The sequence below is a fragment of the Diorhabda sublineata genome, chromosome 6, assembly GCF_026230105.1.
Source record: "Diorhabda sublineata isolate icDioSubl1.1 chromosome 6, icDioSubl1.1, whole genome shotgun sequence".
Taxonomy (NCBI): Eukaryota; Metazoa; Arthropoda; class Insecta; order Coleoptera; family Chrysomelidae; genus Diorhabda; species Diorhabda sublineata.
The window spans coordinates 14100890-14172978 of record NC_079479.1 but is presented as its reverse complement, the minus strand read 5'-3'; the positions used below and the strand labels follow the sequence as shown (position 1 = coordinate 14172978).

Below are 72089 nucleotides of genomic sequence, written 5' to 3'. Positions count from 1 at the left end.
ATAAGTGAAACCAGAACTATCCAATGAAACTCCTCACCAAATAAACAAAAATAATCGTCGAATTTGAAATACCTCGACATACCGTGGACTACAACGTCAAACAATGATTTAAATGGAAATAAAACTGCATTCGAAACCATCTCTCACAAATGTGAAAAAATCGCCCCTAACTTTGTAAACTGTTCTGTTTACACCAGTAAATAATTTTTTGTTTATTAATCATGTCTTGTTTTTATCTACTTTTGAATAATTTAATTACAAATCGATATAATGTACCAAAAGTGTGAAAAGACGTTTGAAGAAGGTTATAACTAGAGGGAGAGTATGAAAAAATTTCACCCAGGTGATAGATATTTTTCTTTTCCAATTTAACCTTTTCCTTTCAACATTTTGGAAAAATTATGAAAGCTGGCATCTCTTGAAACTTTCAGAATTGGCGCGGTATGCAATGGTTGCAATGAAACATCTTTATTACATCCTAATTCAACTCAACATATCAGAAATTATTATAAAAGTAGACACAAATTTGCGCTCTGTTCACAATTATCATTTTTTTTGAATGTTATTATTTATTTTAGATAAATTAACCCAACTAACCAAGTTAAAGAAATACCCTTAAAACGTGAGAATCCGATTCAGAATATTTCAACAAACCCGATTTGAGTATTTCAAAATAAGACCCGATATTGATATTCAATGGGAACATCCAAGTATTGCTAGTTTAGTAGAATTTGAAACTTGAAAAACGGTAGAAAAAAATTAAAAAAAAACTATTTCTAAATGCGTACGGAACAGAAAAAACTGTAAAATTTAGTCGTACTAAGTATAAGTGCCATCGATCCGATACAGTTATAAATATGAAGAAAATAATTTGAGACATCTAAAAACCTAGGACTCAAAGAAAATTGATGAGTACTGCCCTGCTGAATTTTCACTTGAAGAAATTAGATTTTTTATGTACCTACGTCAAGTGCCTTTCCAAATTGGTTTCGTTTGGGTTAGTTAGTATTATGAATCAACGTTAGACTTTGATTTATAATGAAATCAATGACTTTATTTTATATTAACTAACATTTTTTCAAGTGGACAAGCTCAATTTAACAGTTGACAAAACGGTTATATCCAGAAAGAAAAGAAATATAAATGAAAATCTCGAAGGAAATAATAATTTGAAGATACCTTAAACACCCTTGAGTGTTATGAAGAGCTGTAGATCGCTAAGTATGTCTTAGATGCTCTCTTTAGCAGCATTTGGGGCCTGAAAATTACATATATTACATACAATAATAAGATTTCCCAACAACGATGTCTCTTTAAGACAAAAAAAATCATGTAGGTACAAAAAAAGATGAGAGATAACTAATAAATTACATCCAATACATTCCATACCTCTGAAACAGTTCAAAATATTTTTAACAGTACGTAGAATACTCACTTTTCCTATGAAAACTGAAGTTTCGTCGTTTTAAATTCTCGCGCGAAATGTTAAGGCATGCGCACAATGTGGAAACCAAAGTGAATTTCTCGGTGCAAGCCGTTAGAGTTCCTGGCTGTTTTCTGCGCTTTCACATTAATTTTTTCGTGCTTTTATTCAAAAATTCCGTTTTTATTTCAACTACCCTCGTACAATGTAGAGTTTACAATTAACGACTCTTCTGGTTTGTGTCGACGGAAGTTCCTGTTTATAAATTGTAAAGTATAAAGTAACAACGTTTTTCCGTTTTACACCTTTCATTAAAATAACAATTACTATGCAAATGCCGATTCAAACACATGGAACCAAATTCATTAATTAACTCGAAAAGTTCTCAGTCAAATTTCATATTTTCACAGATATATTCAAAAAAATATTTTGTTGAATAAGGAAATTATCATCTAATAATCAAATACATTTCTTCTGTACACTGTCCAAAGTGAAACAAAATTAAAAAACAATCTAAATAAAATAATGTCTTCTTCAGAAATAACGTGAAACTATGAAGAAAAATTTATCATAAGACAAATAAAAGCTGCCAAGGATATTTATCATAATAGGAGACTCGTTTTTCTATTTTACGCTGAGATCAGGTTCCAAAGAACTGAACTTATCCACCTCCTCAACAGTTTATTACGCCCTTATTGGTTGGCTTCTCCGATTTGCTAGTATCTTCGAATATTCAAGCTACAAAAGAGAACTGCTAGACATTTACTCGCACTAAATTGCATGGCTCAATGCAAGAACTATCCACTTAAGAACGCGGAGCACGACCTTTACCTACCTTCACCACGTTCAGAATCAGTTAATGACTCAATACTGTACAGCGCTAGAAAATGAACAATCACTTGCCAATTGATATCAAATCGATATCATATTTTCCCACATTCCGTGATAATTTGAGGACATATTCATTTGAAAGTGCCTTCTATTCTATGAACTTCTATTCTAATAATAATATTTAATTCCGGGCATGCTGCATACAGGTTTAATTTTTGCTATGTTGTGGTTTTTTTCTGTATATTGAAATAATTTTATTGTATTTGTATGTTTAATTGATTATTTTTATATTTGTTCTGCAGTTTTTACAAGCACTTTTCTACAAATGGTAAAAACTTTCTGATAATAAAGCATTTTTCTAACTCTCTCTCTAATTGGGCTCAAAAATTTTCCTGTGAAAGATTTCTTAGCTCTATGAGTAAATTTCATCAGAAATGTTCATGCAATTTTAAGTTACAAATGAAACTTTGTAGTAACAAATTTATCTTGTTATTTAATATTACTGAAATTTTCTTCGTTTGTTGTAGTGACTACAATTCTGTACAATTAAATTTTCACTATTCGATGACCGGCATTATAATTAGTAATCACTACCAATTCATAATTTTGTAACTTCAAATCTTATGATAATTCTCATTTCTGTCTACTAATTGAGAGTCGATTATAGATTTATCATTGATCTGAAATTAAATTTTGAATTGAATACACAATATTGTGGTTTGTCATTAATTGATGTTTACTTAAAAACGACGTGGTTCATTCCGTTCAGTTTCTATCTTTCTTGATTTCACGTAGGAAGATGAAACAACCTCAAGCTAAAATCTAATACTCTCTCCCATTGTTTAATGGTTAACTATTTATCATAAAATAATCGTTTATTAAGATGTTTCGGCAGAAAGGATCCTTCACTTGAAACGCCTATGTCCGGTAATGAATCAAAACACCGTAACCAAACATATCGTATAACGTTTATATCAGCCATAACGAAATTGACACAACGTGTTGTTGAAAAATGTTATCATTGGTCGACGGTTCGAGTGAAATCATCTTCTACCAATGGGTGAATGATGAAGTGGTTTAGAAGTGGTACTTGCTTTTGTATATAATTAGTAACACTACAACGATGTATTTAATGAGTTGTAATGGCCATACATTGGTAAATAATTTAGTAGCCCGAAGGTTCACCTGGTATTTTAAATACCTCAACAAAAGAATACAAAATTAATATTGGGATTGTCTATTTAAAAAAAAATTGTATCAGCTATTTATTTTGAAAAAAAAACAAGCTCAGCCTTCAAGACTATTTGAATTGGACTCAGATTATTAGATTGGATATAATTCTATTTTTTTTTCTTCTTCTCGTTTTTCTTTTTGTTCTCTTTAGTACGACAGAATTTATTTATTATTTATTAACCAATTCTATCTATATTTTCCTATACAGTACTAGTATTATCATTAGATTTATTATCTGTTGTCTTTTTTATTGGAGGATATGAGTATTGGACCGAGTAATAACTCATCTTCATAGCATATGATGGTATTTTGTATATATTCCATCAATTTGAAACCACTCCATTCCATATTTTGATGTTGTTTTTTCAATATCAATTGCAGAAGACAGTTATCAATATTTCATAAAAACTCACGGCGCTCATACCAATTTAAGAAATAAAAAAATAACGTTTACTGCCCGTATAAAATTCGGTGAACATCTAACAAACTGTCAGTCCACGTGGACTCATCATATCCACTGTTTACCAATGAAAACATCGGATCCTAAACATAAATGCGTTTCTATTGGCCGAAACTGTCGGAAGACAGACGATACAAGGCATACAACCTATTTTTTCACACACTAGGAAATTCCGCAGCTATGTCATCGATTTCAGAGAATTTTCCATTTGACTTCATACCATGATATACTGAAACATCTCATTTGTTATCAGCATCAACTTGTTCCAACTCAATATTGAGCTTAGATATCCAGTCGCGTTCTAAAAGTTAGTCGTAGATGTCCACCTGGATAGTTTGGCCTTTATATGTCATAGATACCAAGGCTTTACCCTTCCAAGGCACTAAGTCATTTAAAAATGTACGAGAGATGATATCGGGAGGTTTTAATTCAATATCCAAGTGGAGCTTCTTGCACCATAGTCAACCTCCATGGCATTTTGTTTTCCATTGATGCCTATGGTTAGGCATTACACTTTTTTGGACATGGTATTACTTCAAATGGGTTGATGATATCAATTGCTTTGCAGCTAGAAGAAATACCAGAGCTGAAATTTTTAAAAATTCTCTTTCGATCTACATGACAATCATTCAATCGATGAGAAGACAAGACACAGTTAAAACAAAGCGATAATCGTTTTTCGGCTGCTGACTCTGAGGCTGCAGATTGAGTGACTTTTTCGGAGAGAAAATGGTAGTTATGATCAAGATCAGAGTCACGACTGTGGCGGCTACGTGAGACCTTGTTAACGTCAGATTCGAGGTTTTTCCCATGAGTACTAAGCTCTTTTCTGTGGATTCCTCAAGTGCAATAGCAGTTTCTCGAATCCTTTGGTTAGCAAAAGTTAACACAAAATTATGTTGTGCGACCACAATATTTCGCTTTGGCAACATTTTTCTGTAATTATCATTTATTTATGTCTAATCATTAATTTGTCTTTAAAAATTCTGAAAGATTATTCAAATTGATCGATTCCATTGAGGCATTAAGTAACTGGGCTTGTTTTGTTGGACCAGTGACATTTTTAACTACTAGGTAGTTCTCAAAACGCTGATTACTGTTTCTTGGATGTATTTAAGTTTTGAATCTTGGGTTTGTGTCATCCATAATACCATTGAGAGACTTCAAGAACTCGTAAGCTCAATTGGAAACAGGAGTACCACAATAACTACAGATAAAACAAATTCCTTCACACTTTTCAAGCAACAAAGCAATTCCTTCGCCAAATAGAAAGTGTTTGGATGTTGGTTTTCTATACTCCGTTCTCCAGTTTTCCAAGGAAAAATTATTCAGAACTTAGTTCACAAATGAAAGACAGCTCTGAAAGAGTACGCATTTCTGAACCTTTTTCTGAATTATCAGGATACGTTTTTTCCAAAAAAACTAGCTTCTTTCGTTAGAACTGATTGTGACAACTCACACTTTCTGAAAAATATATTCCTATGAAAGCTATGAAAAATTCTCGGAGAGATCTATATAAACCAGCAAGGGTTATCAAATCTCATCAATACTCATCTTCCCTTCGTGAAAAATCATTTGTAGCGCATTTTTCACAAAAAAGGATGCGCTATTAAAAGCGTTTTGTCCATCCTTCTGTCTGTCTGTCTGTACAGTGATATCTCCTCACAGGAAACATGTAGCGAGCGGTTTTTTGCATTTAATTTTGTATAGATGTAGATGTGCCAAGGCGAAAGAAATGTTTGGTATTATTGAGAAAAAATCAATCAAATTAACCAAAATATGATTTTACACATACAAAATTTCATTTAAATTTGCTACAGATCAACCCAAAAATTTGTTAAATTAATATAATATCAAGCTTTTACCACATACAACGCTCATAAATACGAGGACTATCAGAAAATTTTCCGATCTAATAACAGAATTTATCATTGGATTTTATTAATTCAATTCGATACTCTACGTTTAAATTTATGGACAACTTTGATAGGTTTATATAGCATAGAAGTATTTTATCCATAATTTCAAGCCAAATATTTATTTTCAATCGAGAGAAACTGAAATATTGTTATGTACAACAACCCAGAAATTTTAATAAAATTTCGAGAGAGCCACGTCATCTGCTATTATGCTTGAGTCTATAAGTCCTTTTTTATTAATTAATTGATAACTAACTCTGACTTACAAGGAGGTAGGATTTAAAATCTTTATTCAATACAAAAATTGAAACTTTAATTAATCACACCAGTCTCAGTCATAACTATTCAAATAGGAATAGTTTGTTCTTCGCCACTAATATTTAACATCTGAAAATAACCTTCAACAATTTCTAAGCCCTTCAACTCGCGTGCCTACCAATTTCTTATAATTATTACTCGTCGAAACTACCAAATTTATTTTTCCTTTTCAGCTGCTCCAAACGGAGATGTTATCAGTAATGCTGAAATGTTCGGTCTCCGTATTTAAATCTTTCATAATAGTAGTCCAACATATTTCATGAAAATATGTTTAAACGTAACGGTAAAAAATATTTTGCATTACAAATTTTCGATCAGTGAGCCAGTCAATGAAAGACCCAAATTTTATATGTACAGAGAGTTTTCTAGCTATCGGTTTTTTTTTGTGAACCTCATAAAGTTTTTAATAGTAGATAAGAACCAGTTTGATAAATAAACGTCAGCAAATATTAATTGTACTGGATTACCAATTAAGGAATGAATTTGGCCCAATATATAACAATCATAAAATTAGTTCTTTAAGTCGTCAAAACAAAATGTTTAAAAATAATTAATAGATTTGTGGAATGGCTGGTAAAGAAGATAGATATTAACAACTTCTGGGTTGCACCACGTTGAGATTTTTTATTACTTATTATTAAGAAAAGGAGGTGAGGTGGTAATCGTTCATTGATAAATGATCCGATTCTGTGGTCTCGATATGCCAAATCTTCATCACTAATCATCACTTTTTAGTTGATTCCATGTCCTTAATCTGCACCTAATGTCATTTAGTGCATCTTATACTCTGGGTAACCGATTCTATAGAATTCCTTGATAATTCCGATTCTATAGAATTCCGTGTTTTTTCGCGTTAGACCAATGAAATTTTTCAAATCTTTCTCTCAGAAAGCACTGAGTGCGAACAACCACTTTCCATTATCCTCCAAAGAATGGAGTGACACCATGTATTTGATTCACCAGTTTTTCATGATTGCTTATCCTGTGTAATCTTTTTGGCATGATGCAGACTAACTCCTGCGGCTGTTCTGAAAGTCCTCGAGTTATTCCCGTCACTTATGACTTTCACGTTGTTTTTCAGCTAGCGCACTAGTTGAATCAGGTGCTCTGGCGTTCCCTTTAACTCTATTATGGTCCAAAGATAGCTCTAGTTAATTTTATCAAACGCTTTTTGATAACTTACGGTTAATCTCGAACAACTTGATTGATAATTGTTTGATTTGTTAATACCACTTTACTACAGTCGCCCTAGATAATATGGAAACTACCTCTAGTCAAAAATCTCGAAATTATCATCAATTAATTCATCGGCGAGACAGCTCGCGATAAAATAATAATCAGAAAACAAAAAAACACAAATAGAAAGATTTATTAGGTTTGCTCTTCAAAGATTTGTTTCGGAGCTGTTAATCTGACCAAAAATTGTTATAATTAATTTTATATCGAACGGAATAAGCTTATTCTTTAAAAATTTGCAGTATTTTCTTTATCAATTCTTCATCAAACAAATCTTCTAATTCCTCGAAAGTATTCATATCAAATTTCTAATTATTTGTATGATGAATATATTCGAAAAATGAATTAATCAAATATAAGTTTTTAATTGACCCTTGCAACTACCTAAAGTGGAGAAACCGAATTTTTGGTTATCAAGTAAATAAAACTCAGTAGGGACTTTATGAGGAGCTGAAGAGACCGAGTCCTCTTTATCATTGATAACTTTTTTGTTTTTACGATGTGAGCCATTTCTAAAAATTCATTTTTTTTATATTTGACTCTGTTTCAAGAATTTTCAATTTATTTTAAAATTGGAATCCGTCCAATTCATTCGTTTATGTTGTTACTAATGATGTTGAATTTTGATAGGTTATGTCTTACAAATGTCGTCGAATAATTTTTAACTTATTTCAAATTTCAGAAGATATCTAGCGTGGTTATACATGTTTGATGACTTGACTATCTAATTCTAATTGCCCAGGTTGAAATTTATATCGCACCGAATTTTTGCTTTCCGCGAACTTTTCAGAAAAACTAGACATTATCTAATAGGCCCATCACCTTTTAAAGATATGTTCCGTATATAGAGCTACAAACAGCAGTTCATTGTTACAACATTCATTAATTTAAGTAAAAAAACTCTGCATAAAATGATAACTGACAAGGAAAACTGAACATTCGCTACTTAAATAATACAACGGTAAAATAAGTTTATTGACTCACTCTAATAATAACTTTAGCAATCTAATAATTCATTGAATGACCTTCATAGAAAACATGTGTAGCCAACGAACATTAATATATGATTTGCTGTCACTCTTCTGAGAGGTTATGAGAATGTAGTTTTAATCACAATTTAAACATGGAATTTCATAAACTGTGTTCTATCTTTGATTATAGTGGATACGCAATGAAGTGTTGAATTTTGTGAGTTATTCCTGAATCAATATAGAAGCATTTTCAGACGATAAAATCTCAACTCCTGTCCTGTACGATTGAAAAAACAAATGAGGAAATATTCAAAAGGCATTGTCAATTTGGAAAATAATTTAGATTATGATTCATTCGAAACGATGGCGGATCTGTTGAAATTTAAAATGTTAGTTTCCACGATGTCGCTGGAATTCTTTTCATATGATAATTTGGTCTGTTCATATAGACCGTCATGTCAATGAAATATGTATTTGATGAGTTGCAATATGTAGACCTCCTCGTTTTGATTTACAGGATGTTTGATAAGATGCAGCGAATGTATTATGTATGAATATAAAGCAGATGTCTAAAGATTTGCAATTGTTATTTGATTGGACGGTGAGATACCAACTATGTAGATGTAAAGGATAATAATTTTGATTTGTATACCAGCAATGTAATTCGATGAATAGGTTCGTTTCAAATATTCGCACGATACAAAACTCTATTCTTTATTGTCTATTGTCAACAGCTTTCTTTTGCGACCAATTCGTCTCAGTACTTCGTCGTGGATGATTCTGTCAGTCCAAGCTATCTTCAGGATCAAACATAACCTCTTAATCATTTAAAATCACGTATACCGGTCACTGTCGATCAGTTCTTCCTTGATAATTGGCTAAAGTACAACCTGGGTGTTATATAGAGAGAAAAAACTAATTTAATAATGGAGGTACATATGATGGAAATTTATATAGAAATTGTATCATTTTAATCCGGCTACCAACATTTTGTACTAAACCCCCAGGTTTATACATTAATTTTTATGAACCATATTTAATGCTTAATTGCAGACCATCCATTTTCTTCAAATCATCTCTATTAAATGGTTCATATAAGCAAAAGTTCATCGCACTATATAATTTAATCGAGCAGAAACTGATAGACACTCCTGCTTTTATTCAATTTGATTCATTATTTATTTAATTATCATTTTTTTTTTCGAATATAAATCAATATAATGATTCGTGTCATGATTCAGAAAGATATAAACTGCTTTTTTTAATTCTGTACTTACTAGCAGAAAAAATATTTCTTTCTACAGTAATAAAAATAAACCCGGAAAAGGAAATATTACATCACTAAATAATACGTGTGACTGACACACAGATGACGCTGCCAATGTCAAATCCGTATGATGTTTACGAAGTACCATCTTTCAAAAGACATTTCGATTAGTCAGAAAAAGTGACAGCCATTTAAGTGAGGCTACTTCTGTTATTTTCAAAACAATGGCTTCAAAATAATTTCGTGTGTTAATTTATCAATATTTTTAATGGAAGGAATACTGTAAAAGCTCAGTAATGGTTTCAAAAAGACTTCCTGAATTTGAATGTGGTCGTACAGACATCGATGTTGGTTCTGGTTGTCTAATTGAGGTGGTTACAACAGAAAACATCGAAAAAGTCCACAAGTTGTTTATATATAATCGTGAATTGAAATTTCGTGAGCCAGCTTGAGATATCATAGGGAAATGTGTTAACAAAATTGACCTTGAGAAAGCTTTTTTCGAAGTGGGTGTCGCGTTTACTCACAGGTGATCAAGAACAACAGCGTATTGATGATTCAGAGCAGTGTTGAGTCACGTTTACATATAATTAATCTAATTTTTTGCGTTGATATGTGACAATGGATGAAATATGGATCCATCACTCCACTCTGGAATCAAACCGATCGTCATCTGAGAGAAGTGCAGCCGGTGAACCACGTCCGAAGGTACAACAGTCAGCTGTGAAGATTATGGCTTCAGTATCTCGAGAATAGCTTAAAATATTGACTATCTCCTCAAGGGAGAGACAATCGATAGGGAATACTACATATTGGATCGTTGAATGTAAAAATTATTGAAAAACGTCCTCATTTGCTGAAGAAAAAACCACTATTTCACAAGACAATACACCGATTCACTAGTGCAACGATGGTCAAATTGAACGATTAACATCTCGAATTGCCTCCTCATCTACGGTATGTCTAAATCTGGTCTCCAATGAGTACTGATTTCAAAAAAAGCTAGCCGGTGAGAAATTCAGTTCAAATTAAGAAGCAATTGCTGAATCTAAAGCCTATTTTGAAGCAAAAGAAATATCCGTCTACAAGCACGGCTTTGAGAAGTTAGAGAAACGTTGAAATGATTAAAGAAGTGGTTACCATATGAGATAACTTTTCTCGAGGAAATCAGATACAGAAATTTTCACATGAGACGTTAAGATATTCTGGTTGAGAACCGACAACAATGATCGGGAATAGAATGAGTTGACAAATGAAGAAACTAAAACGCAAAATGTAATAAATTTTGGAAAAAATTAATATTCATTTATATTTTTTCTGTTAATTTGCTTATAAAAACCATTAACAGAGAAAACATGAATACAAAAAGACCGGAATATCATCGATTTCTCACAAAATTAGTATATATGGTATATGGTAGATGAGTTTTATCTTGATCTGTTTTGCGTGGTGGTGATGATCAATACTTTTTGTTAAAAGCATAAATCTTTTTGTTCCATTAAATATCTCTTTAAATATATTATCTGTGCCAAATCAATGAATTTTGGGATAAATATTGGGGCATGAATTGAGGCAGTTTCTTTTGACGCTCAGTTTTTGTTTGATGATTAAAATATGAAAAATTGAGTGTCCAGCCGTGATTGAATATTTACCTTTTGAAGGCAAGAAGCAAAAGCAAACGAAAGATCAAATAGACTATTATCATTTACGAACGAAAAATTTCTAAAGCGTTATTTAAACATGGTTGTATGAGTTGATCAAATTCTACTAAATAACCGTCGGATTGAGGCTAGAAATATATAACAACCTGTGAATTATGTTTGAAAGAAAATAAGTTCTTTTCCAACAAGACAAACATCTTTTCACACATCGAATTAGCTAAAATTTTCTTACTGATAATTGTACATTTCCCGCTCTATGTCTTATGGCTAAAAAAACTTTTAAGTTCTTCGCCATTTCGTGATTGCTGATTAAAAGGCATACGGTATAGAACAGCCAATAGAATCACCTCCAAACTGTGTGTCAGTTAATTTTGGAATTACTCACATTAACATTTGGTATTACAGTTCGGTGTGAGCCTTGGCCTCCTCGTCAATTAGCCTTTAAACTGGTCCTGGTCCTGGTCCTGGTCCTCCTTGTCCTTTCACATTGATTGTTTGTAAATCTTCTTGATCAAGAAGATTTGCCCCTTTTTCTTCTTTCTTCTTAATTTTTCTTTTACTATTTGTGTCATCACCAAACATTCACTGCCAAAAATTACGTTTGGTCTTATCAGGGTCTATAAATTTTAAGCTTCGTTCTTCTTGTTATTACTTTGTTTTTAAGTTCAAATATTTGAATTAATTGACAATTTTGAAGATCGTTCTGGCAATTTCTTGATCAAATACTGCTTTTCATTAATTTCCCACATCATCATTCTATACAACATGTAATATATCACTTCGCAGACCTCCAGATTCTATTCTTTGACCATTTCCAATATTGTATCTCTTTCAAAACAGCAGAAAAGGCATTAATATTGATTAACTAATCTATCAACGATACAATGTCGTCGAAAATATGTACTATTATACTAAGAATAGAATGACTTGGTCATCGTAATTGCCTGAGTAACTTTTCGTATTTCGTTCACTCAACTCACCACAATAAAAGTTACAAAAAATTTGGGGATCCTTTAAAAGTGGTTTTAAAGCAAGATTCCTGCACTAGGTTGAATCATAGGACAATCCTTACAGAGTATACAGAATCGAGAATCCGTGTTAGCGGTCTTTCCATTGTTGTATCAATTATATCGGATTTCCGTTTGTTTTGTAATCAGGCCTATCAGATTCTCCATCTTCAAAGATATATTTATAGTAAACCGAAAACATTAACAAGCCTTAACATCTAGCAATTTACTTAGAGAAGACCCAATGGAGCTTTCAACTGAATTCCAAGATTTCACTGGTACAAAGAAAATTAGAAGTTTTGACAGACAAAAATCGAATTTTTTTACTGTAGTTGGAACTAATAAGAACAATTTAACACCTAGGAAAATGGTGATGTATCAAGTTCATCGGAATAAAACAGCTAAAATATCAAAATTGAAGAACAATTTGAAGAATAACACGAAGCAGTTAAAGGCATTGAAGATGTCTGAAATTGGAGCATTTGAGTGTATAAAAGGAAGTTTAAATGATGTTACGAAAGAATTTATTAGTTCATAGTATTACAAAACGATGGACTGTATAGGATTACTTTTTCTATGTACAAAACCTTTAATTTCAATTGTGATAAATTGATATAAGTGCTGTAATATTTTATGAACCTCTGGTATAAATATTCTTTATTTTTGACATATATTAGTGGGCCATGTTATTTCCACTGAATAACAACATAGTTTGCATTTCTTCTAAGGGAATGTTCTGGGGTAAAAGCTACAAGGGTTTTTCGTACATATACTTATTCTCTCAGACTTATCCATTGCAGAACTGAATTAAGATAAATTCCATCGTAGCCTGTGGTCTAAAATCAATTTTTTTCTTAGTAGATTATTTGTGAATGAGCAACACATTATACGGACATCTTCTTTAGTTAATCCGGTCAGTTTAGACATTTAAATTTACATAAATAATAAATTTCAGCGTATGGAAAAACTTTTATTCAAGGCCAGAAGTTAAAAAAAATTGTTTTTCGCAATTTTCAGCACAACGGTGAGTTTTATCATGAAAATAACTTGACAAAAATTTTGGATTATTAAATTATTTACAAAGAACGTACCAGTCCTTTTTTGCTCATAAGCCACTGTTTTTGAGATATAATGATTCAAAAAGTTTTAAAAGTTGTCATATTAATTAGTTTCACCAATATATTTTTAGTAGTTTCTTACAACATTGAGATGAACCGAGATTTGTTGTGCGTATTTGAAGGAAATTTCTGTTGACTGGTTGGAACTGTCATGATATCATCAAATAAATTATCAATTGACGAAGATGCAATCATTACAACCTTTAAATACGACAGTAAATCTGTATCTGATTTTTATAACTTTTTTGAATCGTTATATCTCAGAAACGGTGGCTCGTTGGACAAAAGTATTCATAAATTTTTTGTGAATAATTTTATGATCTACAATTTTTGTCTGAAGTATTTTTATGAAAAAACTTACTGTTTTGCTGATAATCGTGAAAACTAATTTTTTTGACTTCGACCTTAAATAAAACTTTTTTCTTACACGAAAATGATGGGGAACATTCAAATTTAATTTTCAATTGTATTTTAAACAATTTTAATGATTTTCAGCTTGATGGGAATTTAAGTAGCTTCACTCTTATTTTTTTGGTTCAATTTGACCGGACTATAGTATATTTTTTCTGGATTAGTATAAATTGTTAAAGTGTATAATCAATCCCTTTTGTGTTCTGGAATTTGCTACTCTCTTTTATATGCATGATATTATTTTGGAAATAATAAGAAATCCAGGCAATAAAATTTACGTGGAAATGTTTAAATTAAACAACCGTAATCATATTACATATGCAACTAGTTATAGCAGTGGCAAATTAAGAAACCAGATAACTTCACTAACGTTTTGTTGTTTTCAAAATTATGGTTGGTTTTGGATAATTCCAATCAAATTTATTTGCAGAAAGTTTCCACTCATATGTCTGTGAGAATGTAGATAAAAAAGTTTACATTATGATTGTTATATATACATAAAAGTCTAAAATATTTTCATCATATTTAAAATAAGACTGTTTTTAACAAATATTGTTCACATTGTTGTTTATAATAAGATAAATAAATAATGAAAAATACAAGTTTACGTTTGTTATTTTCACAGTAGACTTTTGCTTATGAATTTGAAGTGATAGTAAACGGTCTCTTAGCGCCAATTGGAATGAAAGAAGGTAAAAATGATGCACTTAAAATATTTTGAAATCATAATGTTTACTAGATTTATAATATAATATACTTGGTGTTTTAACGAAAGCGCGACCCTCAAAATATCTCTTGGAAATGTCAAATCCCATACAAATTTCAAATCAAAACATGCAGCTTCCGAATCAACCCCTAAATTTTTGTTAGTGTTATCAAATGTTTTTCTGGAATGTTCTATCTTTCCACAAGGTGTAATAAAACTAAAAAAAGTAATCTGGATAAAACTAATATTTAAATTGTCAGTTTGGGGTTTAGTTCGCAATACTATGATAGTGAACTAACTTTCTTCATGATTTTCTGCAATATCATCAATTGTGCTATCTATTATATGAAGATATCAGCATTCATGTCCTCAAAGTAGTCACTGGAATAAGTAGATTCAAAAATCAATAAACCAGCATTTTAACAAAACCATTTGACCTGCCAATATGTACTATCAGCAATCCATGTCTTTTTCCTGATAGTAGATTTGAAAGAGTGGATGTATGTAATAATTTCCATTGAGTACTTGAGCTCCGGGTAATCCTTATCGTCTCGAACAGTGATAAAAACTGTTCAAAAAGCACTTTCCTTCAAAGTCTTCGTTAAGAATTATTTTCTGTTTGAAATAATAGTTTTACCACAGCTGTACGTGCTGTTTTAAACTCGCTACTGTCATAAACACTTCCACAAGGTTCAGTTCAGTTCACTACAACACTATCAAGCTACAATTATTTACATTCATTACACTAATAACTAATAATAACTCGTCTAATCGCTAAGAATATGGAATTGGTGAATTGTTGAAAATTCGTTAGTTAGTGATGTGATTATGAAATTATTATTTTGTTGTAGAAATACGGTGTGCAATGGTGAACATAATTTTAAAGAACTGTCGTTTTAGATTAACAATAGAAATTCCTTTACTACTAATTTATTTCACGTTCATGCTTAATGGTGAGTATTATTTATCATTATTAGCATTGTATAATCACGAAAAACGGAACATAAATGACGCTAGGAAACAAACAGTAAGATAAATATGGATAACAAGGCATTATTGAATATGCAAACAAACAGAAAATTTAAAGGAGTTGAGAATGTATAAAAAAATAGTTTTCGGGACTACCGACTATTCTTTTACCTCGCTTGGTATATAAATTAGAGCCGGGTTATATACGAAAATAATCGAGGAAAGCTTTTGACTTTGTTGAAGAGAAGATCAGAATGATATCATGCAAAAAAATCGGAGATTTTGACAAAGGAGCCTGTAGAAAAATCTATAAAAGAGGATGAAGACCAAATATTCCTATTTTCAAAAGTATGACTCAATTTACGTTATTTATTATTGAATATGAATTGAATACGAGTAGAAGATGAAGGTATATTTTTCAAAATTACAACTTCAGAAAGCAAAATATACGTTATTCGCGAATTTGTGGTCACTGCTGAATATATTGCTGGTGTTAAACTTGTTGACCTCCTCAAAAAGTAAAGAAATATTATACCAACTGCTATAAATCACGATATATTTTTTTGTACTATATTATAATGGAAAATGTAGCATAGAGCATTCTGGAAATAAAATGGAAGATGGAAATCCAACAGTGTTGAGAGTTCATTAAAAAAAGAAAAATTTCAGAAAACATTCCGGGTTTTACCCCCTGCAATACATATAGATATAACAGCTTCAAATGGAATTAACATTAGACAAAAAGATCAAGAGAATATTCGTCCAGAAAATGGATTACTTCAAATAACTGTATCAGATTGAATAATGAAGTAATTGCCAGTTTTAACATTAATTTTTTTAAACTAAAATAGTTACGTGAAATTTTTGACTAAACGAATCGCATATTTATGCTCATATTTTTTGTTCTCCATTAGCATATTTGGGTAATCTTAATTGTGAATTTTTTTCGTTTTATGGAGGTACTTATGGACAGAATGAATGCTTAGGACTTGGTATTTGCTACACTTTGTATGATAATTTGAAAAAATCCTTAGGCGTGTTTTGTAGACCTTAAAAAATGATATATTCCATGAATATTCAGAGATTCTAATTTTCAGTTTCTGTTTTTGTGAATCTAACAATGTATAAAACGTGTTATACTTTAATGGGATATCCAGAAGTGAATTGCTCAAGACTAGGTAGATATACCGATAAAGAAACGGAGAAACTGGAAGGAATAGTACAACCTTTGGCTTCATATGTGACAACAACTACTGAAATGGTTCCAAATTCAGTTCCATTCATACTTTCATTAATAATTGGTTCCTGGTCTGATAAATATGGAAGAAAACCAGCTATGATGTTCGTATCCTTTTGTGAGTACCATTGAAATACAGTGAATTATAACGCAAATTGATAATTTAATAACAAAATTATTTAACAATAAAATTTTTCATCATAAATTATCTACGATTTACTGAAAGAATATTAACAAATAATGACAGTTTTTTCTTCTGCGAGTTTAGATAATTCGATATAATAATATGCATGTTTATAGCTTAAAATACGTTCAGTGCTAATAATCAAGTCTGTAAGTATCCACAAGTATGATACGGGGTGAATTAACCCCGTGCAGTAACTATCCAAAAAGCGTCGCGGGATAAATCGACCCCCAAATCGACCGCTCATTTTAAATGCTCACAGCTTGCTTAAAATTGATTAATTTTGGTAAAATCAGTTGTTTTCCCATTGCATAAGCTTAGGTCAATATACCACAGCAGATGGTCATCAATTGATTCATTCAAAAGTTCATTAACCTCATGGAAATTCTATTCTTCATTTTAATATTTCTTTCAATATAACTCATCATCTGAGAAAAACGAAAAAACAAAAATCGAATACAAATGAACAAATACAATAACTGGAATAGTTAAATAATATAAACAATTATGAGATAATAACTAGGGCATTGATGCGTGTCTATCATTGATGAACGAAAGACAAAGAGCTGCCTTCGTAGAGCACTCACACAATATGAGCAAATTTTTTTCATTTTGATGTCAGTTTCTTTCGAGATCATGATTTTCCTATAGTGAAAGCATCGGAAAATTAATAGAAAACAGTATTATTACGATAAAAAGGGTCTCAGATCATGGTCTTTCCAGATCAAGTACCGGATGGATTCCAAGTCACAATATAGCAGAGAAAAATTTATTTTAATTTTATCAGCTGTAACTATCTTAGTATTTGTAGTAGCTGTAGTATCCATTTGTGTTGATTACTATTATATCTTTAGTTTCATCATCTACGACCAGCTTGAAAAGTTCAAAAGGGTTCCTCACATTATCAGGAATACCGTAATTTTCATAGAGTTCATTACAAAGCAAAGGAAACAATTTAGGATTGATATTTACCTCAATCCATTTATCACTAGAAGTTGTATCATTGGAATCGTCACTATTTATTTGACTATCATCAATGCTGCCAGTTTTGTCGTTTGAAGAATGGATGCGAATCTTCTGATAAACATAAACTGGAATTCAAATCCATATCCAGTACAGTTATCAAGGCTTGATTCACTTTCACTAGAGGATGGATTTTTGAGCGATAAAGCCAAATCAACCAAATTCCGAACATATAAGAACATTGCGAAATATGTGCCAAGGGGTCATTTACCCCTGTTCTATTTTCTAATAACTTGTACACACCACCACTACACCAAAACTCACGATTACACTGTCTGACGCGCGTTTCGATAACCAAGTTATCGTCTTCAGAGACTGGATGGTAAACTGTTGTATCTGAAGACGATAACTTGGTGCCTAATGAAAGTCTCTTTAATGAAGATCGTGATTTGTAATTTCAGGTATCTCATTATATTATGGAATCACCGCGATTATAATACTATTCGATGAAATTACTCCTTATATGATGATGCTTGCCACCATCCCGACCATAGTTTGCGGTAGTAGTTTAACAATCGTGTCCCTAATTCTAGCTTATCTTAATGATATCGCTACCCCAGAAACAAGAGGAATGAGGTAAATTTAAAATTAATATCGAATATTGATTGTTATAAAACTAAAACCTGAGTTTCGAAACATATTATGACAAAAGGATTAACTGACTTTCAATTGGATGGAATCTGTTATAAAAAACTTCCAAACTAAGAGCTATTTGGATCTATGATTTACTGTTTTTGACGATTTCACCAATTTTCTCTTTAATAATGATTGATATTTGAATGTTCTTATCAAAGTTTGATCTTTATAAATCGCAATGAGTCTCACCATATCTAATTGCATTCTTGTAATTTAGTTCTCATCCAATTACAAAGTGTGTTCATAACGTAACGTGATGAGGTTAACCAGATCCCTCAATGGAAGAAATGAAGATTTATTTTCTCAGGAAAACAAAAATATCTATTTTTATAATTTTCTTTACATCTATGAATATTCCCAGCAAAGACACTAGTCTCTAATCTTCATAAAAACTCAAACTTAATATTTCTTAGTTCCCTTAGAGAAATTTTTTTCAAAATGTAACCAAACAATCTTGACAAAAAACAAAAAAATTTTATCATTTTTGGCAAGACTTGACGCAACATAGATGAAGCTAACTGTGCACAGCCTCATTTTTTTTGTTCACCTACATCACAAAGCTTGCAGCGTTTGTTAGGGCTATAGTGAATTGATTCTACGACGATTTTTCCAGCTTCTTGGATCTTATAATCACAATGCTTGGTATCCCTCTACTGTTCTCGTTTATTTATTTTTGTTCACGGCTGCTTCACGCCAGTTGTCTGTTTCTATTATCTCTACTATCCATTCTTTCTTTTCACTTCTTCTTCACTTGATAAGGATCGTTTCTCCCAACGATCTTCGTCCATTTTGTCTATATGTCCCATCTATCGGAGTCTTCTTGCTCTAACCATATATCTCATCTCAGCTTGACCATACAGTGCTTTGATCTTTGCGTTCGTTGTTCTCCTCCACTCGTGCTTCTCCTACACTTTTATTGCCATCCTTTTAAGTACCTTTCTTCCTGATATGTTTATTTTGTTCCCTTCATTTTGGTTAATGGTCCCACACACGCCGCCATACAGCATCGTTTGTATAAATGTCTTGTAAATGCATAACTCGACGTCTCTAGAAATTTTTTTTGATCTCAAAGACTTCTTATGGCTCCTGACGTTTTGCTCCCTGTCGCTAGTCTTTTATCGATTTCCCTGGTTTTATTTCGTTAGTATGTAAGTTGTGTTTTTCTTTTTTCCCTTATGAGTAAACCGTCTTTGTCTTTATAATAAAGATTTATTGCTATTGCTTTGCCTTTCTTCTATTTTTTTTCTTCACTTGCTTCTTATAAGGCGTTTTGGAATCTATCTACAAAACTTCTTTACTTTTTATTTACTACTTTCTTCATGTGATTTTTCATTCTAATCTTGTTGTTATCTGAAATCCTCCTTGTTGAACATCAACTTCTTCCCGAGTTATAGGTTTCCGTTATTCTTGGTCTGCTAGTGTTGAAGTTATACTTTTTTTAAAACCTTGATGGTAGTTCTTTTGTTCAGATGTTCAGTCATGGTTGTAATGAAATATCTTTAGAATTATCAATTAGTCTTCTACCATCAATTTCTAAGGACCCTGTTCATTCTAAACTGTAATTTTTGCTGAAATACTTGAATCAGAATAGCAGAAAACTTTCTTGGGTATTATGACCATTTATTGCAAGCCATGCTTCCTTTTTAAGTCATGAAGTTGAAGGTTTCCGGTGGTAGACCACTCTGGCTTCAGCATTTGCCTTTTGAATAAAATGGTTGGGAGAATTCTAGACCATTAGCGTTGTCATAGAAAATCACTGTTACATTTTCTTCGTGCTCTGAAGCTGTTTGATGCACTCGCACGTTGATTTTTCAATGTTAAGGTACATTCCTTATCATCTAAGTTGTTTATCCTTTCTAGTTTATACATTAAATCAAGCTCCATTCCTAAGTTTGTGGAAATTATCTTTCTATCTTTTGACAACAATTTTACAACGCCGAGAATATTTATTCAGCTAAACTTTCAGGACCAAACACTTTTATTTTCCAGGAGTCTGTTTTTCCTTTAAGTTCTTTCTGAGACGGAATTTTTTTACTCTCATTTCTGGATAACCAATGAAGCTTGTTGAATATTGTTTCTAGTCCACTATGATCGCAAATCCTTGTTGTTATAAGGCGACAACTTCAGAAAATTTTAATTTAAAAATGTTCAGATGAATCATTGAATAGTCATGGGCATATTAACAACCAGTTTGATAATATTTCCACTAATTTTGTAAATTATTTTTGAGTGATAATATGAAAAAATACACTGAAATTATCACAAAGGAACACACTTTAGGTAGCTGTAGCTGTCTCGAAAATAGTTCACTACAAAATATGGTACCGTGTGAAAAGTTAGCTTTTTTGATAATACACACATAGGAAATGAGCTTAAATCATCTCCAACGACTCCCAGTCTCAAATTAAATTCAGAACAAGATACAATCTGTAGGGCAAACAAGTAGAAATGACGTTGTGTGGGCATATAACCATCATGAACTTATTCCTGTTAACAAGTTTACAAAAACAATCAGACGTTGATTTTTTTTCTAAATATTTCATGCCATTCAAGTCGATTAAAACTGGCCACTAGGTAAGAGATTTTCATCAGGCTAGAAAGTTATTGCATACGTGAACGCTTATCTCGAGTAAAAAGACTATTATTTAGAAGAAATAAAAAGGCTATAACACTACTGGAAAATGGTAAAAGAAAACTTTGTTTAAGAATAAAAATTCGTTCGGAAAACTTTAAGACAACTCTCGTAGAAACGCATGAAATTTCTAATACGATGGGTTACTTCATGAACACACTATATAATAGAAATATATTTGATTAATATTAGTAGATTCATGAGTTTTTGCCAATTGATATCAAATCATAAGATATTATACGTAACACGATCCAAAAGGATTTCAAACTGTGACAAAAAATATCATTTCCAGAACGTTCCACGTGAATCAGTTTATAATATTTTTTTCAGAAACGCAGCGTATGAAGTGATAACAGTATTTTGCATCTGTTGCGCAAACCTGTTGAGCCCACCTCTATTGTATGCCACCAACTACTCCGTTATTTATGGTCTTTCGGCTGTTATGGTACTCTTAGCCATTGCTTATATCCATCAATTCCTACCAGAATCGGTAGATATAAAATGCGAAGAAAAATCTAGTCTATCAAAAATTTTCACCTGTCAACATTTGTCGAATATGTTTCTAGTGATAGGTAAAAAGAGATGCAGCAATCAAAGAGCGATCATTGTGATACTATTGATTGTAATGCTCGTTGATAATTTAGTGAAAGCTGCAGATTCCAATATAAAAACTTTATATCTGAGAAGGGAGTTGATATGGACTTTGACTGATCAAAATTCCTTTACTAGTTGGTCTAGCGTCGTTAGTATTATATGTACACCCAGTATCACTTTTCTATTACAGAAACAGCTGAAAATCAAAGAAATATATCTTATCCTAGTTGGTATTATTTCTAGCATTGGAGTAGATATTCTGTACGCGACAGTCCAGAATAATTGGTTCATTTATGGTTGTAAGTATTTTTTAAAATAATTTACTCGTATTTCAGTCTATTTCATACTGGTGATCGAAAATACCTCACTATATTATATCGTGTCTGTTTAAAATTATTTTCATAGAATCAACAACAAAGTGTACTAACTCTAATATATTTCCGGTTCTTGAATACCTATGTATTCGTCTGGGAATTAATTTACTGAGATTTGAGATTCTATTGTTTCTTTTTAGTGACATTGAATTCATCTACATCATAAATTGATATTCAAAATTCAACACTAATATGAAGGTTGGTGATTAATCAATAAATCGATGAATGTAATGTCTTTAAAAAAAATGAGATTTCAAATTCAAATATATAGACAGGGTGAATCATGAGCAGCTTAAAATACTTCTACAATATATTGTGGAGTCCCTTTTTATAAAAAATAATGGAAACTATTTAACTCAATTTATGTAGACAAACAAAGGTGCGATCAACCGTAACAAAAGATCCGGTTATAATTCTGCCCGGAAAGTGTTCAGTATTCAAACTTCTGGCTTCTGACTAGTTACCAGAAGCCAAACCATACATCAAATGCATATCGGCATATTCATTAAAAGTAAATTCTACGACATTGAAACTTTTAATATGATTTGGTAATTATTAATGACAGATTTTGGAAAGATTGACAGCAAACTGAGAATACCAAATTAAATCGATTGCAATTTTTAATTGAATATCACGTAGTAGCTTATTTGACAGTAGCCTACAAAATAAAAAATAATTATTAATCTCTCTCAAGTTTTTCAGCACAAAAGTTCATTTATTTATTCAACAGATCTTCAAGGAATGTTTGATTTTGTTTCAATACCTGTATTTTGAATAAATAATTACAATTTATGATAATTTTCATCAGAATGTCTCTTTATGGCGTACGGTATAAAAATCAACATAATCAACTATAAATTCTATTGTCTTCAACCTTTTCGTAAAGAAATCTATTGAAAAATTGATTTTTACTTTTTTTTTATTGTACAGGTTGTCGCTGTAAAAGTTTCGGATTGTCGCCCCTGGCCTTCAGATTGTAATCATGTATTTCGTCAAACATATTTCGTCAAACATACTACAAGAATACACATAATCATCCTTCAAATAATCATGATGATAGAATGTATAATTTAGAAAATATACTCAATTATAAATTCTGATTGAAATGATTTGGAGGCCTATAACTCAGAAACGAAGGGTCGTATGAGAATTTTTTCATGTCACAGCTCAGACTCCCGAATTTTTCGCATTGGGTCCTGGAATACTCTATATATGAGCTTTTTTCGTAGTGGGATGGTGGCAAAATTAACCACCAAAAAGTACGCCCTAATATATTTTCGAACTCTCGAATACGTCCTTATGCATCGTCTGGGAATTAATTGGTCAAGAATTGAAATTTGTTTCTTTGTAAATTATCAAAAACAGAATAAACATAATTAGGTAGGTGGAAGTAAAATGCAGAAAAATAATACAGACAAGACTGCCCATTTAGTTCGAGTCTAAATGCAAAGTAACATATTTGGAAGTGACCTTATACATGGAGAGGTCTGTTTGGCCCCACATATGGAAGACAGCTGAAAAGGCGACCAAGAGGAAAAAAAATCTCCCCCCAAATATTAACAGACCACGGTCAGAGACACGAAGGCTGCTGATGGCCACGACTCCCCCTGAGAATGAAAAAATACTGCGAAGCAATGACAATGGTACAGAGACAAGGTGCACCGTGTATCGCCATCTCCTACAGAACTGTCTCTGCATAGGTTGTCCTAGTGGTGGTATGTATAATCTTCTTGGATCTCCTTGCTTTCGAAGTTAAGAGAATATACAGAGAAAAATCAGGTTACTTGACGCAATGACTAATAAAAGACCTTAGACTATGGACTGAAAGGAAGTTGTCTACTTCTACATAACCCAGTTTCTGGAGGGAAACGGCTACTTCTGCGGTATCTCCATAAAATGAAGAAAGTGTAAACATCTGAGTGCACGTATTTTGAACACTATTCAGATGATCCCAAATACACTTTTTTCGCGTGTAACCACTGGAGGAGCTTGAGAGATGGAATAGAGAAGACTGTCTATAAGCAGTAAGCAGTATAAACGCTGATAATATCACCCAGGTAATGCTGCACAAGGTAAAATGGTAGCAATTTGAAAGAGTTCTTAGGCGAAATAATATAGATGGCTGACTGGAGGCGATATCATAGAAACTCAACGAAGGGAACATCATACACGGATGTATCCAGCAACCAGAAGTGATATCACAATAATTTCTGGTTCGAGGTTCGATGGTGATGACAGAAGATGGCGGTTTGGTGGGTAGGTTACTACATATTTATCAGCTCTACTGGTGGATGGTGGAATTCGTTACTTGGATTCTGCACCTTCCTAAACAAAACATGCAGAAAAAATTTCCCGAAACAACAATATGTAAAAAAAAGTACAGATTAATCACTTTGACCATTGGGGTACGGTGATAGTTCATAATCCTTTAATTTTACTCTTTACTGCAAGTTTGAATATGCTTCAGTTCAAATCTTCTCTTTTCAAATTATATGCAATATCTGCATACTTATTTCTTCTGTTCCGGTTGTTCTTTCCTTTTTATTTGCTACGAAAAAAATTTAGATGGATTTGCAATATGCATGTTTGATTATTTACATCTTTATCATAGAATATTGGTTGATATTGATTTTATATTATATATTCTTCCAGCTGTCCCTGTTGGTATCCTTGGAGGTCTGGTTAACCCAATGCTCAGAACAAAACTAGTACACATTATAGGACCTGGTGAAATGGGGAAAATATTTTCATTATATTATGTAATCATCAATATCCTTTCTCTGGCATTCAGTATGTTTTATAGTTTTGTGTACAACCAAACAATAGATACAAACCCCGGAATATTCAATTGGATTTCGATAGGTATTCGTCTAATTTGCGGAATGATGTTAATGTAAGTATACAAAGTACCAAACAAGTACAATTTTATAATTTTTATCATATTTGCAAAAAGTGAGGAAAAACCGATTTAGAAATTTGAAACTTCTTCATGCTTCGATTCCAACTTGAAGTTATTATAAAGAGAAGGTGTGAGGAGACATGATGTGGCTGTTGATTCATCACTTTCCAGACATCAATCTGCCTACACTATAGTCCACCTGTACCCCTCATAACTCTGATAACGATGAACAGAATCTACCAAAGGCTTCAATTCTGCTGTTATCTTTGAAGTTGGAAAGATCAAGTTTCAAATCCCTCCAAACCAAATTGAAATTATCAGAAAATCTGTTGTTGAATGTCCTCCAGGTATCAAAGCTTTCTACTTTGGAATATCCCAATAGAATGGGAATAAGTCACAGCAATTACCAAATGATCCCTAGATCCAACTAGTATGAACTTCCCGTCGAATTTGAAGCTAAGATGATGTCACAATGAAAATCTTGTATCTTATACTTGTATCTTATACTATGATCCAGTATCAATGTACTAGCCAACTAAACCCTCGTCAAACACCTCAACCAATTGAGACAATTTTCAGCTCCAGTTTTGAAACTTGTTATACAGTAATATCCATATTGATCCATGTTTGTCTCTTCTAGATTCTAGAAACGAAATTGCCTCATATCGATTTTTTTCAATTCAACACTGTTTTTCCAATATCTTCTCTACATTTCAGGATAGGTGCTTTGTCAACTGAAAAGTTTCCACCATATTACTATTACTACACTTTACTCTAACCAAGCTGTTGGTTGCGATATGTTCATGGCAATTTCATATTCAAACTTCTTAAGATAATTCTTCCACTTTATATTAATAATCAAGAACTTGCTCTAAAGTTGATCTGAAGCTGAAATAACAAGAAAGACCCACAACTCCAGCGCCGTCATTTTGGTCGATTCGGTTAGTCAATTAAGAATATAGCACGAGTTTAATAGAAAAAAATTACAGAATATTAGAGTTTTACGGTATTCATACAATCCTCAACTTTCATCAGAATCTTTCCAAACTCAATCAGATCTATCAAGGATACAAAGAACATATATAAAAACTCTTGCTTGTATTGCCATCGTTTCTACACCATATCTTCGTTAGGGAATCATCTAGAAATTTTTATGTCTTCTAATATTAACTTTGCATCTATTTTAAGAACCAAAACTCGCTTCTTCAAATTATTCGAGAGTCCAAATACAAGCCAGAGGTTACCGGAGCCGAAATCAATAATAATTAATTCCTCATTAAAACTCCTGAACAAATGATTTTCCATAATTGCCACTGATTCTTCTACGTTCGTAAAAGAAATAGAATATTGGCCTTCTTCATTTACAAGGTCCAAACATTTATAGTTTAAGAGCCAGTGGGCGGCAGACCAAACGAATATCGTATCTACTACACCCAGGGTAAACTCATGATGGAAAAAGGTTTGATTGTCTGCCAGGTCGTAGGAACTGACTGCCTTTAGAAATATTATATATATATATATATATATATATATATATATATATATATATATATATATATATAAACTCCAACTTTCCTAAAATATGTTTTTTTTGGAATATTTTAAAATGTCTGCCACCACTCTATAACCACGATAATTGCTGCCGTTTCCATTTAAGATAGCTATGGAAGTAAATTTTAACATATTCAAACAGTAGCTTCCATAAAATATGTTCATAAAATTTTCACACCTGTCGTACCTGAGTGTAGCTGAGGCCACCGCGACCGCGCCTAGAAATATGTTTGGTCTTCCTCCCACTGACTCTTCGTCTATCAGCATACCAGTTCTTTGGCTTATCCAGTGAAAGTGTTGATGTCTATAGTCGTTTCAATAAAAAGTCTCATTAGATACTGATTTCTGAGACGATTACAGAGAATAAACCACGAAGCGACTTTCCAAAATGATGACAATTTCTAAAGTAGATGTTTCTTTCAATATTTCAGAGTAGTTATGGTTTTTGATTGGAATCAACCGCTTGAAACTAAGCAACCTGATGCTACGACTGTGAAGGTTGGTTCAGATCAAAGTGAAGCTTATAAATTATATTAACACACGTTATTTATTATGAATAAACATGTATATAAATTTGATTATTTATTAAAAATAGTGAATTCAATTCTCACCTCATTAACCGAAAAGGGAGAAAAATCTTTGGCATCATCAGAAAGCTGCAAAAAGTACCCATGGTATTTGATATTCCTGCCGAGCCCTTCAAATATGGTGGGTAGGATGTATGGAACGCCCTCTATAAAGTAATCTCCTCAACTTGAAACACTGAAGAGATTCCACATGAGTGGAACATTGCAGGAATCTGCCCTATCTACAGGAAAGGCGACAAGATTGTCTGTTCAAATTACAAGGCCATCGCTTTGCTCTGTACAGCCTACAAAATATTTACCTGCTGGTTAAATCAAAAGCTGGTAGAATACATGGAGAAAGAAGTAGATCTTCATCATCTCTTCTTCAAATTTCGCCATGCATACGACAGTATCTTAAGAGATCTGCTGAGGTTTGGGGTCCCAAAAAAGGTGGTGCGTATGGTTAAAACGATAATGAAGAATTCTTCTGGCAAAGTGAAGGTATCGAGGACTCTAGGCACAGTTTTTACTATGAACATAGTCTTACGTAAGGGAGACCCACCAGTTACGATACTGTTCGATTTATCACTGGAAGGTGCCGCAAGGAGTATCCAAACGAATCCCTAAGGAACTATTTGCTGCTGTAGCAAGAGGACTCAAAATCAATGAAATCTACATGAGAAGCTCGAAGAGAACCCCGACCTCCCAAACCACATTCCAAGTCAGAGAATATCGCATTCTTCATCAATTAATGTCTAGATATCAGAAGATAATAACATGATGAGAGACATGGACTATGACGATGAACTTTAAGCGGATTCTGAACTGCTGGGAACGTAAAATTTCAGTCCTGTTTTCGAGAACGGGGCGTGAAGCGTCCGTAGGAATGCAGAGATGAGACATATGTATGGCGAGCCAGATATAGTGGAAGATGGCGACTGAGAGGAAGATCGCACCTAAACTGGTTGGAGGACGTTTAATTGGACTTGATCCAGTTGGGGGTTCGACGCTGTAGGCACCATGCTCAGTACAGAAAGGATTGATAGTCGATTGTTAAGAAGGTCCTGGTTCTTAAAGGAATGTAGCGTCGGTTAAATAAAAAAGAAATAGAAAGTGATTTCAATTTTGACCTCATTGACTAGAGGATGAAACAATTCTGATTGTAGATATGCGTGAATGAATATTTATTTACATATATTTCTACAGTGGTATCTAGAAACTGATTGTTTATAAGAATTGGTGAGTGTCGTTTTTTTACCTCCATGCCTGTTCTGTCTGTAAATTCCTTTGAAAACTGAATAACGATTCTTTCATAACAGTTATATTCTTTTATAAGTTACATTTACTAAAAAAACATGTTTCAACTTAATCTTAAATCTACCGTTTCAATTACATATGGAACATAAGCTTGTCAAACATATCAGTGTTTTCCATAATTATCTTCATGGTCTTCAAAGACATAAAATATGCAAAATAAGATCACGACAATTATCAGAACTCCTATAACAATGAGGAACACTAACTTGAACAACTTGTTGGTACTATAGAGTGGCATTTTACTCAATTTAACTCTATATAACTTCAAAAAACTTCTCTTATAGAAAAAAAATTTGTCTTTGGCACATTTTCCGTGACATTACTGCTTGACAGTAATTACACTTATGTCAAGTACTGAGAGCAAGTTATCAAAATGTTCTGAAAGCAAAGAAACACTCGAAATATACATGATGTCTCTAAATTATAAAAATAATTCTATCTGGCCACTCATTTTTTCGACTGCAAGGTTTTTATCACTAGGTTTGTCATTAAGCATTCAAAGTCACTCAATTTAAGCCCTCTTTATGTGTTGGGCAGAATGAACGCTAACATGACGCGCTCTAGACGTTGATAAATATCAAACTTAGTTCACCTTGTTGAGAACCCGTGATAATGCAGACAATGACAACGCTGATGACGTTGGAATCACCCAACTCTCTTCTTCCATTACAGTCACGGATTGTCAAAAACATAACCTTACTTTTCTAGTGTAGTTTGTAGTTGCACGTGGTAATTTTATAATTATAAATCAGATCACTTCTTTGAGTAAAAGGCTGATATAATTTCTTAGTGTCAATGAGTTTTTATATAATAAACAGTCGGCTTGATACAAGAAAGTTATAAAGAAGACGAAATCTGGAATCTTTTGCTCGAACCAACGACATTTTTGCTTCAAGGACAAAATGTTTACGACAAAGCTAAAGCTAATCGATACTTTACAGGTTTTCTTATTGAATGTTTTGTAAAGTCCCCCTTCAAAAACCTCAAAAACTGCTCATATAGCTCCAATTCATCTTTTGTATATTTGAAATATTAATTTTAATATATTCTTCCATTTTAATATATTTTGTATAAACCATTAACCTAATTTGAACTTCTTTGAACATCTTTTTGGCTGCTTAAATGCTGATTCTCAAATGTACAAAATGCTCCTGTTTGGATTTTTCAGAAGAGTTGTTCTTGCTTGTATTTCTTAAATGATATATCTAGTTCATATTCGGTTATTGATATATATTCTAATATAATCTTTGAATCAGTTTGCTTAATTCGTAAGCACACTTTTCCGATTTCAGAGAGGTCATTGCACCTTAACCTTTACCTCCCTACTCCACGTTCAGAATTAGCTAAGGGCTCAATATTTTACAATAAAAAAATGCACAATCACTTGCCAGTTTAAATCAAATCGTTAGAAAGTGCCTCTGTAATTTGATTCCGGGCATGCTGCATACTAGTTCATTTTTGTTGTGGACTTTTATACTAATTATTACCTATTACTTTTACTTATAACGTTGTTATTTATTGTGGTTTTTTCTGTATATTGAAATTTTATTGTAATTCTATCCAAATTTAGTTATTTTCATATTTTATCTACAAATTGCGACAAATTTTTTGACATTAAAGTATTTCTCTTTCTCTTCCTCACCCCGGCATAGTGAGATCCCCTCCTATATCTAATGGTGGAAGATGCAATCCCCACTTCTTATATATTACAAGAATTTCGTATAGAAGTTTGAAAAAATGTTAATAACGTTGCTTTTACTGAATATTCCATTTTCACTTATTAATCTAATCCGGAACGAAACGGATCCAATATAGTGAATTAAGCTCCTCATAACTCACTATGTTTGATGAAATAACCCCTTGCTAGGTATATTGGAATTTGACATGTTTATTTATTTAGTATATTGAGTATAACATGTTTTGATCAATCTATGAAAGTATTGAGTGTATTGAATGATTTTTATCTACAATTTCTTCATAATAAGACCCCTTACAGCACTACAAACTTCCCTTGCACGTGCCTAAAAGCATCCTTTTGCTTATAACATCTATAGCTCTACAAGTTGTCGAACCTCAATTACCAGTAGCTTCTTCATATTTAATTATTTTGTTGTGACCTGCAAAGGTCTCGGTCTTTTCCATCCATTCATTCATCTCTTTTCCAGAATCTCGATAGACATTAGATAGGATTGGATATGACATGATGAATAGATAAAATTTTCTAATATTTTGTCATTAATGTCGGGTTTGGTAAATTGGTAACTAATATACAAAATACGTATATAATTTAAAACCTTGTTATATTGACCAGTCTTTAGATTGAGTGTATTTTTTCTCATAATCCTCTTACACGCCGTTTTCGTTCAGACAACAAACACAATCTGACAGCGAACAAATAGCTCCTATCTGGTCTTCAGTATTAAGTATGAGGATTAAGCTGTAAGAAGAATCCGATAGTTCACCGAATTTATCCGGATTTGAAGATACAATCAAAGAAAACAGGGTGGATACTTGAGTAAACAGATCTGTCATACAAGGAAATTGCTGCTACAATAGTCGATTTTAATTGGAATGTCTATGTGAGTTATAAAAGATGAACGCATAACCCAATTTTCACTTGCTAGTTTCCATCAAGTTGTTTGAAGTAAAAACTATTTTTCTTTATTGTTTTGTTAATAATGTCATCAATTTCTTGGTGTTGATGCTCAACAGAAAATTTCCAAATTGTTGCAATCTATCTATACAGTCCGAACAAGGATAGTTGAATCTTAAGTGATACGTGGTTTGGTACAAAACGTGAAACAGAAACTAGGAAGTTTGAAACAATGTGTTCTATTGCTTTTAGAAATATTACCCATAAGGTCTGTTACTATCAAACCAATTCAGGAAAAACATTTTTCACTCTGAAACTAATATCGTGATAGTATATTCCATTAGAGTTCTAGAAATAGATGTTTCCGTGCACGTGGCACAAAATCCATTCTCTTACGTGTAATGAACGATATTTTTCATTATACTCATCTGGAAACGAGACAAAAAACGATAAGAGTTAAATTTCAAACTTTCTATTTTCAACAGTGATAAACCAAGGACATTAGTGTTGGTTCGAAAAACAGATATCGGAAGCTTGTTGTTTGAAAACAGACCAACGCCGTAGTCAAATCCTCTATGGCCTCATAATATGAACATGTTGATTCCATATCACAGCGCTGTCCCTAAACTTGTTCGGCAAGAGACACACACGACCATGATGGAATTCCGCAAACCAATCGTAAGACTTTTATTAAGATCCCAAAAAATCATTAAACGTGATCTTTCACGGCTGATTTCACAAGGACAGGGGAGAAACAAAAAATTAACGCAACATCTTGTTCGATTGTGAAAGGCAACTCTCGTAGGTGTGTCAGTTCAGAAGACATGGGAAATATAGAAAACATCCGGTGATGTACTTCATTCAAAGTCCAATATTACATTATGTATTTTTATATGAATGATTCTAACAGGATTTTCTGTTCCAAACTTTGCACTACGCCTGGTTTATGCCTTATAGCTTTTACGAACGCATTTTAAGTTTTTCCTTGTACTTCTACTATTTCTTCGATGGATCCGATAGACCTGCATCTTGGATGAGATATCCACGTCTTTTTGAGTGGTTCAGGGTAGGAATGTAGGGATAGAGGAAGGGTATTTATTAACTGTAACTAACATTAGTCTCGTTATTTGATAGACACATCTCGTAAACCATGGGATGGATTCCTAGTATCATTTCTATGGTTTGGATGAGAAATCTCCATATAATTTGAATTTTTGCTGTTGTCCATCATTTAAGTTCATAGGAACAGACATTTTTCAATATATTTTTGTGAATAATTATATTTTATTTTTTATCAAAAACTCTGATTTTTCACCTAGTAGTCGATTTATTTCCATTCGAATATTTATTTTTTCCCAAGCTCAATTCCCAATCCAGATGTATACCATATATTTGACCTCGAAGACTAATGAGATTTTTTGACATCAGTTATACAGGCGAGCATTTTATTTAATCATCTAATGCTGTATTTTGTTATAAGTTATTTTACAAGGTTTATGAATAGGAAAAATTCGCTATAGGACGGACTTTGATATGCCAATTTCTAATCTCAATTCGGCCAATACCATCTAATGAAATTTTCACGATTATATCGATTGTCGTAGCAATTTTTAGCCATTTTGAGTTACCTATAATTTTACAATCATAAATAATGATCCAGAGATTTCATACGCAGAATAAAACTCGTTTCCTTATGCGTAGTGTTTTCAAAAAACAAATACGATACTCAATTTCTTTCATTTTGAGAAAAATCTTCAGATCGACTCACTTATGTGGTTTTCAAAGAGAAACTGAGCGTCCAAAATGGCCGAACTTACATTAATAGGTGCTGACATCTCAATGATAGAGTCAAAAACTTTTCAGACAACCACCGTGTATTTTTAATTCCTATCCAAATTAGAATGAAAAGTAAATCCGATGTTACAATAGTTTTTATCTTCAAAAATCTTGAGCTGACCTTCAAACCGAATCTTACCACCCACCAGAGAGATTAATGTAATTTAGAATTATAAATCTCTTCCGCCAGCGGTTGGAATATCTTATTCTAATAAAGATATTACCAATTGAGTATAATTAGAGTATATGGTGTGTATATCAAATATAGCTCTGAAATGACTAGAAAGTAACATCAAAAACTAAAAACCGCAAAGTTGCCTTACTCGATGTTTTCCAAGTTCGAATTTTATTTGAAGTGGGAGTTTTATTAAATGATAATTTAAAGTAGAAACTGTCCTTTGTAACCCTGTTTTTCAGCCGAAAGATTCGGGTAGTTACAATTATATACCGGGGACAAAGTTATTACAAACTATTTAAATTTGCATATGCTACAACATCATCTACAGATACAAGCAGACCATCTAAGAATCGCCAGGAAACCGATCAAAAATACCACCTAGTATATCTTTTAGAAGATATACAGAGAAAATGTAACCACAACTCAGTTTTTCTTCATAGTATTTTGTATATATATGAAAATTAAAATGAGAAATTATTTTTTGACAAATGCTGGGAAGCTTGTTTTCTTTATATCAAGCTTACATCTGAATTATTTATGATTCTTTATCGATAGATAAACCACATGGATAGTATTCTGGATATTGAATGTGATGAATTATCATGATATTGAAGGAAAATGGCATCACAATATCTATAAAAATAACATCAATGCCTTTCTTGCTTTGATCTCAATGTCAAAAGGCTTGGACAGATCAAAAATCATTGAATTTTCCAATGAAAAAAATATTATTAAGCTACATAGATGAAGTTATGTTCCACTTATTGTTTTATTCTGCCTTGTTCTATTGAGTACAAGAAATAAGTATCTAATCTGCGTAGGAAATTTGGCAAATTATGATTTGGTTTGGGAAAAAATTAGCTTATAAGTTTGACTTGGGATTAAACTCAACTTAGAATTTTACTTGGAAAAAGTTGATTTGGAAAAAATCGGCATGGTAAATTTTCTGATTTAAGACAATTTGACTTGGGAAAAATCTAAGTATCCAATTTGGTACATTTTTATTAGGCTTGAAAGAAATTTGCTAATAAGTTTGACTTTGGAAAAAACTCAACTTAGAATTTTACTTGGAAAAAATTGCCTTAAGAAAAAATCTACGTGGCAGATTTTGATTTGGCTTGAAAATTTAACTTGGAATTTTACTTCAAAAATGTTTACTTGGAAAAAATCTATGTAGCAAATTTTGCAAGTTTTGATTTGGCTTGAAAAAAATTGTTAATAATTTTGACTCAACTTGGAATGTTACTTGGAAAAAATCTACGTGGCAAATTTTGTTTACTTGGTAAATTTACATTAAGAAAAATTTGGCTTGAAAAAAATTCAGTTTATGAAATGTGACTTGGGAAAAAACTGCTTCTGAATAAACATTAGCTGGACAGAAATCTGAGTAACAAATTTTCTGATTTAAAACAATTTGAAAAATAAATGGTTGAAAATTAGCTTAGAAAAATGATAAATGGAAAAATGTTGATCTGAACATTTGAAAATTAGGAGGACGAAATTCCGTTGAGGGTCGAATGTTATATAAAGAGAATCGAAAAGTGGCTAAATACTACTGAAGCTCTGAAAATACTCCCTGCTAAAGAAAATCTAAAGGTTCTAAATGTTGAAGACAATCTAGAAATTCCAACTACTGAAGAATATCTTGGAATTCTGAATGTTGAAGAGGATCTATAAATTCTAATTGGTGAAGAAAATCTCTTTTCATCTTGAGCGATAATAACACGTTTCTACTTTTTTCTGAAACGTGTTTAATTTCATTTCCTTCCATGAAATGTTTTCTTACGTTTGCCATTTATTGTCCTCCATATCTATTATTTCTGGAATTGGACATTCTGTCTGTGTTCACAATATTTTGTTCCAACCCTATACTCAGTATTTTCCTTTCCTTATACTTTTTTCCCATTTGTTTGTTGATGAGTCATGTACTTTAGCCATGTTATGGAAATGATAGTAGAACGCTACCAATATTTGTTTCATACTAAGGCCTCAAATATCTCAATGCTCATACTTATTTAACTTTAAAAAACAAGATCCCATACTGATTAGACTGGATTTTTTATGAAACCTAACAAGAAACGAAAGCTCTCAGTCATAGTTTTCTTAAATGTATCCAATGGGGTCTCTCACTACTTACTCACTCACAAATTGATTATAATCAATAACTTTATCAATATTTTCACTTGTAATATTTATTGAACCCACTATATAAACTTTGTACCGCTGGCGGAATAAGAGCTTAGTCGTTTCGATTAATATAATCATATTCGGGCACACCTCACGAGAGGTCAAATAAAGTGGTATTTGGAAGTTTTTGATTAGTTTTGGTATTCGAATATACCAGAATCTTTAGTTAATTACAGGTTCTTCTCTATTCAAATTGTATATAACGTTCCTCAAGCCGCCATCGCCATTGTGTAGCTCAGATACAGTTATGAAGGTGAAATTTTATGATTGCTTACGAAATTTATTTGGAAGAGGCATTTTTCCATCTATTGTTGTTGACCGTTGACAGGAACTTTAGTTAGTTAGTCGTCCTTCATAAAAATAAGGCACTTTTCGCTTTTAGGTCTCATATCGGGTGGAAATATCTCTTCTTTACCATGCTGCATAAAATAATTTCAATCGACTCATAAATTCAAGAAAAAACTAAAGAAGTAAAAAGCTCAAGATAACAGCCCCACCTGTACGAATAAACGAACTTGAACAGTGAGCTAGAAGCAATAAATGAAAAGCAGATTTATTTTCAAATCATCTCACTACAGTCTTCCAGCCGCTACGTCACGAATCAGACAAGGAAGTAGAGTAAAACTTAGCAACTGCAATAAACACAAGAAGCCCCTTGAAAGTATTGAGTCCAAAAGAATTATACAATGAAATAAAATTACTAAACCCAAAAAAAGCACCTGAATCTGACCTAATAACCGTGAAACTACTGAAAATTGCAACAAAAAGGGGTAGTCATCTACAATACAATTCTGCGACTCGGATACTGGCCAAAATCATATAAAGTTGCAAAATCATGTTGGTTGGTGAGCCAGACAAAGACCCAACCAACGTCTCATCTTATCATCTTAGCCTTCTACCTACAATGTCCAAACTCCTTGAAAGATTGGTAAGGATCTCCTGCTATCAATTTGGATTCCGACAAAAACATTCGACAGTGCAACGAGTGCACCGACTCACGCAGAAAATAAATAAAGCCCTGGAAAACAAAGAATACTGCTCTTCTGTTTTCCTTTATATCAGACATACTTTTGTCAGAATGTGGCATCAAGGGCTGCAATATAAAATTAAAACTAAACTAAAATACTACCCTTTTCTGAAATCTTACTTAACCAACAAAACCTTCCCAACAAAAGTTAATGAGAAAAAGTCCGAAAATTTTACTATAGCAGCAGGGGTGCCACAGTGTAGCTAGGCTCGCTATTCTACATATTGTTTACATCATATATACCAAGGACACAATATATAACAACAAGAAATTTTGCTGAAGACAAAGTAATCTTCTCTACTGACCAAGAACCGTAAACAGCAACAAAAAATGTCCAGGCTCATCTTGACCAATTACAGGAGTGGCTACAAAAATAGAGAATTAAGTTAAGTTAATGAGACCAAATCAATGAATGTAACATTCACGCAACCAGCAGATGTTCTATGGTTTGTAACAAATCACAGCATTCACGTGGACCACTGTACAAAAAGTTATCCAGGACAGGATCATCAAATACCACAAAACTATATAAATCCACCCAAATCCACTACTAGAGGATTGTTAACGCCACGAAACGCGAAGAGACTGAAAAAAAGTTGACCAATCGACAATCACGAGTTCTTTATAATTCTCCCTCATTAAAAAAAATTTCCAGCAATCAACTGGTGACATCGTACTGCGAGCGGAAACTCTCACACTAAATGGACGAATGACAATAATTTTCTTATCAGTTTGGACATTTTTTCAGGGAGGATTGCGACGCCAAACTTTCAAACTTTTTTGGTCCTTCCCATAAAACAGTTGGAAACATATGTCGCTAGGAGAAAATACCTCAAAGCTGAAAGAAAATTTGTAACACTGGAACTTGCATTAAGAGAAAAGCACACATTCGGCGATACCTCAGAAATCACCTGCCAGTAGACGCTCCAGATGGATAATGAATATAAACCAATGATGGCGTCGCGTCTCCTCCCCTCCCACAAGCAGCTAGACGGACGTCCTTCTTGTTAAGAAAACATTTGACGTTAAAAAAAGTCTGGAACTGTTTTGGAAACAATAATAAAAAAGTAAAAAAAAACTTACCAGCAATTATAAACAATACAATATTATGATTAACAAATTTACTAGAATTAACTTTATCTTAAACTAGATTGTGAAGAAGTATATGTTGATTTCGAATACATTCCGATGGATTTCTCGAATGGAGTGACAGATCAATAACAAATTAATTTCTTCAAAAACTCTAATGCTAGATTAGGTACATCAGAAGTGAATACTCTACAACAATACGTGAACAAATTAATTTTAAAAATGTTTGAAGAAAATCGTAATAAACCGAATGGTTTGTCACAAGATGATTTTCAATAGAAAATGAAACATGACATGATAAATGGACTAGTTAAGCAGAAAATGTCCAACCCACAAATTATAAAAAAAGAGTTTTTGCTTTAACAAATTTCAAAAATGTCGTTTTAATAAATTGCAGAAATCGTCCAAGTCAAATCAAATGTTTTTGTAACGATGTTCTGTAAAAGTCTAACCCACATAATTACAAAATGATATTTTTATGTTCAAAATAATTCCAAGTGGTTTGGATGTATTCTGTCAAAACAAATTTGGTTTTGATTTTCAGCCACAATACATTGTTGAAACATCTTAAGTGGGTTGGAAAAGATACGTGTCAAATATGCGATACTTTTCTAGTAAAGTTACAACAAGAATCAGATGAAAATAACAAATAACTATTGCAGATCCAAATAGACACTCACCAGGATTTAACAGAAAAGACATTCGATTTGCAGAAGACTCTGACATTCCCAAGAATCCCTAGTAATATAATCTTTTACAAAAGACAAATTTCGTTACATAACTTTTCTGGGAAACAAAATAAAACCAATTGCTATGTATAGGTTGAAGGAACAGCAGGAAAAGGAGCTCAGGAGGTTGGATCTTGTCTCTTAAGGCACTCAAGAACCTTGCCAAACACAGTTAAACACTTAATATTGTGGTCTGACTCTTGCAGTAGTCAGAACCGCTTACACTAATGATGGCAAGTTTACTTCAATCAAGCCCTAATTTAAAAAGTGTTACTTGTAAGTTCCAAGTTTTAGGTCATAGTTTTTTACTGATAAAGATTTTGGTGACATTGAATGTCAACTAAAACGACATGAACGCATTTATGCTCCCTCGGATTATGTGAATATTATCAAGTCATGTCGTAAAAAGAATTCAATAGATGTCACGGAAATGAAAGGAGAGTGGTTTTTGGAGACCAACAGATTGGAAAAATCTATAGTTAATAGAAAAGTGGACATGAACAAACAAAAAATTAATTGGATAAAACCAAGGCAGATACTCTAAAAAAAGAAAACCCTTATTACATTTTTATTAAGACTGATTTTGACACGGAGGATATGTGTGTGAACATACAGCGAGGAGGAAGAAAACAGATAGAAAACTTTTCTTCATTACTTGTAGAATTATGGTCCAACGGTAAACCTTTATCTGATCCATAAGCTAAAAGACATTGAAAAGGCTACTTGCAACTTATACCAGACGATGTAAAACCTTTTTATACGAATTTTTCGAGCTCTCCAATAAGACATTGATGGATTCAATAATGAGTTAGACTTTGATCTAGAGTCAGATGAACCTTAAATTTTTGTTTCTTTTTTCATAATAATTAATTTTTTTTGTACCTTAGAAGATATTTTCTTGGATTTTTGTTTCGGTTTAGTACAATATAATATTTCCAAAACTCATTTATTTTATTTACCTGAAACGTGCCAACCCATCTTCTGCCAAAATGTTAACTTACTTAATATTTTTCTCTCACCCACGAATTTGTAAATTATTCCAAAATTTTTGGAATTTAAAGTGAATTGTCATGTTATAAAACCATTACACCTGCAGCTACTTAAGAAAATCAATGTGACATTTAATTTAATTATTTTAGGTTTAAATAGCACATCAATAAACTTTAAGTTCAAATTATCAAAATTTATCAATTGTGGGTTGAGCGTTTTCTGGTTAACTACGTTCAAATGACGTTTTGAATATCAAATATCACCAATTCAAAATGATATTTGCCAATTCAAAAGGATATTTGATATAAATACTACAAGTTATTGTCAAAAAATATCGGTTTGGCTTTTATACTAACTCATATTCCATTGTTTTTACTCTACTATATTAGGACATGCAAAGTAAATGCTTTAGAAGGAAGGAAACAGTTAGAGGCATTCGCGCATAAGGTTATACCATTATTACCGTCGTTTACCATGTTTACCGTTGTCAAAGTAATCTATTATATAACTCTCATATCAGATTAGAATACAACAGCAAATTATTTAATAGTTAAATTGCAATATGAAACGTGAGACAACTCAAAGAGTAGTTTTGTTTTGATATACCCACGTTTTGTTTGAATATATGTTGATTTCATTGTTTAGAAATTATTTCAAATGCAATAGGAAAAGTTTATTGGAATCGTAATGTTGCTTTATACATGTAAAAGAATTGTAGAATACTCACGTTTCAACGATTTGTATTATATTGAAATATAATTTGAACTTATAGTTTTAAGACTTCATTGTATATTCTTTATCAACGATTAGAAATAGCTTAGAATTTTTTGTCAAATTATTCGTTTCATTTTTATTTCAAATTCTTCATATAATTGGATTAGGATAAGAAGTCGATATTAAGAAGTTAGGCAAGTGGAAATAAAACAAGGAAAACACTAAATTATGATTTAACTAACGTCCGAAATTTTTTGCTCACCCCATAACTCATTAATTAAATATTGAAATTATACAGATTTCTATTTCTATTGTCAAGTCTTAGTTTTGGGTTTTTGGGTCTAAAATACGAGTGTTTGTATGCCAAAGTCAAAGGAAGGAAGCATCCTGACTGTAAGAAACTGCAAAAACTCGATGATGGTAATGGGGTTGTATTGGAGGAAAAACTATCTGGTAAAAATTGGGAAGACGGCCTGAAAAATAGTAAATCGAAACATATTCAAGCATAAGACTGATCAGAATTGAAAACGCCAAAGCCGAGCACATAACAGGACCGTACTTAATAAATAATTTGCGATTTCATACAGCAGATCAATAATATAAATTATGAAAAATTATTATTGGAAAAATAAATATATACCCCAACAGATGATACTGAGGGGCTCTATAATATTTCACATCGACCCGGCAGTAATCATAAAATGGTTTCATTTTGTTTTTTGGTAATTTCTTCAATAATATTCGAGTTATACTTTTTTTTGTGTTCTTTGAGGTTTATCGAGGAAAAGTAACGAAAGAACCTGAAGTGTCATATGGACTAAGAGGAGACGTTGTAGTCTGGTTGATTTCAAAAGTTGAAAATCCTCAACTAAATATCTTTCACTTTTACTACTTCTTTACAAGTTTTTCGTTGGTCCAAAAACTTCTAGAAATGAACATACGCGAAACAGACATATCTAGATTTGATAGAATGGATAGTTTTCCAATAAATTCTTAAAAAGATATGAAAAAACTACTTTCCTATATTTACTCAAATATTAGATACAGCAGTTATCAATACGTATGTGTTTTTTTGACTTTTGGATGATAAAATGCCACTTATGGATGTGAAATAACAATTCACTATTCGAAAGTCTCTTCTAAACCTCTTACAAAACTAATTAATTTATACCGGTACAGCACTGAAAATTTTCAGACTAGATAACACATTTCTATTCAAAAATAAAAACCTGTTGAATTTATACCTCTAAATTCAATTGAAAAGAACCCATATTAATATCCGGTTCCCTTTTGTGTCTTTGGCAATTCCAAATACATAGAATTTTTGTGATATTGTCGACAGGAAATTATGAAGAGAAACTTCTTATCAGTTAATCTGAATACCTCATAATGTTAAGCAAATACGACGGTTGTCTAAAAAGATAATTTCAACATAGTACATGACTATGTTAAGTCTATAGACTTAGTTCAGCCATGCTTCAGCATTTTCAATCCTTCAATCCTTCCTTCTACTTATGCGATAATGTTGACATCTGATGGAAATCTCTCCCACGAGTCGAAGATATTGAGTGGTGAACTAATCCATAGTGCATTTCGTGAACTTTAGTCATAGTGACTACTATCTGTTAAAAAGTGCATTATACAGATGGAAAACACTTCCTTCTACTCAAATGTGGTCGCTTTTCCGCAATTTCTTCCTTTACCTTCCAAGTTTTAAGTGTATAGTGGAAGATCTACGTTTTACTGTACTACATCATCAGATTAAGATCGTAAACTTTTCTGACAACCCTCGTTTGGGCGGATAAACTGACAAAGCTACGAATGAACATTGAAAATAAAATCTAATTATCGAATTTTATAGATATTAACCTTCAAGTGTTGATGAAGCAGCCAGTGAGATAAATCGAATTGCAATACGATTCGAACCCGCCTCTGAAATTGAAGTCTTCATTGTCATGGACGAAGTATCACTCGTTATTTTTTATATAGAAAAGAATTAACTTAACAATAGTGATCGATATTAAATTAGTCAAGATCAAGATCAAGTCAATTAGGATCTAAGGTAGAAGAAATCAGATAACTATTCAAAGCATCCACTCATAATGGTTCCCATCATTTATAATAGTTGTCAATGGTAATAAAATTCACATTGTCAGATTTTGATTGATGTCAGGTAAGTTATTCAGATATTGTTGGAAATGTCGGTTTGTCGAGATTTCATGTTTTTTCGTATCTATACGTAAATATTCTAAAGAGAATCGTAGCCGCTCAAATTAAGCTCTTTTCACCCTGTATTTTTGTAGGTTAGGTTAGGTTATCGCTATTCGATTACAGCTTATCACATATTTTTGAAGCATCTCCATTTTTTTCTGGCCAGCAGTTTGTTCCAGTCACGTACTCCCAGATTCTGCATATCTTGTACAATTTGATCTTCAAATCTGGTTTTTTGGTCTTTTGCTTGGTTTCCGTTCTGTTTTTTTTTCCTTGTTCCCTACGCCATTTTCTATTCCTTTAATTTGATGGTACCATCGTAATTATTTTGCTTTAATTGTGTTCACAATATCCTCAATTCATATATTCTTAATTTCATAATTCATAAGTTAACTAGACTTTTAATTTGGTTTCTAGATTTTTTCTCTTGCTTTGTATTATAATTTTGTTCTTATCATATCTCGCAAGAATTCTTTGACTTGTCTCATTTTTTGTGCAATTTTTATTCTTATCGTTGTTTCTAAGTACTTAAAGAAGTCTACTACTTCGAAGATAATATCATTTATTTTCACTCTTTCTTGTTTTTGACCTTCTTCCTTCCAATTTCCATATATTTAAGTTAGGCAAGAAAAATTGAATTACAGGAGGACATGTTTCCTTTGTTTAGATTTGGTTGCTTGAGGCAGCTGTGGGTAATATCATCCGCGAATGACGCTAGACCTAGCAGATACTGCGGCGTGCAGATTTTGTTGCACAGGACGAAATCTCTAACTACATTCTCTCGAAGTGTGGAACGCTACAGACCTCCAGAGCACTACACCTGGATGTGCTTGAAATATAAGACGAAGATCTTGGCAATTAAAGTTATACCACATTTTAGACTTTTTAAAAAGATTGGGATTGTTGGATCAGCTGTAAACATTGGGTTCTACAGTATACGCACCCCAAATCTATAAATACATATATAGAAAAGATAGAATACAGCAAACACCAATGGTTAATCTGTGCAGATTTGGAGATTGTTGCTTAGAACAGCCAAGGTTAACATTATGTAAAAGCAGTGTCGCGCCAAGAATTGTTTACGTTCTTGGGCAAAAGAAATGAACCTTTGTATGAGTACGAAAAAATATTATTTCCATTTTTGTACAACCAATCAAGGGTCACCAAAAAATTTGTGGAAACCATGGACATAGATGTCAAAGCTGGTGAAAAGTTTTTGGAATATTTTTTGGAAATATACTTTCCACATTCCCACCTAAAGCTTTTTTCGGCGCTTTTAGTGACGATCATAGAAAACACCACAATTGAAAAGGGTTACCAAGGAAAATGATAATCAGCAATGCTTGTAGAATTGTAACATATCGTTGGTACTCAATAAGGTAAACTCCGTATAGAAGACATATAGAACGGTCTAAAAATAGTTTTTTTAGTGCCAATAACAAATCTAGAGCTTCATAAATACTCAACATCCCTTCTGATCAACTTATAGTAAATCAATTTAAAAAAAAATACGATTCAATGAGTCGTATTAACAAAAATGTCCTCAAACTATAACACTAAACTAGCTGAAACCTTGATAAAGACATAAAAATCCTGTTAATAAAATAAACGTGAACACTTAATCTCTACAGGGCATTCATACTATAAAATCTCCTACACAGAGTTTAAAATCTTAAGATACGAGTGTTAAACTAGAGTTTAAGCAGCAGTTTAGATTCAAATCTTGAATTGTGGCGATTATCTGCAAGTAGAAATCGCCATGTCCAAACTTCAGTAGCTAGAAACAACGTATGCAATTTGAATGTCGTTGTTTGCTTGCTTTTAAATATTTAACTAGCAGGAAGGATAAAATCATTCAGGAATATGAATATTACATAAAAATTATGGTTATAAATGATAGGTCAGATGAAGAAGCGAGTCGAACAGAATTGTTTGTAGTAATTGAGGCCAATGACAGGCTTAGAACAAAACGGTTAAAAGAGGTAGAAGATAACCTTAACAGAGTAGTAGCAGAAATAGACAAGAAATAAGAACATTTTCAAAACAAGTTTCCGATGTTATGCAATTTGCCAATTATTGTATAACCTGAGTTATGATTCTCCATTTCAAGAGCGTCGACAAGGCAGTTGCCCCCCTAGAAATCAAATGTAGCGACCAAAGTCTTAAGGCCGTGCGAGCAATTGACTTCCTTACCTATTAATAAATTCCGCATACTAATTCAGGACTACCTTTTCGAAAAAATGGACCTAAACTTTAAAACAGGTGCGAAGAACAATATTGAGCACCAACCGAGTAAATTCAAGGCCACGAACCAGATAGAGTAATGTCCTGCCAGAGGGCTCTTTTATCTCGTATGCATCAAGACAGAGATAGTTATTGGGGTTGATAAACTAAATCCATATAGAGAAGTGCTCCAAAATAATGTAATAACAACTTTAAAAAACTTCTGAACACTAGAAGACATTTCTTCTTCTTCTTTCTCACCAAATTATCATGTTGCAAGCGAGCATTTCGAACAAATTTATCATTAATGTTTTTGGGCTAGGTACAAGTTATTGCATACAAAATAAGAAATTAACTATAGATACAATAGAATAAAATCTACAGGGTCGGGTTATGTATTGTGTGAACGCTTTTGTCTGTGTAAGTTCATTTAGAGCTATGAAGCAATGTGTATTCTAAAGTTCGAAAATGTCAAAGAGACCCCAGCTTTAACAACCATTTCTGGAAGTACAATTTGGAAAAAAAGATTAATATAGCTATATTGAAAAATTTAGATGATACTTGCTCTCGAGCATTCTCGACGTGGCCTGTTCCTCTCCATTCGTTATCGTGGAAATTGAGGTTCATCCTGTCGCAGTAGAAAATACAAACGGTACTGTGGTAGTCAGTAACCGTGAAACTCGACCTTCTCGGATAAGTTGCACCAGACGGGGTCTTTGTACGACCACGCTTCCAGGGATCATTGAAACCCCTAATGGAATTGCGCCGTAAAAATTCTCTCTGGATCTTCTTGTTGGGATATTTCTTATTTCTTCTATATCTTTGAACCATTTTGTTCCAGGTCCAATCACATTACAACATTATATTCAACAGAAAAATTACAATTAAACGACTAGAAACAGCGTTTTTTATTTGATTCAAATCTTGCGTTAATTTGCACTTCCGCGAATTGATCCTGGATTAAGTTTGAAAATAAACATGTTCGATTATTTTTTTTTTAAATTGAGCTGGTGAATAGAAATGGGAATACGACTAACACATTTAACTGAATGTATATACTGCTCGAGTTTGCTGAAATATTAGACTTGATTTCATTAATTCGCATCCGTAATTTAAATAAGTTTCGATTGCCAATCATCTCCGGCAGGTAAGTTTCAATTGAAAATTCTACCGACTCATTAATTAATTGCTTTAATTAATTATTGACTTTGATGGGTATTTATTGAAAAAAAAGTCTAGTCACGCTGTTTAAACGTGATTCTCAAATAAGAGCTTAAAGCTCAGTGATTGATTATTGATTGGGGCATGACTTACACAATAGTCGATACTTCACTAGAATAGAGATGACAGTGCAGAAAAACTATACTTTTGTTTCATTAAATTGGTTAAATTACCAGGTACTCGGAGTATAATGTAGATGAAAAAGAAATCGATACTAATATCACACAGGATCTGTTCTATTTGCCGATTTAACGGTTTAAACATTTTTTCTTGAGAACAGATTGAAGTAAACTATATTCTAACATAAAAAATTGTACAAAAAATAGGATCTAGTAGTTTAAATACGATAATGGTGCCAGAAGTATATAGCCTGACCTAAAGATGGCGGTAGTTGCTTCAAAAATACCACTGTTCTAAGTTTGAAGCAGCGTCGTTGTTTAGTAGGCAGCCATCAATAGTGAACTTTTCCTTTGGTCAGCATTATGTGATAAAATACTTTTATTTGAATGCCCAACCAATATGAAAGCTGAACTAGATTCTACTCTTACTCCAAATCCTTCCTTATCAACAGTACAATATTGGGCAGAAGAGTTTAAGCGAGACCGTACGTTCTGCGAAGACCTGCATCGCAGTGATCGACCAAATGAAGTCATGAATACTTTTGAAGATGTTTCTATCAACTGTTTGGGAGTGTTTAACAAAAATTGAGCAAAATTTTAGCACCGTTTCATGACCAAGGATGAAATATGAGTCCATCACTATACCTTCAAAACGAAAGAACTCTAAAAACAATGGACTGAAAATGGAGATCCGGCTTCAAGGAAGAAAAAGATTGTTCCATCTGCAGGCAAGGTCATGGCGTTGGTTTTTTGGGATGAGCGTGGGATAATTTCCATTAACTATCGTGAAAAAAGAAAAACTATCAACGGCGAGTATTAAACGGCGTTTGAGCCAAGAAATCAAGCAAAAACAGCCTCATTTGGCTAAGAATGAAATGTTGTTTCATCAAGACAATACATCATCTCACATACATCCCACTAATATCATCAAATACTTAAATATCCTGGTTGAGAACCAAGTGAGCTTCCAAGAATAAAGGCAAAGGAGAAAACGTTAAAACTGATAAGGATTCTCCTGAACATGAGTGGACCAAGCCGCTGCAAAATAACGGTTATTTGTAGCGCTCTCCATAATATGGTTTCGTATGGGGCACCCATGTGGAAGAAGGCTGTAGTCACTGGAAGAACCAATACAAAACTGAGTCGATCACAAAGAGCGTCAGTATTCAGAACAACAACTAGAGTGGGACTGCAAGTAATGACGGGAATCACACCAACAGACCTGATGATTACGAATAGAAGCTGCATATATGGGAGTGAGAACGAACAAAATATAAGAAGAAAGAGAACCAGAGAAAAAATATGAGAAAGTGGCAAGAAATATGGGAAAACCAGATAATGAAAGCACAGGGGATAAAACGCTTAAGAGGTAATATCCAAGAGTGGGTAGAAATCAAATGTAGCGACCAAAGTCCTAAGGCCGTGCGAGCAATTGACTTCCTTACCTATCAATAAATTCCGCATACTAATTGAGGACTACCTTTCAAGGCTACGATGCCAAAATATTTAGACAAAACGACACAGAAAACTGTATGTATTGTTCAAAATGGCCCCATGACTAGTGCGTGTACAAATATTTAATCAATAATGATTTAGTTCACAACAATTTCAGTGAAATAAGCGTAATTTATATTTATATATTATGATGGCAACAAGATAATATGATCTAAGGTCCGGCAGTTAATCTCGTTGTTTGCAAATGCGAAAGAAAAAAAATAAAAAGTTCGTTCGAAAGCTGTCCCCTTTAATAAGAAGATCTTAAAATAGAGCTAACGTTGTATACTGTTTGTTGACAAATAAAAAGACCCAATACAATGCAGGAATTCATTTAGAAACAAACAAACTGTGAAGAAAGAACATATTTACACAGTTAGACGTGTGCTCAAGGGCCGTGCCACCAAAGAGAGTGAAATGAATACGACTTCTATTGGACGCTTTGTCTTTTAATAAAAATACTTGATCCACTTGAGGTTTATTTGTTTTATCTTCTTCCTTTAACGATACATGTTGTTTACGATGTAGATTTAATGCTATGATGAGTTAATAATTAATTAGAAAAGCACTGGCAACAATGTAAATAATCATTGCATTATCTTGTTGGCCGATTTTCGTGTTTTCTGGGATATATATACATATATGTTCCTCTGCTAGGTTGAAAACTATTTGAAGTAGCCTCGTATTTAATGAGTTTGGACTTCTAGAGGAGGACCAATTCAACAATATGTTGTTTCCTCAACTTGCTGCATCAAATAAAAGTTCGAGAAAATCCTTATCAATTTATTTCCCAAAGGTATGATAGGACAATCGTCATGACAATCGCTCGTAGTTCTCATACTCATTTTTGGCAACAATAATAAATAGAAATGCTAAACTCCCCACAAAGAGTTGCCGTACTGAATAAAGTTATTGGAAATACAGCTCGAAGACTATCTGATAAAAGGTGGAGATACAAAATTAGAACAGTTGGGACAGTACATCACAACCGAGAGACCTTTATGTCCTGTATGTAAAAATTCGTCCTGATCATCTGATATCAAAAAGAAGACAGGCGCAGTTTGCATGATCCCAAGTTTATTTTTCTGATTTTGCATCACGAGGGTCGCTATTCAAGTATTGACACTGATGAGTGTCGAATGTCGAATGATGACGAATTATTGACATCCATTGAAGTCGATTGAGGTAGATTGTCACTTTATGTTGATTCATTATTCACTCTTAAATTGCTTATTGCTTGAACACAGCTGTTCGTTGTAGCGCGGAAGGTATGTGAATCGGTAGCCTAGTTCTTGTAAATTTAATCGCTATGGAGAGTTTCTAGAGAGCGGCTTGTGCATGAGTTTTACAAAAACGGTAATCCCGCGACTGTAACCTGTAGAAAATGTTGCAAAATATTGAAAAGTGTTTGTGTTATTCGCTATGTTCGTGACGAGCCTGATTTAACTATTCGTGAGCGTGTTGTTGCTGCTATTGGGGTGAAACTAATCCAAAATACAAAAATAATAAACCCATAGATTCGATTAGAGTGACTGTTTGGTCTGCGATGTCAGCATGAAAGATTATAAGCTCTCACTTGCTTCTTTAATCTCTCACTTGCTTGTTTAAAGATTAAAAGGAAATCATAGTTACGTGAGGATTTCAAACAATGTCATGGTGTCTTAATTACCAAAATACAATGGTTATAAACAAAGAACGAGGTTCTAGCAGGTTCGGAAATCTTTAATATATCTCTGCTACGAGTTCGTGAAATTTTTTCTTGTAAATTCATCTCAAAATGACCTATATTGACCTCCATGCAGTCCCGATTGAACACTACTTGTCTTTTTTCTGTGGAGTTATGACAAATCTGAAGCACAATTGAAAGAAGAGATACGTCACGGAAAATACCTGGCGAGCCTTCGTAGGCAAATTTGGTACTCGATTAAACGAATTTCTCAATTTTTGTAAAAATTTTTCTCTTAAATGTTAACTTTTTTTTCAAACTTATGCATATGGGGTGGAAATTAATCAACTTTCTTACAATTAAGTAGCAGATGATTCTTGAGAGATATCATATCTCGATGGATTTATTAATGGTGCACCCCCAACCCCAAAATAGGCGATTCTCTGTCGATGAAACGAGCTGTCAATACACTTGCATTTATAGGTTGGAGTTTCTTCCGATGTGGTAAAGAGCACAATTAGGAATTAAGTGATTGATCAGATGGCTTTATATTTTTCTATATATTCTCCATTGATATCAATACACTTTTCCATGAGTTTGAACCAATTGCCGAAGCTTTTTTTTTATTCCGATTGAGGTACCTTTAAAATATATAATTCGAACACACCAACTGCTTCTTCAGGTGTAGAAAAAATTATTTTTGACAAACAAATGCTTGTTTACTATTCAGATTACACCAAAACAACAGGGTCGTTGTGCAAACAACTTTTTTTGGCTTTGACTCGTCTTGAAAGACCCATACACTCGTTGTTGTTTGTTTTGTCTTATATTCATAGATTTGTCGCCAGTCACAACACATAGATGTCTTTTGGCTATTCAAAAACGTTTTTATTTGAACAGAAACAACTTTTTTGGATTTGGCTCGTCTTGAAAGACCCATACAGTTGTTCTGGTTTGTTTCTGTCTTATATTCAAAGAATTGTCGCCTGTCACACCACATAGATGTCTTTTAAAGCACCTAAATTGGGATGACTCATCAATTCGATGTTTGACTGTTTAAAAACGTTTTTATTTGAATTGAAACAACTTTTTTTGGCTTTGGCTCATCTTGAAAGACCCATACAGTCGATTGTTCTTTAGTTCTCGATCTTTTGAAGCACCGCCATCAAATTTCTTTGCACCAATTGATACGAGCTTTTTTGGAATGATGTCAATGATGTCAAATTATGCGCTATCCTTAAAAGTGTCGAATTTTATAATGGCGATGTCAAATTTGACATATTCGCATCAGTGTTGCCATATCTCTACACTTAATCACCAAATCTCGTATGAAATAATATTTTCACTTGAAAACAATGAGCTAATCAAGTGCTATTTTACCAACACTTGATTTATAAATTTTCTAGTACTCGGAACAAATCATGGAGTGAGAAAACAATATTATTAATAAGAAAACCAAAGATATAAATCCGCTAACAAACAGTCCAAGCAGCTCTCCCAAAAACATAAATCAACCAATTTAAGTAATCTTTTTGATTGCAAAATATTTTTAAATCTTCTCATACCAGGGATTATATCAAGCAAATACGAATTTATTAGTAATAGTGTCCGAAGCTCTCAGTATTATTATTTTCGACTGTAAATTTCAACTTCTTTTTTACTTGTCGTCATTAAAATGGACCTTAAAATATTCGCCAGGGCCGTAATTCCTCTTACATCTAAATTTAGGTGAAAGTAATAAAAAATGCTTTCAATATAATATAGAACTAAAAAAAGAATTTAATGTACAGGGTGCGGCAGCATAATTTCCTTTTTTCAAAAGTTAATAAAACTTATTGTATGAATCAGAAAATTTTTATTCGTTTTTTATAATACAGGCACATACATAAAGTTTTGTTTTACTGAGTTTTGAAGATCAAATCAGTTAGGTGACGTCCCCCATTCTCCATACACTGAGTAAACCGATTTCTGGCGTTTGTCATGACTCTTGCCAGCATAGCAGGCGTTATGTTGGCAATTTCTTCCTGGATGTTCGTCTTCAAATCTTGTAGGGTCCTTGGACGGTTCACATACACACGGGATTTCAAAAAACCCCATAGGAAATAATCACAAGGGGTCAAATCGGGAGAGCGGGCTGGCCACTCCAAATCGCCCCTAATTGAGATAAGGCGCTCTGGGAAGTGTTCCCTCAAAACAGCCATCGATGTTCTTGAAGTGTGTGCCGTTGCTCCGTCTTGTTGGAACCAAGTGTCCCCTAAGTCCAACTCATCTAGCCGTGGGAAAAAAAATTCCTGTAACATGTTTACATACCGGTGCGAATTCACTGTCACTGTGACTTCATTTTCCTCAAAGAACCAGGGACCAATAATTCCACGTGAGTAAATTGCACACCACACTGTGACTTTAGGTGAATGCAAAGGCCGTTGATGCAATTGTCGAGGATTGGTATCAGCCCAGTAGCGCATGTTTTGTTTGTTTACGGATCCACACAAATGAAAATGGGCTTCATCACTAAAAAAAACAATAGCGTCCTCAGGAACGACTTCCAGAAAAACCTCACACGCGTTCCTCCGAGAATTGAAGTCACGTTCAGAAAGTTCCTGCACAATTGCCATCTTGTATGGATGAAAATGAAGATCATCATGAAGTATTCTCCTCACAGAACGATCGGAAAGTCCAAGGGCAGACGCATGTTTGCGCGCAGAACGCCGTGGTGATCGCAACACTGAAGTTCTAACTAACTCAATGTTCTCCGGTGATCTAATGGGCCGAGGGACTCCTGTTCTTCGTCTTGTCACACTTGCAGTTTGTCTGAACGTAGTGACCCACGTAACAATTGATTTCCGGTCCGGGACAGGGGCCAAGGGGGCTAAATTAAAGCGATTCCGAAAGGCGCGCTGGGTTGCGATCACAGAACATCCGCTCGAAAAGTAAACCTCAACGGCAAACGCACGCTCCTCACTGTTCCAACGCATGATGGCGACTGAACTGTGCCGGGACAAAACTTTATAGTCCCCCCTCTCGAACGAGACCACTAGCACTCCGTTACGACATCTAGCGACTAAATGGCGAACTTTTTAAAAAAGGAAGTTATGCTGCCGCACCCTGTATTTAATTGTAATTAGAAAGATTCTGATATATAGGAAAAACATTTCGATACTGAATACTCACACCCCTGACTGACCGATACTTCTCCCAGTGACTTCCAAGCTATTTCTTTTGGGAATTCCAAGTCTTCTACTCAAGTTTACCCTAGTCAACCTCAGACTAGCGTACATACAATAGTAAAAACTTGCCGATCTTGCACCTCAATATGTAAATAACTCCAGATGAGGATGATGTTTTCATTCGAGGTAATCCTTCGACTCCTTTCTAGTCTGGGAAATTTGGAATTATAAGAAATGGTATAGGCGATGTAGGGTTCTTATGGGAACTGCTAATTTTCTAAAACCGCTATTTCAGTCAGGGAAATCCCCTTTGAGCTTAGAAAAAAACAAGCCCAGTACTTGAAAAAATGTTTGTTTAGTATTTGTCTTCTTTCTTTAGTGAGATTTTAACAGCTGGGCGATATTTGGACATCTTCGTATAGCAGCGCTTCCTGAATTATTTGCGGCATCCCCATGTCCAAATAATAGCGAAGACTTGGATCCCAGTATATAATTTCATCAAGATGGTATCAATGTTTGGAGGTTTGGATAATTAATTTTAAGTAAGAGGGATTGGAAGACGTGGATCAATGGAATGGCTACCTTATAATCGGGATATCAACACTTTCTATGTATTTGATTATAAAAAAAACTGTAAGGTATTTTTAAACTTTTTCCAAAAACAAAACTTATACTTATCATGAATGTTCTATATCTACTTCATCATAATCCTACATAATTAATAATAAATGAAAAGATACAAATCAAATTGACATTTTTCTTTTGAATTCAAAGATTTACGTACAACTAAGATATATGGGTATTAAATATCTCGATCCGAGCCTGCATTTCTAAATTTTTTATAACCATTTATGATAATAAGCCTCATTCAGATGGTTTTTATCAGTAGCTTAAGCAGATTATCGACGGCATTTTTCAAGATTTTATATTGATTAATGATAGGTAATTCGATCGTTAGGTTAAACAGAATTCCATTTAAATTCAAGCTTCTGTAATAAACGTCTGACCAATTATAGACAGGATAACTAAAAATATATCTCGAGAACTAAATGATTCCATGATTTTGTCTGAAAGTAAAAAATGGATTTAAATGATTCATTTGTTGAATTTTAGAGATAAAACAAGAAATTTCATCAAAATAACCAACTTAATGTTCAAAAGTATTTCTACTGACGTTCATACAATGATAGAATTTACCTGCTTATAGTTATCATCTTCAAATTATTAAAAATTTATAATTATCATGAAAATAAGATCGTTTTAAATAGAAAAACAACTCACTATGTTGTGCGAAGAAATAAATTTTTTTGTTTGGCTTGTTCTAGGTAGCTGCATTAGAACTAGTGGCCAGTGCAGGCCAGTTCTTGAGTGTATCGAATTAGTTCGATTGAATACAAAGAATGATGTAGTGCAGAGTTGTATTTGAGGTTATTTGATGTGATTCAGGCCTCATTAACATTAATGGAAAACGATTCAGTACTTTCTGATATTTTACACTATTGCACTGCACTGGCTGAACTGACTCTAGACCTAGTGTAAGCAGAACTGTGAACTGGGGGAACTAGTTCTCTTGCACTGCCTTAGTGTACACTTCCTAAACTAGTTCTGCCAGTGAAGCTACCAAAAACAAACCTATTGTTCAAATGATCTGTCATTCTACTACAATTGATATTTATAAAAATTACGATGTGCAACTGCAGGGAGTTGCATTTTTGAATTTCCTTATCGTAGAAATTGGTTTTCCTCCAAATTAAGTTTCACGTATGTGGCACGAGCACATAAAATTATTTTTTATGTTATAATTGTTCAAAATGTAATATATTAGGTTTGTTTTCCTTCAACTTTCCATGGGTTGTGAAGATAAAATTAATTATGATACAGCTTATTTCTCTATATAATAACGATTGAGGCATTTGTCATATGGTTTCTTTGAGCTCCACGTCAGTTTGGAAGTACCGCTTAGCAATCCACAGCTTAATTAAAAGAAAATATGAAAATCCTAGGACAAGATTGATAGTGGATGTTTAAAAATGTTTAAAAATAACTTCATTGAACTCTGGATATGCAGGAAGGCCTTCGGTTGTACATGGGGTCTTTCAACTGTATTTATACTTCAATTTAAAGTCATGAGGACAGCCTCCAGGCTGTACATCCAGAAAGAACTGCAGGTTGGATTAAATGGACGCACCTCACAGGTGAATGCCTAATCATTGATGGACTAAATGACGCCTACAACCATTAAAAATAAGGGTTTGGAGGCACACATCACTGAGCAGGAGTAGTAAAATGGTGACTCCAAGCCCGTTCTACTGAATAATGGTACAGAGACGGCTCCAGGATGACTTGGCTGGAAGAGGCTTCTGCAGATGACACACCAAAATAAGCAAATCTGTTTCTCTTGTAAAACATGCTACCGCCTTCAAAACCGAGGTATTCATTGTGATATAAAGCGGACGTGCAATACACAATCGACGCCACACGAACACAGTAAGCAGAGACAGCAGAGCTTCGTCATCAACTAACTAAACTTAATTGAACTGGTATGTGCGTTTTAGAATGAAGGATGTTGACTGTTGGTTTTGGAAACTGTAATTAATATAAAACCTGAAATCTGGAAACAGGTATTTGATCATACGATTAAAGAAGAAGAAAAAATATAGAATTTCGAAACTATTACTGATGAAATGATCGAGATACTTGTTATAGTTGCATCAGCGCATCTTATCCGATGCTGATTTAAATTTGTAAGAAGAAGCTCTACTTATATTGATATATTTTTTATGCAAATCTCACTTTTTAACCTTCAGCTTTTTGCAAATTATGAGCATTTTAGTTGAGTGAAAATATAGATCGTTAACCAAAATCTTCAAGATATTCATATAAATTTCGATTCATATTAAAATATTCATGATGTAACTGATATTCCAACTGTCTACTAAAAAGTGATAATCCTAATGATTACGAATGCTGTATCATTCTATTACTCTCTCATCAAGAGTATTAGACTATAATTGGGTGATATAAGCGCAAAATATTATAAACTATCTAAGACAGACACTTAAATCACCTCAATTTTGTAGTAGATGTAGCGAACAACAGAATAACTCGAGAGTGTGGATAACTAAAAACCTTTTCACCTTTACTCGCCAAGATAAGTGTCGAGATTCTTTAGGATGCGCTTAGTGAGAGTCTTGAGCGGATATTCCACATAAAACCAGGATAATATCAGAACAACAAAACATGAAAAGAACAAAAAAAGGATGTGGATGGAAAAATTTGCATATGGTAGAAAATCGGAGTCTCCAGTGGGAAGAGCTCTTGATTTTAGTTTCTCTTATAATGTTTTAAAGACAGATTGGACACTGACAATTTACGTACTTGAATCAATTGATCACGGATCAAATTGTCAGTGTCAACTAATGAAGACCAAAATAAATCGAAACGTCAAATTCCCATCGGTCTTTAGAAGATTTTAAAAGAAACTAATTTTGTTGATCTCCTAAGAACGTTTAGGAAATCAAAATTTCTAAGAAATTGAGAAGAAATGATAATATTGTGAATTGATACGTGGAAAAACGATACTAAGTAATTATGAAATTATGTAGAATGATATTTTATCTATAATATACTTCATAATTTTTTCCACTTATTATGTATCATTCCAGCTATACAGCCAAACACATCTCAATTCGTTCTTACTATCTATTGCAATTCAATCTTGAGGTATATAAAAAACCCCTAAAGATCTAGATAAATCCATGTAGTTATTGATTCACGGAAACCAACCTATACGTTATCTCCAAATAAATAACTCTACGATCTCAAGATTCGAATAATTGATATCTTTTTTCCGAGTCATTGAGATTCAAACAAACTTTTGTGGTTTAAACATACACACACACTGTTTGCCTTGCCATTAAGGTTGAACTTTTTGTCCTGAGTTCATTGTCATAATCTTTTATCTTATATAAAATCGAAGGTCTTTCCTTTAAGAAAGAAACCTTCGAGTATAGGTAACCGTAGAATATAATAGCTACCAATATCGGTTAACCGAGAGCATATATAATGTCACCTGAGGATTCACAAGTACAGTAACGGATCGGCTTTGATTACGTCAAATTTTCCACTAAAAATTATAAATTTATTTTTTTAGTGTTCAATAAATTATTGTACCATGAAAGATTAGACCATTGTCTAATAGATGATGAAATTTATGATAATATAGTATTCAGCATTAATACAGCTGCAAAAGGTATAAAAGAAATAATGACCGAGGATAGCTCTGAATATAGTCAAAGAGCACAGACAGACATACAAATCAAAGGTAAAGAGATCCGCGTAGATTCAACAGTAATTATAAAGATAAGCAACTAAAACATCGGAGAGCCAACAACATACGAGAGCAGAAATAATTAGATCAGTACCCCAAATATCAATAGATATACCAGAAGTTTACGATTGCATACCAATATAAAAATTTTAGCAACCTTCTGAGAATCTGATCATTATCCATACCCTCACAAAGTTTATATGAAGACGAAGTTTCGGAATCCTTAAGAGTCAACAAAGTCCTGAGACAAAGGCACTTCATCTCACCAACACGTTTCAAAATATGTTTCAAGAGCTTATATTAAGAAATGCAGCTGAATTGGGATTCATATCGATAATGAAGTCAGAGGGAATGAACCTGAAATTATACAACATATTGAAAGAAAGCAGTTTGATTTGGTGCGGACACGTGCCGAGGATGACGGAAAAGAGATAGCCAGCAAAAAAATGGAGTGGATCTCATGGGAAAACAGAAAGATGAGAAGACCAAGATTGTAATGGATACATGTAATGAAAGAGATTTTTTTCTTATGTTGAAGTGAAATAAATCATTAAAGATGCAATACACATGGTGAAGGATACAATAGGAAATATACAGAATGTAGTTATTTGATCCATAGACTTCCAATAAGCATTTTGCACAATCGAAAACTGAGTTCAACTTTGAAACATATAAGAATCACATATAAGTTGATAAAACAAATAAGAATGGCCATGGAAAACTCAAGTACAGTAATATGGAAGATAAAGCTAGAGAATAAGGAATAATATAAAAGATACAAGCACCGAATTATGCTTTTGGTGTAAATAGAAAAAATATATGAAAATGAAAACAAAATTTGAAATAAATAAAACAAGAAGAAGGTCCATCACGATGTATGTATGACAATAAATAACATACGAGGTTAAGCTTTTGATTTTTTCAGCATTCATCAACTGATTATTTGAATTCACAAGAATTTGTTGCTTATCTCTCAGGTGATCTTTTAGTATATTATTATTATATTTTAGATATTTTAATAAAAAAAATATGGTGAAAAAATGTTATTTGTACCATCCGCAGATCAAAATTGTAGAAAAAAGAATGAAAATGTTATGAAACATGCTTTTTGATATGATGAAATAATAATATTATGTTCATGACGAATTCATTACTTCATCTGAGGTTATCAGACCAGCAAACTCTTTTTAATTTCTCATATTATTATGATGGAAGGAGGAAAACTCCTTTTGAGTCTACATACTTAGTTCAGCGATGCTGGAAACTTTTAAACCCTCCAAATAATTAGTTTCCTCAAAATAGACGTTTACGTATGCGATGACGTCCTCTTCTGAAGAAAATCTCTCTCCTGGAAGTCAAACTATGAAGTTAGGAATCAGTTTTTACCCATTTCCAGAAAAAACAAAAACTCACTTATACGATGGTCGATCACAAATTAAGCATTCAACATGCTTAAAATTTGGTTTAGAAAATCTCAACGCATGCGTAAAAATATTTACCACTCATATTGATGAGTACTGACATCTTTAGGTTGAGTTTGGACGCTTCTAAGACAACCGTCTTACATCGAGTGGAATGAAAATTAGATGAAATAACTTGCTCACACGGTAAATCCCAGAACACTCTTTGTTTGGTGATCATATTTGACGAGAATCTCGAAAACGTGACAAGAGCTGATCTGTCAAGTAATGATCATGATAAGCTCATTTTTTGACAAGTTGAAATTCATCTTCTTCATGAAGTAAGTTCGGAAACTAAATAGAATTTGTATATACTAGTTGTCCAATCATAAATTGATAATTAGATCAACATTTTGAGATTGCCAATAAAGATTATTTCCGAATAGATACCGGTGAGAAAAATATGATGATAATCGTGCTACTACTGAAATATGAATATATTTGAATACCGAATTCATGTTCTATTTGTTAATGGCTGTGCATCTCTGTGATGCTGGTAAGCTAAGACTAAATTTCTCAATTATTTTGGCATACAAGAAATCAAAATACTGTTGTTCTTGAGCACAAATACGCTGTTACCTTTGTTTTTATTCTTTAACTAACTAGAAAACTAGTTGCTATTTGGTTTTTTGATGTAGGCAACATTTGATATCTTTCCAATAGTTCATAAAAATATCCGTGGTGGTGCTGCTAGTATAGAGTAGTACTTCTGACTGTTTGGCTGCGTACCAGCATCAGCTCAAGACAAGTCCTGATTTCATATTTATGTTTCTTTGGTACATAATGTCAGAATTTTTGGCACCATTCCATTATCGAGGAGACCATCCACATCCATGAAACTCTTTTCGGCTCCAATGGTTTGATAAATCCTTGAGTTTCATTGGTATCTTCTTTATTTATCTTACAATAGGTTTCTGTTTGTGTCTTCTCTAGATATTTCCTCATATTTTTGTTTATTCTACTTTAAGTTAATCGATCTGATCCTCAAAAGTCTCAACACATACATCTTTTAAAAAAGCTATATTTTAATCGTTATTTGATTAGCTTTCTTAATTCTAAGAAATTCCTTTCCGTTAGACATTTATATCAAATGAATTCGATAAAACCAGGGAGCTGAAATTAGAGCTCGGTGGGCACTTAGTTTGATTGAATTTAATACATAACATACTTAGTCTAAATTTAATTAAAATAATGATATCTTACAAAAACTTACCTTTAAGATTATCACAATCAGACTAAGCTGGAGTTTCTGGAACCGTTGGTGATACCACTTCACCAACAATCACGATTACACTGTCTGACGCGCATTTCGATAACCAAGTTATCGTCTTCAGAGACTGAAGGTGAACTTTCTTGAAAGCAAGAGATGTTTCATTTGTACTAAAAAACTGATAGAAAGGTAAAATCGTGGTTTCTAAAATTTTTTTTTCCGAGTAATAAATATTAATAAAGGTACTGGAGTCATAAGTTGTCCAGGGACAAGATTGGAATGAAGCTACAATAAAAATTTGATGCTCTGATGAAAAATGAATTTTTTTCATAAGCGAGTCCACCTCTGTATGACTATTCGGTTTAGTAGGTACCAACAATGTCACTTGATATACGACGTAAGATAAAATATGGGGTTTTATGGGGTACGAAGTGGAGATTCGACGTATTTAATTTGAATTTTTTTGGAAATGTTAAGTCGTCATGCTATGCACATATTTTTCCAAATATTATTTTATGGTTAAAAAATAAATGAGATATAGACGATATAAATGTTTTTTTGTCAGAAAATTATCAATTTTTACGATTCCATCGATTATTTCCTCTAATAAAATCTATAAATTCAATTTATAACAACATTTTCCTTTCAAAGTAATTCCCTTCCATATTATCACACATACTCCAACGATTCTTCCAGGAGATGACTGGAACACCTCATCATAGATCTCGAGCACGATCTCTTCAGGTAGAAGAAGTTAGTTATACGTGGCTGACCACAAGGCAAAAAAGCTTCCAAGAGTTTCCAGTTTTGTTCTGCTTAAGTAAACTTTTGTTGGACTTAAGTCATTTGGTAGTAGCCGCTGTTGCTTTTGATGAAGGTTCCAACCATAATAGTACGATTGAATAGCGTAAGATCATTTTCTGTGATAAATATTCGACGTTGAATTTCGTCTTCTGAAAGACTATTTTCAATAGGGCTCACTTATCTAGAAGTTATGATTCACCTGACGTTTTTGCCTTCAATCGAAGCGTTAAGTTCTATCACAATTTAATGAACATTGCTGAACAATGTCCAAAAAAAGGTGCATGCATTGTTGCATCACCACCAAATACTTTCACACACTTCCAAACACTTCCAGGAACCATCTCCATAAGCACTTCGCTCTAAAAGCAACAATCTGTAAATTGCTCTCTTGGTCTTCGGTATACTTGGTACCACAGGTACCTTAGATAATTATATAAAATCCAATTAGGATCACAAATGGATATGTTTGTACTAAGTCTGCTCCTGAACTAAAACGATAGATTCTTAATTTTCAAATTTTAGATCAAGCTAACACAAATGAAAACTGCGAAAAAAGTTCTTATAAAATCTACTGTTTCACTGAATCATAAATTTATGAAGATTCTCATGAAATCACAACACTCTAGTCAATGCTTCGTTTACAAATTCAATCTTGTAAAACAACTTCGTCCTCTATAATCGTAGTTGCTAAAAACTGTATAGCAACAGAAAGAAAAGTTTAGATTTAGATGTTACACTTGTAAGTAGAATCTACGATGGACTTTCAACTGAAAGTCAATAACTTTAACGTTGTTTTCAAGTGAGTGAATAAATTAATAATCATAAATGTGAGTTATATAGAAACCTGTACATGCAGTATCTTCTCCAAACAATTGGTTTGATGCGCAGTTAAATAATCCCATCAAGTTTCGCATACTCTTCACATCAAATAATAAATAAAAAAAACATAAAAACTAACAAAAAAAACAAATAATCACAAAAACTTATAAATACATCCATAAATCTGAGAGCACTAGTTTTTTATTAGAATGGAGCTTTTTTCTTCTTATACAAACCCAGCCAAGTAGTTTTTTTCAATTTTTTCAACCTGAAGTAGTGAAATCACAAACAAAAACCTAATCCGCAACCCTGCAGAAGAGCACCTCCTATATCAGAGCCAAATTCAATGAATCTTCTTAAAAAAAATGTATCCTCAAATCGAGATGAACCGTTTTTACTTACACCAGAACCTTCTTTCGTCTTCTTCTGGCACATGGTCGTTCGCTTTTCCTTCTTTTACAGCCAGGACAGCAAGTACAACTTCACGTAGCCCTCACAACCCCTACCCTGCAGAAGAGCACCTCCTATATCAGGATCAAATTCAATGAATCTTCTCAAAAAATGTATGTTCAAATCGAGAAGAGCTGTTTTTACCAGATTTTTCTTTCGTCTTGTTCTGGTTCATGCTCGTTCGCTTTTCCTTCTTTTGCAGCCAGGACAGCAAGCACAACTCCACATACATAAGCCCTGTAGAGGAGCTACAGGCTGTAGAGAACACCTATATCAGGGCCAACTTCAACAAACCTTTCTCTCTTTGAACCTTTCTTATCATAAAACATTTCCTAATCCCACCCAAAGTATATCCAACGAATCTCTTTCTTTTTTCGTAGATTTTGATTATAACAATTATAAAAAGTCAACAATTGATGTCCAGTTGAAGCAAAAAATCCATTCTTTATGTACTATATATAGTTGTGAAAAAAAAACGCTTGTCATCCTAGGTGGGCACTTTTGAATTTGAAAATAAAATTTGTGAGGCATCCGAATTATAACGTGCCTCCCATATCCCGTCCACGCCCTTTTCTTCTATTCTTTCGTTATTTTTCCCTACGGCCTCCATTGTCGACCGCTTCAGTGCAAAAGTCTGAATTTATAGTTACCGAAAATAGCTGGGACGACATTTATGAGGTCCAAAGAATAGTGGTGTTTGAAAACAGGCTAATCTAAATTACAAGTCATGATCATTTTCTTTTTACGCCCTATGTATAATAGTTTAGGATGCATAGTAGTACAAAAGACGGTTAGGAGCCTCTGTAAAAAACATTTTTGTATACAAATCAGATGAAGCATACAGGGTGTCCCATATATTTCAAGCTGTAGTCCTGGGGAGCTATACCAGTATGAACGAACAATTTTGGGGAATATCTTAGATATTCATGATTGGAACAATCCAAGGCAATCCTGATTGAGACCATGTTAAGTAATCCTGATCAGAACCTCATTAGTGATGTGCGTTACACCCTCATCAGATCCTTTATAGGTTATCTTGAACTTTAGCTTACCAGGCTGTGGAATTACCGAATGAGGTCCATATTGGGTCCTCACAAAATTTCTAGTAGGAGGTTTGATTTAATTGATTAATCAGTTAAATCAAATCAAGTATTAATTTTGAATTCACGTTGTCAATGAGTCGTTACAGGCTTTCATCTAAATACTCATTGGAGTCATGCATGTTTATAGTTCCCCCAAATTATCGATATAACGGAAAAGAAGAGAGGGAAGATTTCTTAGTGAAAATGAAGTTTTGACATTGAATTTCACACATTTGTGATGCTATATGGGAAAAAATACATTTTTTCACAATTTTCTCGATCATCTTGACTTCATGTAATCGAACAAATCCACTTCACGTCGCATATTTGGCGAATTTAGGTCGATAAAATGTCTTTGACTCACTAGAGACGTGAAAATATGAGGTTCCTGTTAAGAAAAATGGTAATAACCACAATCTTCTTTATCTTCTTAGCTCCACCTTATTATTATATTTTACGTATTTGACGGTTTTACGCCAATAAACTATATTTGACTTCCTACAAACATTGAAATGTGATGTTCCTGTCAAGAAATGATACTAAAAATGTTAAAAAATGATACCCACAATCTTTTCGATCATCTTGGCTTCAATTTATCATGAAAAATACACTAAATTTTATGTACTTGGTGAATTTACGCCAATAAAAGGTCTTTAACTCCCTATAGACATTCTTGTTACAAAATGGTAATAACCACAATCTTCTTAAACATTTCATCTCCACGTAATCATAAAAAACCCACTACATTTTTCGTATAGGGTGAATTTACGACAATTGACTTTCTTTAAGTCCCCAGAGACATTAAGATATGACGTTTCTGTCGAAAAGTTATAACCAAGATCTTTTTAATCATATTATCTCCGAGTAGTCATGAAAAACTCACCACATCTTAGGCGCTCGATCAATTTGCGTCAATAAAAGTTATTTGACTCCTTAGAGGCAATCCTGCCAAAAAAATGGTAACAACCACAATATTCTCAATCATTTCATCTCCACATAATCATGAAAATCCGACATTTCACGTATTGGACGAATTTAGGTCGATAAACTTTCTTTGACTTCCTAGAGATCTGAAAATATGTTAACAAAATGATAATTTTCACAATCTCTTTGATCTGCACATCTCAATAAAATTCCTTTGACTCCCTAGAGAGATTGAAATATGATGTTCCTGTCAAAAATTGATACTGAAACTGTCAAAATATGATACCCACAATCATTTTGATCCTCTTACCTCCACGTAACCTTGAAAAATACAAAAAACTTGTACTTGGTGAATTTACGTCAATAAAAGTTCTTCAGCTCTCTATAGACAGATATTGGGAGTATTTACGTCAATAAACTTCCTTTGACTCACTAGAGATATTGAAATATGACGTTCCTGTCAAAAATTGATACTGAAACTCTGTAAAAATATGATAAACACAATCTTGTTGATCCTCTTAGTTCTACGTAATCATGAAAAATACAAAAAACTTTATGTACTTGGAGAATTGATGTAAATAAAAGTTCCTCAGTTCCCTATAGACGTTCCTGTTACAGAATAGTAATAACCACAATCTTTCCATACCCACATAATCATGAAAATCTCACTATATTCCACATATTGAGCGAATTTACTCCCTTCAGCTCCTTAAAGAAGTTAAAATATGACGTTTCTGTCAAAAACGAAATTTAAACTGTCAAAAAATTATAACCAAAATCTTCTCGATCATATTATCCCCACGTAGTCATGACAAACTCGTTGACCAATTTACATCACTAAGAGTTATTTGATTCCTTAGAGACGTTCCTGCCGAAAATATGGTAACAACCACAATCAGCACTATTTTGATGTTATCTACTCACTTCCGAGTATTTTGCATCAAGTCCCTGAAGATTATCTTGAAGAAATAGCAGAATTAGAAAAGGAAAAAGTAAAACTTCATTTTGGTTTGACAATGCTTGAAAATAAACTAAAAAAGGGAAAAAAGGGTTGACTAGTTAACGTGGAAAATGAAGTAACACGGTGGGTCTCAGGTGAACCTGTTTTGTCCTGTGTGTACATTTTAATAAATATGGAAATACTAAGTGTGTTCCCAAAAGTGTTTTCTAGTGAATCGCGCAAATTGATTCAAATCAACAAACTGACCTTTCAGATTCTGAACCATCTTATACAAACACTTACTTTAATTAGTTAATAAGTTTTCAAATGGGAGATTTCATTGGAAATCTTTCCCACATGTCACATTTACCGATGTAATAATTTCAATTTAATGTTCCGTAAGAGGCACAGATTGTTTAACAATCACGTATCATAAATACTTCTACCTGAAAATGATATACTACGGAATAGCTATATTCAAATAATTGTCTCTAATTTGAATATCATTCCAAGATAATATCATTCGCTAAAAAATTTCTCGGACTAGACAGGACAGAAATGAAGCAACATATCATTTTAGTAATTGCTAGAAATGGTTGTACTAAATTTGATGGCTAGAAAGATAATTTTCAAATGACCCTTATCGTTATTTTTATGCCGCTATTAGTTATCGATCGACAATTTCTGAGAAAAATATGGTCAGTTTTGAAATATAAAAAACTATTAATAACAATTTAGTCAATAAGAGGGTAAGTTTGAAAAAATTGGATAATACTAGGTAACTAAACTAACGATTAGACTGAAGATGATATTAAAATCGCCCAACCATTCAATTCAAAACAGCATCGTGAAGATGTTGCCATCTAGTTATTGGTGATGTTTCATGAAAATAAAGCGAATTTGGACGTGTCACAACCATTATTGGAACACCTGAACTCAAAGAAAAATCAAAATATTGAACTAAGAGGAAACCAGCTCCAAAGAAGACAAATGCCATTCCATCTGCAGGCAAAGTCATAGCTTAGATTTTTTCGGATAATTTCCATATTATTTCCATCTTGAAAACTAGGTTTTAGCGACAGAATCGAACAGAAACGACAACATTTGATTAAGAAGAAAGTGTTGTCCCATCAAGAATATACACCAGCTTAACTTGATGATTGTTATTATAAAAAGTCTATAATTGCTGAATGAAGATTACGTTGAAAAATAAGTTTTTCCATCTTCGATTTAGCTTCACATTTAGATAACGCCATCTATCTACTATAATAGATTATTACGAGAACAGTTTGAATACTGCAGTTAGACCAATATAAGTACTCTTCATACAGAATAAATTTTTAATTTCCGTTCCGGCGAACGAGCGTAACAGACATTTTAAGAAAAATTCTCGACGTTTAGCATTTCTAAGAATATTTCGAAATAAAAAATTATTATTTTTATTGATTACTTTTGAAAGCTCTACAAAAGTTATGCTTGTTTTCGAATATGTCAAGAGAAATCACAATATCCGAAATATATGAAACACCGCCCTCTAGCATTTACGTTGCTATTTGAATTGTTTTTAATTCATATATTTTGGATTACTAAACATATTTTCTTTCAAATTACATCAAATTGATAGAAATTTGTCGACCAGAACCAGGCTTAAACGCATTTATTCACAACAATATTCTCAATTCCCCTCCCTCTTCTTTTAAGAGAAAAACTGGAACTTGTGGGATGAAAATAGCACAGATTCTGCTGAGGAATTTGATTATTGTATACAGAGTGTCATTTAACGGTAAATATTCTCAAATACACCCTCTAGTATCGGACCTAAAATTCTGAAAATCATTTTTTCTAAGGGATACTTTTGGCACAGTTGCCCACCCTGTACACAGTTTATTGCACGTTGCTCACCCAAAATTCACTATATTTGCCAAATAGGAAATGTGTGAATGTTGATTATTCGTTAACAATCACATGTTTGACGTTGCACGATTAGAGATGAAAATAATTGAACAATTTATCAATTCTTCGAGATGATTTCAAGATGAATTGAAGCTTGTGAAAACATTTTCCTGAGAAAGCTTATTTTTTTGAGTGTCTTGCTCAAGGAACGATACAAAGCAGAGGTGTATAGGTACGACGATTGGGGTCTATATTCACCCCTACACGAAGCTGCAGCCTTGAAGACTTAGAGAGCCTCAAAATAAGAGTGAAAATTTCGAACCAAAAAAATTCTTCACCTCTCTACTATTTAAATTCTGTGGTATGAAAATAAAATGAAATAGAAAAAATCAACAGATAAAAAAACTGTTTAAGGCTAGTTCATCCCTAATCAAACCCCAAGAATCGTGCGATCTCCTTATACTTACATCAACTAATGCCCTTAACATCATTATACTTAGTACCAATTTTGGTGTGTTTAAGTTGAATGATTGTAGAGAAATTGAAATTTTGATCCTTTTTGAGATCTTTGATCGACATCATTATTATCTTTCAATTCCATACTAAAATTTTTCTAGAAAATCTACTGTACTATAATTAATAATGACACTTGAAGGACCGTTCCTCATTCATCGCTCACAAATAGCGTTGTTTCACATATCTCGTCGTTTTGAATCTACTTAACACATAATTTTGTTATTATACAGGCTTGTCTCTAAATTCGATTACCAACGGAAATTTCTTGGATCAAATTATGCTTATACGGAAGGCGTGCAACAGGGTTTAAGAACTTTTTTCAATCCCTGAATTCTCCACCATCGTATTAAAATATTATTTATTTCCAATTTTTGAATTCTACTATCATTTTTTATTAAAACAGTGATGACATTTGACTGAGCTAAAATTAAGCGATTCAATTTGAGGCCGTTCTTGTTATTATTTAGAAATTTTGATTAATAAATAAATGTAGGTCAAATTACTCTGAAGATGGTTACTTGGTTAACGAAACTCGTGTTAGATAATGTAATTGCGAGTGTTATTGTAGTGGCTACAGTTAACAGTATGTTTCAGGAGTTCCAAGTAACTTATTCATCTCTATTTAAAACGGGATTCCTTTGAATAAAGAGCCTTGTAAACATTTTGAATCAGTCCAATGCTAGTTTCCAAATTAATTTAAATCATCGAATTTCTCTCCTTGTTAATTTGATTTACTTTACAGCTATTCTATCCGATATTTGTGTTTTCTCAGATCCCAATTCACAATTAAAATCTTGATTAGCATACAAATGCCTTTCTGTCAATTAACAACTGTACGTTTATTGAAAATGTTGAGAGAGAGAAGACTAAATATCCCTCATTACTTTTATTAATGATGCTTCCAGTTTCGTTCATAATCAATTGGGATTGATGTTGTTTTTAATTATGCTCTTGTTAACCCATTAAAGAAAGCTTGTCCTACCATCAGAATTGTAATTGTAAACAAAGACATTTGGATATAAAAGTAGCAATAACAATTACTGTCACTGTAAATACGTCTATTCTAATTTACAAACGTTATTAACGTTTATTGGGAATCCAATTTAACAAATTTATAATGATATACGAGGTCTGCCTATGAAATAACAAGACGCGCGCCTAGAAGGCGCCCTAGACGTTTGGGTATCTAGATATCTATGCAAATCCCAAAACACGTGACTATTATGGTATTTTTGCAGTAGCGGTTTGAAACAAACGTATTTTTTTCTCATGGAACAACGTATCAATCTCAAATTTCTCGTTTAATTGAAAAAAACTCCAACTGAGTGCTATAAATTGATGCAAAAGGCCTATGGGGACAATTCTCTATATCCAGCGTGTGTTTTTGTGTGGTGTAAGCGCTTTAGTTAGGACCCAGAGAACACCGAAAATGACCAGCGCCCAGATCGACCTGTGACTGTTTCAACTCCGGAAACAGTGACCAAAATCAACCAAATTGTGCGTGCAGATCATCGAATGAGCATCCGGATGATTGACGTGGCTGAAAACTTCGATAAAGAAAAATTTTACACGAGGAATTCCACATGATAAAAGTCTGAGCATATTTAGTGCTTGAAAATCTGACTCCTGACAAAAACAACATTCGAAAATGAACTTGAGGAACACTGCGGAGCCTTCATAGAAATGGCAGAGACCATTATCAATACATCTGAAGGAAGAGAAGAAATTGAGCTCAGAACAAGTAAAAAGTTATGTTTATCTAGGGGTCATGGACGACGAAGACGAGGGAGAAAATCTGGAAGGGAAATAAACAGCTGAAAGTGCTGAATGCGATGATAAGCTCCCAAAAAATCTCCAGAAAGGCGAAGCTACATCTATAATAAGATCAATAGTGAACTATGAAGACAAAATGCAATTATTCAATTGAAAAAATTCTATTTTGGAAGATCTCACAAACTGGATGATAAAGAAGATCACTAAAGAATAAATCTTGTTACTTTTGGTGGAGACCACGTATTACAATTTTCCTTTTGTAGCTTACATGTAAATTTTATGATGGTTGTTTGAAAGTCCAAATAAAATTTCACTTTTCTTAACAAATGAGCCATTGTCTTCAAATGGTACGAGATTTTTCATCTAAATTCACATGTGTCCGATGAAGAATAATATAAATATTTTAGTGATAAACACGACAGTCATATTTTTAAATTACTTTACACTCAAAAGCGATCTGGTCTCTTAAAATTACCCATAGAAGCGCTCCGTTTTATGTATAACTCAATTATGATAAAAGACCATAATTTACCTACCATTGCGAGATAATGTCTGAAGCCTACTACATCTAAGAATATATGAAAATCATGTTGTGGAACCATTCACTTTACCACCGTAGACATGTTATAATACACTTCCTAGGGGGTAGAAAGGAATATTATGACATTCACCAAGGGGGATACACAGAAATAAAAAGTTCTTAGAAAAAGCAGATGTGATGTCACTCGTGATATACGGCTAGGCGTGCCATTTACCGAATATTTGGAAAAAGGTGTGCGATGTAAAACCGCGATAAAACAATATTTTTGGTGAAAACAATAAAAGCAGATGTGAGGCGGGCACGATAGCGATCTCGTCGTTTGTATTTTGGGAAAACATTCGTTAATTTCTATACTGCATTGTATTGTAAAATCTTATTCATTGATATATGTCTCTAGGGTACATAAAAAAATTATAAAATATTTGAGGTTTACTACATAATGTTCAAATCAAAATATTTCAAAAACGGTACACCTTATCAAATTTTATCAGAAGTAAGTTTTTGGTGTATAATCAAATAATGTATGAGTTCACATACAATTTTGCCTAATAAATCTAATATTGAAAAAGTTATGTTCAATATTACTTAATACGAAACGTATAACTAGCGTCCTCTATAGCGTCAAACATAAAAACAAATCCATTGGATGTATCAGCTTATAAATCATATTCGTATCCAATTTCAATCCATGTTGACAGTAGTTGCTGCAAAATCATAAAAAATGTGTATAGAGACGAGATTACTTTTTTCAAACACCCTTTATACATTTCTTTGATAATATGAAAATTATTCATAATTTGAGCGTTTTAAGGAATTCATTAGTGTAGATATCAAATAATTAGGTTTTATTCAAAAGTTTAATATATAAAATTTGATGGGTAATGAAGAACTCCGCAAACTGTATAGATTGAGTGGTATAATTTATGTTAAAACATTATTTGCTTGGCTAACTTTCAGTATTTTCGCTAAGTATGTAACTTTGTCTAATTTCGGAAGCGAATAATGATCATATTAATTTGATGAATGTCAGATATAAAATAGGCACGGAGCTAATTAAACAAAATCGAAAAATAAATTTAGTTTTGATAGAAAAATTTTTAAAACTGGTTGTCAATCTTCTGTTTTAATTGTTACCTTTCTCACAAATATCACTGTATCTGGTGCAGTCATTGAATCTTCAACAAAATCAATCGACACTGATCTATCCTCTTTATAGATAATTGATTTTGGTGCTTGAGAATTTTAGACCTGATTCCAAGCATGCCTTACAAGGCGATATAAAAATATTATCGGATTTTCTCCATCAGTCCCAGTTCCTAAGCTATTCTATTAGCATTTTGTAGAGTGTCTTCTGAATAATCTCATCTATGGTTTTTCAGCAGAAGTTGGCCAATCTTCCTTCCTCTATTCTCCATTGTTTTTATGTCTTGGTAGAAACGTTTTCTATATTTTTCCTTCAGTTTCTTTTCCCAAAACTCTACAATATATTTTATTCAAGCCTCTCCACATCGTAAATAGAAATCTCAAATTTAATGAAATATTCAACCCTTTGGTGCATAAGATCTTAAATATGGAAGGACTGGAGAAAAACAAGAAATTGCATGTGAACATGAGTGAAGGCGCCTCTAGGTCCGAGCGACGGAAGCTAAGGCCCACATACCTCTCGGCATAAGGCCATTATTATCCCGTATCTTCAGAAACAACAAAGAAGGCCATGTTTTCTTGCCTGCTCATAGTCATGGTTCTCAATCACAAGAGCAAAACGAGGCAGACTGCGAAACGGCTTGCTTGGCAATGCAAAATCGTTGAGAAAATCTCAGAGATCCTAGTTTATGAGAAAATCATGAAATAATGATGTGAACTAGCATTTCGATACGATTCCAGTACTGATTTTTGCGTTCGAATTGAGCTGCCCAAGTGAGAAAGTGAAATCGTTATGAATAACGAAACAAAAACATACCAAAATTGTGCTTGGAGGTGAGTGAATTGATGAACGCGATACTCAAAGAAAAATTCGAAGGTGGGAATCAATCCCAACTGAGTTGCCATTTGTATTTATACCATTAACAAATCACAAGGCCTTTATCCTGATGATAAAACAAGAAATTAAATCCATCACAAGATGCTTCACTGGAGAGTGCAATCTATACATAAAAATATATGGCCAAAAAAGAATGTTTATACTTTTTTATCTATATCAATTATCCTTTTTTATTGAGAAATATTTTGTTCATAATCCTCATTAGACAGTTTTTCCTAATCATAAAAAATATCAATAACATTTAAATCATCATCTGTTCAAAGCCTCTGCATTTTTTCAAATGCTACAATCTATTTTGACACATTTTATACATGATTCTGATTATATAGAGCTGCAGAGTTCAATTTTTCATAAATAACTCCTTCATGAGAGGAAATCATAAAACTTTAAGGAAATCTAGCATTTAGTTTAGTTAAGTGTTAAGTTAAGTGTTCCTGAGCTTTGAGATAACGATACTACTTATTCAACAGAACTGAACCATCACAAAATAAGTGATATAATCTTATAAATCTATATATAAATAACCCGCCCCTTCTTCCAAGTAGTCTAATAAATGTTTTTTCCCCTGTAATACCCTAGCCAACTAATAGACCAAAATTGTCCCCATCGGGGAAATTACCGCCGTATTAATTAGAATTAAAGTCATTTTAGATAGCCAACGGCCAACTAGGTACATAACCCATAATCTAATGTCAAATTGAGTTAAATCAGCACGCATAACTAAAATTAACGCCCACCCACACTGAATTTCCAGTTTTCCAGTTGTGTATGTCACAGGCTATTGTAAAAAAGAAACAGTAGTAAGTGGGTTTCAACAAGAACGCAAGATTGGAATGTTCAATAAAATATGGTTTTCTGTAGCAAAGTATTTGAATATTTATTAATTATAATAAATATGAATTTGCTTTTGACGAAATTTTCAATAGCTTCGTACGTGGAGACCAGGCTCAATAGCTTCGAAATGAGACACAAGAAACTGTGTTATCACACCATAATAACATTGACTATTCACCGTTACTTACTAAAAAAACTGTCCAATCAGCAGGCTGCTGAAGGATCCAATTGGTGACTTCTCCTTGCTGTTCATGGTCTACTAGCAAAAGTTATCGAGTCAATTGGATTTTTTGGGCATGCAGTTGTAAATCTTCAGTAAGAATTCGCTTGAGAAAACCTGTTCAAATGTACAATGGCGAATTGATGTCTCCGTGTATGTTTCACATCATTAACTGAACCAGTACTTTCGAATCTTCTGATTATTCTTTTCACAGTTAATTAATCATCTCCAACAAACATTTGACGCACTTCACTAATAGCGAAAAT

General features: G+C 33.0%; 1 protein-coding gene across 1 annotated transcript; it reads left to right on the top strand.

Moving 5' to 3' along the window:
• Positions 1–14617: 14617 nt before the first annotated feature.
• On the top strand, positions 14618–27252 carry LOC130445315 (proton-coupled folate transporter-like). The gene is made up of 6 exons (XM_056780881.1): positions 14618–15514; positions 16628–16885; positions 18376–18550; positions 21573–22135; positions 24863–25103; positions 27092–27252. Exons 1-6 carry the CDS (start codon positions 15427–15429, stop codon positions 27195–27197), a joined length of 1431 nt encoding a protein of 476 aa, XP_056636859.1. The 5' UTR covers positions 14618–15426; the 3' UTR covers positions 27198–27252.
• Positions 27253–72089: the final 44837 nt, after the last annotated feature.

Excerpts from the sequence above, each read along its gene's own strand:
- LOC130445315 (XM_056780881.1), top strand. The coding sequence starts at position 15,427 with ATGGTGAACATAATTTTAAAGAACTGTCGTTTTAGATTAACAATAGAA. Across the intron at positions 16,886-18,375 it reads TATGATGTTCGTATCCTTTT|GTATCTCATTATATTATGGA; the intron begins GTGAGTACCATT and ends TTGTAATTTCAG. Across the intron at positions 22,136-24,862 it reads TAATTGGTTCATTTATGGTT|CTGTCCCTGTTGGTATCCTT; the intron begins GTAAGTATTTTT and ends ATATTCTTCCAG.